General features: G+C 32.7%; 3 protein-coding genes across 4 annotated transcripts; all 3 read left to right on the forward strand.

Moving 5' to 3' along the window:
* Positions 1-11,233: 11,233 nt before the first annotated feature.
* LOC132723354 (uncharacterized) lies at positions 11,234-29,743 on the forward strand. Its single transcript, XM_060708052.1, has 4 exons — positions 11,234-11,616; positions 19,320-19,393; positions 26,660-26,729; positions 27,405-29,743. The coding sequence occupies exons 1-4, from the start codon at positions 11,277-11,279 to the stop codon at positions 29,741-29,743; spliced, it is 2,823 nt and encodes a 940-aa protein (XP_060564035.1). The 5' UTR covers positions 11,234-11,276.
* Positions 11,847-15,624, forward strand: LOC132723353 (uncharacterized). The gene is made up of 4 exons (XM_060708051.1): positions 11,847-13,974; positions 14,527-14,586; positions 15,032-15,215; positions 15,438-15,624. The coding sequence occupies exons 1-4, from the start codon at positions 13,924-13,926 to the stop codon at positions 15,473-15,475; spliced, it is 333 nt and encodes a 110-aa protein (XP_060564034.1). The 5' UTR covers positions 11,847-13,923; the 3' UTR covers positions 15,476-15,624.
* Positions 29,744-46,853: 17,110 nt separating the features above from the next.
* LOC132723352 (uncharacterized) lies at positions 46,854-56,928 on the forward strand. Of its 2 annotated transcripts, XM_060708049.1 has the most exons (5): positions 46,905-46,951; positions 52,049-52,200; positions 52,981-53,556; positions 55,081-55,239; positions 55,723-56,928. In XM_060708049.1, the coding sequence occupies exons 3-5, from the start codon at positions 53,338-53,340 to the stop codon at positions 56,083-56,085; spliced, it is 741 nt and encodes a 246-aa protein (XP_060564032.1). In that variant the 5' UTR covers positions 46,905-46,951; positions 52,049-52,200; positions 52,981-53,337; the 3' UTR covers positions 56,086-56,928. The 2 variants fall into 2 exon arrangements, with proteins under 2 accessions (XP_060564033.1, XP_060564032.1); XM_060708050.1 differs by lacking the exon at positions 52,049-52,200 and having other exon boundaries at positions 46,854-46,951.
* The last annotated feature ends 7,608 nt before the right edge of the window (positions 56,929-64,536 follow it).

A 64,536-nucleotide genomic window follows, 5' to 3' on the forward strand; every position in this document is an offset into this window, starting at 1 on the left:
AAAAAAATTGGTTTAACTTTAGGGGATTATATCTTAGGTGCGGATGAAGCTAGAAATTTGCCTCAAATTCATGAATGAACCTCGTGATGTTTTTTAAATGGACTCGTCCATCTAATTAATATTCATCAAATGCAAGTCACCCGTAAAGACAAATAAACACGATAGGGGTCACGCGGAGTTTGCATGCAACTTGTTTATTCGCCGCTGTGAGTAAAAATGGTAACACGTGGTGTTTATTGTGTCATAAAACTGATAATGATCGATATATCACAAAAAGAAAATATGCAGATTAGGCAGAAATCTATATGCTTTTAAAATAGCCTTTGTGCAAAAATATTTGACAACTAATGACAAAATAACAGAAAAAATGCCACATGTAGTACCAAATTCCTAGCAAATTTCCAGTTAATCGGCGTGCTTATCAGCGGCTAACTGGGGTTGCTATTTAGAGCACCCCAAAGCGTACTGATACCTCATTTAGAGCACCCCAAAGTTTTCCAATACTGAAATTTAGAGAACGCCGATCTTCAAAGGAAAGTTGTGGCGGTCATGCGATAAGTTTGTTTTCAGAAAGCCTGTCCAAAGTGAAAGTAGGCCAAAATTCATATGACAACAAAGCTCTTATTATAAAATGATGAACCATTTGAAAGTACACTTCCAGGTTTATATTTTAAGGACAATTATAAACAAAAATAAAAATGATAACAATAAGAATATTTACCTTGAATGTGCAAAGTTTAATGCACATTTCATGAATGGCAAAATCCTTTCTAAGGTCTGTTTTAGTGCCTACAAAAGCTATTTTTTTGCAGCAAATACAAAAATCTTTCAAAAACTTAACTCCAAAATAAATCCATATCTCATGTCCTTCTAAGCACATGGCCTCCATTATTTTTTGTAAAAAAGTAGTGCAAGAAAACAATCATCATTTATAGCCTTATGAACTACTATTAAAAATGAAAACACTATCAAAACTTTAAAATCTAACCTTTTTTATGTGTAACAGTGAAGTGTGTTTGTCATGTACACAAGAAATAGGTAAATGATGTTTATTTTCATGGTACTACAGGCCTAGACATTAACTTTTGGATCAGGTTGTCCTGTCGGGCAAGTAGTTTTTAAAACTACTTGCCCTGACCTAAGACTTACTTGTCCTGACCTAAAAATGGTAAAAATGTATAAATCAGAAAAACAAACAAGCTCATACATTAATACTTCTTGTATTAGGTAATGTTAACATAAGGCAATAAACTGGACATATTGTTTATTAAATTGATTGTTAGTTAGACACAATATTTTTTATATTTAGTAGTTTTTCTAAAACATCGGTTCATCTGTTTATTCAATGTGAATATACTACGGTCATGTACATTTGTTGATTTAGGAAACGGAAGGAAAAATATGAGCATGCGCCGCGGTAAGGTAATTCCCCGTTCAATCATCAAGTCAACAGCCGTAAACGAGTCTTCGTTGACTAAGTTCATAATGTTGTTATATTAGATTAAACAATAAATCATTTTAAATGCAAAAACTTTATTTAACAATTATATTTAAAGATCAATATGATTATTTACATATTTTCAATGATATCTTTACATGCAAACATCAAAATTTAAACAACAGCTAACCCGGGAATTACCTTGTACAAAATTAGATATAGTCTATTATTAGAACGGGGAATTACCTTACCGCGGCGCATGCTCATATTTTTGCTTCCGTTTCCTATATCAACAAATGTACATGACCGTAGTATATTCACATTATTGATAATGATTCATGGTGTATATTTTGTTTTAAAGATGTTTATAAATGAAAAGATGTTTATTTCTATTCATTTTGTACATGCATTTTGTCAATGATGCTTTTTATTTTCACTTGCCCTGTCGGACAAGTGCTTTTCAAAATAACTTGCCCGGACCAAACTTTTAGTTGTCCCGGGCAGTCGGACAACCGTTAATGTCGAGCCCTGTACTACTTTTTTACACATGTATGTCATGGTGGCCGGTATAGATGGATACCAAAAATAAGTTATTTTCGCGAAAATAAGATTGCGGCTACGAAAATAAGATTTATTTTTTTAAATAGTGCATTTATCTGTTGAAATAATTATATAAAATATATATTTATGCATTCATTGAATGATTTTACTACTACATGTACGAAAATAAGATCTGCCAACAATTAAAATCCGTATATATGAATTGATATTTGTACGAAAATAAGATCCAATTGAAAATATGATCTACAATGTATGCCAAAATAAGATGTATATATTCTGTATGAAAATTATGTTTTCGACTAAGATTTTTACAAATATTTTTATAAGATCTGTGAATATGAAATTTGCATGAAAATAAAATCCTTACAAAAATAAGATCTATACAAAAAAATACAAATGTATTAGTATGAACATAATATCTGTTTCAGAAGGATACAAAAAAGAAATCAAAATCTGTAATTTATATGAAAATAAGATATCAATATGGAAATGGTTTTTACCAAATTATAAAACATAATTGAAAATACGTGTAGATTCTAATATGAAAATGATATCGATATTAAGTAAAGAAAAGTATATAACTTTATTGGTTTAAGTGCTTTAATTAGATAATGCATAAACAAGATAATTTCTATTTGAGGGAAGGAAAAAATGACACAACGTATGACACGTGCACATGACTGTCGGCAGCAATCAATGCGCTAATACAATGATTGGATTATTGAATTTTCGCACTTATCGTAATTGACACACACTTATTAAAGCCCATCTTTAAAGGTGTTTATTTGCGATTTATTATAGTGACCAATCATATCAAATTTTCATATAGATATCCTATATTTTTACAGATTTTTTTTTACAGATTTTGTTATCAAAAAAATATACTGTATATATATTTTTACACAGATCTTATTTTTCGTTAAAGATCTTATTTTATAAAGACATATATTTTCATATACAGATCTTTTTTTTTCCCCGTAAAAAATCTTAGTAGAAGACAGACATTATTTCATACAGATCTTATTTTCATATAAATCTTATATTTGTGCATATTATTTTCTTACAGATCTTATTTTTGTTGTATGGTTCGCATTTTTATAGGATCTTATTTTCATATATATAGTATTTTCATACAGCTAATATTTTTTTACATATATTATTTTCAAATGTATCTTTATTCTCGTAAGGATATTATTTTCATGCAACTTTCATTTTCACAGATCTTACATTTGTAAAAATCTAGTCGAATACAGACAATATTTTCATACAGATCTTATTTTTGCGTTTAAACGGTTGGCTGTAGAATATGGATGCTTTTACTATATTTTCTTAGAGTTTTATTACTTAGACAAATAATTGCCAAGTCCAAAAGCGACAATTTTATGCGGGTCTTATGCTAGCAGTTTCCTTGCAGTAGCTAATTCTTGAGCCTTCTATTGCTGTGAAAAAGACCCTTCAGACCATCACCATCTCTTGATCATTCCACTTTTTTTCGTATCTTTTGAATTGGATCTTTTTTTTGTACATATAGTATTTCCATACAGATCATATTCTCAATTACTATTATTTTTGTACAAATATCAATTCATTCACCACAAACATTTCTTGTCTTATAAGAGAACATTTCATTCTTAAAATTTATTTGCAAAATCAGTGAAGTAAAAACTATTTTAATATAAGTTATGAACCATGTAAATCATATACAGTAGAACTTCTATGAGTCGAACTTCGATTAGTTGATTTTCTCGATGTGTTGAAGAAAAAATGAAAGTCCGGACTTTCCCCTATAATATTCCTTATAAAAACCTATTTCTGAGTCGAGATTTTATGTGTCGAATTTTTTGATGTGTCAAGGTTTTTTCGTGGTCCGTATAAAAGTAAACCTAGTGCAATTTACCACAAATAAGTTGAAGTTTTTCGATTATTTTGACACCGTCGATCTCGAGACATTTTTCACACCTTATCTGGCTGCGAAGACAATTTCGAATCAACTTGTGTGATAGGTGTTAATAACACAGCCGTGTGTTCAAACAGCCTTTGTTTGCGATAAAATGTGTGATAAAATGCTTTAATCGTAGCTTTTTAATTGCCGTAGTGGTATTTGAAAGTAAACAGTAAGAACTACTTTCATTTGAAAACATCCTTGACCCGTGTGTGCGTGAGAATAACACGCGTAATATTTACTATAAGCTGGTTTAGTTATCGCCCTTTCGTATTCATACGCCTTTTGTAACTCTTTTGAATATGTCAACGGGTAGTCCAAAATAATTAGCCGTGAAAAACGTTATTTAACATGCTATATTTATCATTGTAAAATGTAAATATCAGATTAATGTTGGAAAAAACATGAAATAGGTTTCGTTAAAGATCTTATAATTAGGACTAGTCACGGGTCGAAATTTTGTCATGGAATTGAGAGCGATTCATCAGTCGAAGTCCCGATGTGTCGAAGTTTTTACGCAAGTCCGTTCAACTTCGACTTACCGAAGTTCTACTGTATATATATATATTTTCGTAGATGCCCTCTTGTTCATGCGTTCTTACAATACCAAATTTGGAATATTTACCATATTTGCCGGACAAAAGTCTAATATTTCATTACAAAACATTTTATGCTTTATTATTTCATTCAAACAAATCATTTAATAACAGCAAAAATAGTTTCTGATACATTATATTCAAAAATTATCTTATTTTCGTAGACCCGATCGTATTTTCGATTTACATGGCAATTCAAGCTATTTTCATACGATAGTATTTTCGGTTCAAACTTCACTTTTTAGCTCACCTGTCACAAAGTGACAGGGTGAGCTTTTGTGATCGCTTTTCGTCCGTCTTCCGTCCGTCGTCCGTCCGTAAACTTTTGCTTTAAATGACATCTCCTCATAAACCACTGAGCCAATTTCATCCAAACTTCACAGGAATGTTTCTTTGGTGGTCACCTTTAAAAATTGTTCAAAGAATTTAATTCCATGCAGAACTCTGATTGCCATGGCAACCGAAAGAAAAAACTTTAAATATCTTCTTTTTAAAGAACTGTAAGAGCTAGAGCTTAGATATTTGGCATGAAACATCTTCTAAAGATGTCTACCAAGTTTTGTTCAAATAAAAGCCCTGGGGTCAAAATTGGCCCCGCCCAGGGGGTCATTGATTTTCCCAATATGCATATAGTAAAAACTTAAAAAAATCTTCTTTTTAAAGAACCCAAAGAGCTAGAGCGAAGATATTTATTATGAATATGTTCTAATGAGTGTCTACCAAGTAACAGTAAATAAAAGCCCTGGGTCAGAATTGGCCCCGCCCCAGGGGGTCATTGATTTTCCTGTATATGCATATAGCAAAAAACTTAAAAAATCTTCTTTTAAAGAACTCAAAGAGCTAGAGCTAAGATATTTAGCATCAAACATGTTCTAATAGGTGTCTACCAAGTTTGTTCAATTAAGAGCCTTGGGGTCAAAAATGGCCCTGCCCCGGGGGTCATTTATTTTCCTTATATGTGTATAGCAAAAGCTTAAAAAAACTTCTTTTAAAACACCCAAATAGCTAGAGTTTAAATATTAAGCATGAAACATCTTCTAGTGAGTGTCTACAAAGTTTTTTCAAATAAAAGCCCTGGGCGTCAAAACTGGCCCCGCCCCGGGCAGGGGTTTTTTTTTAGGAAAAGGGGAAGACGCTGGACGCTGGTAGGAGGGAAAAAAATATACGAAAAAAGTCAATTTGGGAAACTTATTATGACGTTATTTATACTATTATACTTAACTACATAGTAGAGAGTTACAACTATATCTTTTTCCCCTTAAAACTTTATCATCATGCAAAATATTCTTTTGCAGTATAACATATTTTCTTAATATGTATGGTGGTGAATGGTTTTATACTTCTATTTTTATATGAAAGTAATACAGTATAGGTATAATAGTGTATTTGTGACACACTTTAGCTCCATATAAGTCATTTTCATAATAAGAAGTACAAAATATAATTACTTTACTAAAAATAACCAAGAAAAATGACAAATATTTTGATAGCAACTGATTTCCAGAAATAGTACCGTTCAGTACGGGATATAGCCAAGAAAAAAAAATGGCTGCCTCCATGTTGAGACAGTACTTGCAGTTTCCTGCAATGTTTTTGGTTATTTTGGACAACAATTGGTGGTTTATCCTGCATAAAATGAAGAAAAATAATATTTTAAACCATGTAATTATTAAATCTGATCCAGTTTAAAAGGAAAATAGAATTTTTTGGGGGAAAAAACTTGGCTATTTACCGAGGGGAAGACGCCGACTATCGGTGTCAATTTGTTAGTAAAAAAAACCCCTGCCGGGGGTTATTAGTTTTCCTGATATGTCTATAGCAAAACTTAAAATCTTCTTTGAAAAAACCCAAATAGCTAGAGTTTATATATTAAGCATGAAACATCTTCTAGTAAGTGTCTACAAAGTTTGTTCAAATAAAAGCCCTGGGGTCAAAACTGGCCCCGCCCCAGGGGTGTCATTGTTTTTAACTATATGTGTATAGTAAAAACTTTAAAAAATCTTCTTTTAAAAAGCCCAATGAGCTAGAGCTTAGATGTTTAGCATGAAACATCTTCTTATGGGTTTGGGGGGGGGGGCTATATACAGGTGAGCGACCTCAGGGCCATCATGGGCCTCTTGTTAAAGTTTTTCGATAAAGCTTGGACTAGATCTGGAGATCACGAGGCGCTTGACAAGAAGGCAAACAATTCCATAAAAATAAAGCGCACTGTGATTTTGTAAGACACAATACACAAATTGGCATATACATAGTGATATAACACGCACTTTAGGTGATATATTTGGATGATATACCAGTGTTTTTTTTCAGTTTTGGGGGAAGGGGGTCAGTGCCCATTGGGTGGGGAAAAATAGCGCGTAAATGCCAAAAAAGGGGAATTTTCAGTGTTATTAATATTCAATAAAAAGACTAAAAATACATGATTTTTTAACAAGCCTATAAAATAAATTAGTTGAACACTTTCTTCGCTTACTGTGTTTTCAAAATTGAAGTAATGCTATTGATAATTTTTTGTTTCTTATATTTTTCAGATTTTTTTTTCAATAACAACAAATGTTAACTCCACCAGCATATCATTAGCCATTATTCACACAAATTTATTTGTTATGCAATTTTGCATACATAATCGCAGTTTCTATAATCATAATTTATCATTTCTTTGCACTGGCAGACAAGTTATTTAGTGAATTGATTGGAAATATTTATATCATGTATTATTACTAAATAAAATACGCTGAGAAAAAAATATCGAGCATACCTCGGCTGACTTGCATTGGTCTGGTTTTTGATATTTTTCCTTTGAACCTAGCACAGAAAGTGCCTGCTGTTTAAAAAGAACATCAATACGTTTGTTCTTCGAGGAGCATTTTTTATTTATTATCTTTCGATAACATCGACTGTTGTGCGACATTTTTGCAGTAAATGCGATAGTCGTAAAAGCCGTAAAGATACAGCAACAATTCAACACATCGGCAGTTCGGAAACTTGATTTTCATCTTGTTACTGTAATCTCATTTTGATAGCGTATTTTTCTTTCATATTATAGTATTCTGTTTATTTTATACTTACCAAGTAGGCGAGTGTTTAATTATAAATATGTGCATGTATTATTTCATTAAAGCCAACGGTAAATAACAAACTCAATAACAAATTGTCGCGCTACCGTATTGTCTTACAGCCGCGGTAAAACGAACGACCTATGTCGCAAAGCAAGCGTAAAGTAAACATCCCTGATAATAATGATTGAGTTCATGAATTTGCTATGTGAATCAAAATAAATTGGCATATTTTACTTATGGTTTGTGTGTCTTCTTTTCTGTTTCTTGTTTGGGTATATTTTTTGACGGTGGGGAATTTTCGCAATTTCATGGGGAAAAATATATATTCCGAGAGGTGGGGAAAGGGGCCGAGTATCGCCGAATATTTCGACCAAAAAAAACACTGTATACAATACACAAATTGGCATATACATAGTAATATTACCCGCACTGTAGGTGATATATTTGGATGATATACAATACACAAATTGGCATATACATAGTAATATCACCCGCACTGTAGGTGATATATTTGGATGATATACAATACACAAATTGGCATATACATAGTGATATCACCCGCACTGTAGGTGATATATTTGGATGATATACAATACACAAATTGGCATATACATAGTAATATCACCCGCACTGTAGGTGATATATTTGGATGATATACAATACACAAATTGGCATATACATAGTGATATCACCCGCACTGTAGGTGATATATTTGGATGATATACAATACACAAATTGGCATATACATAGTAATATCACCCGCACTGTAGGTGATATATTTGGATGATATACAATACACAAATTGGCATATACATAGTGATATCACCCGCACTGTAGGTGATATATTTGGATGATATACAATACACAAATTGGCATATACATAGTGATATTCACCCGCACTGTAGGTGATATATTTGGATGATATACAATACACAAATTGGCATATACATAGTGATATTACCCGCACTGTAGGTGATATATTTGGATGATATACAATACACAAATTGGCATATACATAGTAATATTACCCGCACTGTAGGTGATATATTTGGATGATACACAATACACAAATTGGCATATACATATAATATTACCCGCACTGTAGGTGATATATTTGGATGATATACAATACACAAATTGGCATATACATAGTGATATTACCCGCACTGTAGGTGATATATTTGGATGATATACAATACACAAATTGGCATATACATAGTGATATCACCCGCACTGTAGGTGATATATTTGGATGATATACAATACACAAATTGGCATATACATAGTGATATTACCCGCACTGTAGGTGATATATTTGGATGATATACAATACACAAATTGGCATATACATAGTAATATTACCAGCACTGTAGGTGATATATTTGGATGATATACAATACACAAATTGGCATATATACATAGTGATATTACCCAGCACTGTAGGTGATATATTTGGATGATATACAATACACAAATTGGCATATACATAGTGATATTACCCGCACTGTAGGTGATATATTTGGATGATATACAATACACAAATTGGCATATACATAGTGATATCACCCGCACTGTAGGTGATATATTTGGATGATATACAATACACAAATTGGCATATACATAGTGATATCACCCGCACTGTAGGTGATATATTTGGATGATATACAATACACAAATTGGCATATACATAGTGATATTACCCGCACTGTAGGTGATATATTTGGATGATACACAATACACAAATTGCATATACATAGTAATATTACCCGCACTGTAGGTGATATATTTGGATGATATACAATACACAAATTGGCATATACATAGTGATATTACCCGCACTGTAGGTGATATATTTGGATGATATACAATACACAAATTGGCATATACATAGTAATATTACCCGCACTGTAGGTGATATATTTGGATGATATACAATACACAAATTGGCATATACATAGTGATATCACCCGCACTGTAGGTGATATATTTGGATGATATACAATACACAAATTGGCATATACATAGTGATATCACCCGCACTGTAGGTGATATATTTGGATGATATACAATACACAAATTGGCATATACATAGTGATATCACCCGCACTGTAGGTGATATATTTGGATGATATACAATACACAAATTGGCATATACATAGTATATCACCCGCACTGTAGGTGATATATTTGGATGATACACAATACACAAATTGACATATACATAGTAATATTACCTGCACTGTAGGTGATATATTGGGATGATATACAATACACAAATTGGCATATACATAGTGATATTACCCGCACTGTAGGTGACATATTTGGATGATACACAATACACAAATTGGCATATACATAGTGATATCACCAGCACTGTAGGTGATATATTTGGATGATATACAATACACAAATTGGCATATACATAGTGATATCACCCGCACTGTAGGTGATATATTTGGATGATATACAATACACAAATTGGCATATATATAGTAATATTACCCGCACTGTAGGTGATATATTGGATGATATACAATACACAAATTGGCATATACATAGTATATCACCCGCACTGTAGGTGATATATTTGGATGATATACAATACACAAATTGGCATATACATAGTTATATCACCCGCACTGTAGGTGATATATTTGGATGATATACAATACACAAATTGGCATATACATAGTGATATTACCCGCACTGTAGGTGATATATTTGGATGATATACAATACACAAATTGGCATATACATAGTAATATTACCCGCACTGTAGGTGATATATTTGGATGATATACAATACACAAATTTGCATATACATAGTGATATCACCCGCACTGTAGGTGATATATTTGGATGATATACAATACACAAATTGGCATATACATAGTTATATCACCCACACTGTAGGTGATATATTTGGATGATATACAATACACAAATTGGCATATACATAGTTATATCACCCACACTGTAGGTGATATATTTGGATGATATACAATACACACAAATTGGCATATACATAGTGATATCACCAGCACTGTAGGTGATATATTTGGATGATATACAATACACAAATTGGCATAAACATAGTGATATTACCCGCACTGTAGGTGATATATTTGGATGATATACAATACACAAATTGGCATATACATAGTGATATTACCCGCACTGTAGGTTATATATTTGGATGATATACAATACACAAATTGGCATATACATAGTGATATTACCCGCACTGTAGGTGATATATTTGGATGATATCACAGGGACATGAAGAGGCAGTTTCTTAAAATTTGTTACTGTGTCTAAATGTGTTTATGTTTTTGTTACTATTGAAAAACACACTAACAAATGACTTAAAATTTAATGATGACCATATAATTATTATTACTTTTTTATGTTTGTGCAATTAAAAATAAAATAAATTAAGTTTAAAGTATTGTATCTTTTCCAGGTTTCGAGCCCCATAAATTGAATTGAGATTATAAATGAAATTACATGTATATGTGATCAATTACGTTACATAAAAAATATTATATAAAAAATATGTTACAAGTTACACAAATTCTATATGCATTTTTTTCATCTGGAAATTATTTCATACATGTATTTTATTTTTGTATAATAATATATCAACCTTTGTCCTCAGGTAATTCTTAAACAGTGATAACATGGCATCTTCCTACGACAATTCCTCTGAGGAACAAACAGAACTACGCAGACTTCATCATAATCTTATCTCTGAAATTTACGATGATTTAGTTCAAAAAAGCATAGAGTATGAAAAATTATTTTTTCATTTCGGAACTTATGTGCCTCGAGGATTAATTGCCAATAAATCGAGTCTAGATAAATTTGAAACTTTATGCACCAGAAAAATCATAACACCAGGAGAAAATTATGAAAAATTGAAACAGATATGTCGAGACAGTGGAAATGATATTTATGTAGATACAATAGAAAAATATGAAAAGGAAATGGAAAAAGTTCGATCTCAACATAGATATACAGGTATGTACAAATAGAAATTCAAGTTTATCTGAAAGAAAAAAAAAACTTTTTTATTTGATGTATACATGTACATATTATAATGAAAATGTAATTGCATACTATGTCACCCTTTTGAACCAGTTACTAAACATACTTATTATAATGTAATTGCATACTACGTCACCCTTTTGAACCAGTTACCAAATGATAACAAAAAACAGTCAAAGATATGAATGATATTTTAAAGATTACTACTACCCCGTCCCTAGATTTGCCACTACTTGCCAGCTATTTCCACTGAAAAGGGTGGCATTAAGTGTAAAAAAGGTGGCATTAACTGGAAAATGACAAAATTCCACTCTTTTTCCACTGTAGTGGCAAAATTGCCACCAAATGCCACTATCCTTTGGTGGCATTTAGGTGGCATTGAGTGGAAATTTGAACATAGACTTTTTTTATGGTGGCAAAAGGGTGGAAATTGGTGAAAAATGAAACTTAGTTTATTTTGAAGGTGGAAAATTAGTGGCTTTTAGTGGAAAAGTGAAACTCTTACTATTTTCTGGGTGGCAAAATAGTGAAAAAAAACTTAGAAAATTTTGTGAATAACTTTAAGTCGAAAGGGGAAACTCTTAACTATTTTCTGGGTTGTATAAAAATTGGTGGAAAAAACTGAGAAATCTAATAATTGTGCATAATGCAGGGTTTAAGATTTATTTAAGTCAAAGCTCCAAACTGAAATAAATCTGTTTATAGTTTGTACTCTACCAAAGCATCAAGTGAACTTTTTATCAAAAATATAATTTATTGAAGTTGAACAGTTAGAAAATTTTATCAGAAACTCATATTTCTTAAACATACTAGAATGCCATGAACACAATTCTGATACAAAGTCACTGCCTCACAGTAACAGTATGATAATTCCAGCTGTAAAGTAGCAGGAAAAGACACAGAAATTGGACGTAAAATCACTTTTCCAGGCGTTAAACACATATAATTATGATCAGGAAAAATTAGAAAAGTATGGGGTTACTTAACTTCCCATTTTTTAAGGCGGTACATATTTTAGGGATGTAAAATTTGACTTTCAAGTCAAAATGTTTATGTTCCATTCTATGTTTGTAAAATAAAATTACGGCTTTTAAAGTGTACTTTGTTCTTTAGTTATAATCTGTACATTAATTAAATAGTTGAAATGTTCTTCTATGCCCAGAAAATGCATATCTCTGCATAAAGTTTGTTGCTTCTTCTATGATATTTAATGTCAATCTTGAATAAAGTTTGACTTTTGTCTTTTCTTCTAATTGACATAATAAATTGTCTCTTCAATATTACTTTAAACTGATATCTGGTGAGTACTAACACTTTTCATGTAATGCTTACAATAATTAAAGTGAAAAATGCAAAGGGCAATAACTCCAAAAGTATGCAAAGAGTTATGGTTCTTAAACACAGCACATTACTCAAAAAGATCTATATCTGTGAAGTTTCAAATTAATATCTCCAGTACTTTTTAAGCTTATGATCAAGACAAAAATTAAGCATAGAGAAGTAAAAAATGGCAATAAACCCCAAATCATGCAATAAAAAGTTATGGTTCCTTGGCATTGTAACTTCTCTTAAATGAGATTTAGTTATATGTGGAGTTTAAAATTATTGTCTCTAACATCTTTTGTGCTATGCTTTCAGAGGCTTTAAATCTATTGTAAAAATTAATGTGTGAAAAGTAAATAAGTCTTAATGTCTGATAAATTTCTTACAATCAGGATAAGTAAATACTAGCTAGTAAATACTGCATCCTCTAAGATTTAACAACACAGCATACATCTCAGATCTGATAAAACTACTGCCCTCTTATCTAGTAATCTCTGAATGGGGGTTAATAGTTTACTCATGCTGACCAGAATGTTCCATTTGATTATTTCGGGAGAGGCAACATTATACATGTTTTTATGTAGAATTTGTCTTAAAATAGCATGCTAAATTATCTTTCAAAAGCTTATTTCTACTCAATCTATTTAGGTATTAGATATAGTTATACATTCAAATGAATGTAAAAAATAAAATGATGGGTGCTATGGTTTTTGGAAAATCCCTCACAATTTAAAATTATAATGGACTGTCCATGCAGTTACACCATTGTAAAGTTTGAATTCAAAGGAATTGAGGTCAGTTAAAGCTTGCAAACACAAAGGAAATTATTGATATTGTAGCAATTCTGGAGATATTTTGTTTAAAATGTAAGAGTGCATATTTTTGATTTCTCAAAGAAAACATTTAAAGTCTTATTAGTGTGGTAAATATAAATGAGAAGTTTAAACTGAAGTGTGAATGTGTAGACAAGAAGATAAACAGCAGAATCATTCCCAGTCAAAGTTTCAGGTAAACAACTTTTACATACAATAATTATTGTTATTTATGCAGAAACTGTTTAGTTTTTTGACAGTAAAAATATGAAGTGGTATTGTATAAGATTGTGTTTTATATTTGTTTTGTTTGTAACTTGACTAAAAAGAAAGCTGCATGTACAATGTACATATAAAGAATGTAGGAATATAAAGAATGTAGGAAGATCTTCATCATTTCTTAAATACAATATGTTAGAAATTTTAAGTTTGAGAAAAAAATTATAGAAATTAATCAGTAAGTACAATATCATTATGTACAATATTACATCAATCAAACTATAGATAACCTGAGGTACCTATTACTACAACTTTCATGCTATAAACAATTTTCCTTGTGTGTCACATGTGGAGCAGATTAACAGTAACTGATTTATTAGTAAGTTTCATTCCTTCATTGTTGTAATTCAGCTTTCATGGTGCAGTAGATAATTATATAACCATAACTAGACAGTCTAGAGTAACATGCTATTAGGAGAATGACAGTTCATAACAGAAACAGCATTAAATAAGAATTATTATTTTGCAGACACAAAGCAATGAGGAGCAGTCTGGAGCAACACATTTGATCTTCAGTGGCTTTACAAAGGTATCTTGTTAATTCAAAGTTATTTTAGAATTAATAGGAAAGAAGTGTCACAGTACCCAATAAGACACTTTTCAGTTCTTGATAAATATAGCTATTAGTCACTACTTACAAACCTACTTTAATTCCAACTCTTTATGACACTTTAATTTGCATTTACATTTTGTTTTACAAATTTTAGAGTTTTTGTACATTTTAGCATGAAAATTTTATCAAATATTTATCCTGATGAAGGTTCGTTAAGAACTGAAACTGGAAGATTATTAATTACTCAACCTGCACTGGTGTTGATGTGTTGTATTTCTTTATTTCTTTCTTATTTTAAAATTTTAGAATTGTATACATATACCAAGGTCTTATAAAAGTGTTTCATTTTCTGTCTTTACATATTAGATATTGATAATCATTTTCTGTCTTTACTTATTTGATATCGTTAATCATAATTTAGGACCAAGTGATGGCAGAACTGAAGCTATATGCCTCAAAAGAGAAAGGTACAGCAAAGCTCTTCAGAATGCTATTCAATATAGAAGAGATTAAAGGCCGCTCATTGTTTGGTATGAGGAAAGGGAACAGAGAGTCTGACACCAGACCTTTTTGTGCAGACAAGGCAAAACTTAAGTTCTTGGAAGGTAACTAATGAACTGAATGAAAATATCATTTTGGATTCTGCGTATATTTTCTGCCTTGGAGTAAATAAGAAAAGTCTGATTCTTCCCTGTCTGCAGTGCTGTTTTTTAAAGTGTTTTAATCATATCTATGCACTCAAATTGAATATAGAAATATCCAATAGTCATATAAAATTGTAAGCTTATGTTTTTAATTATTGTTTTAATCATTCATAATTTTTTTAGTTTTAGATTGTGCTATCGAAAAGTTGCCGACAACCTAAAGGACTGAACTCAAACCGTCCAGGAATAGCAAGATAAACTGAAGAAAATAAATGGACTAATGTTTTGCTATTTTTTGAGACAATATATAATTTCATATGGGAACATTAAAAAGGATTATTTTTAAAATTTGTTTGTTTCCAATTTAGGGTACAGGGTGACTTAATTTCAAGCAGTTTCCAGCTATTGCCACCCACAAGGTGGAAATTTTCTGAAAGGGTGAAAATAGGTGGCATTTAGTGGAAACTGAATTTGCCACTATCTGGTGGCAAAATGGTGGAAAAGTGTCTAAATACTCCACCAATTTTCCACCCTTATGGTGGCAAAAGGTGGAAATAAGTGGCATTTGGTGGAAAATAAGTTTGCCACTCAATGGTGGCATAATGGTGGAAATTTGTCTAAATACTCCACCAATTTTCCACCATTATGGTGGCAATAAGTGGAAACAAGTGGCATCTAGTGGAAAATGAGTTTGCCACCCTAAGGTGGCATAATGGTGGCATTATGGTGAAAGTTTGTCTAAATACTCCACCAATTTTCCACTCATTGGTGGCATTTAGTGTAAAAAAGGTGGAATTAACTGGAAAATTATATAACATCAGTCCTGCTCAAATTTTTCACCATTTTCATGATTTGGGTGGCGTTTTGGTGGCATTATTGGTGGAAAATTGTCTAAATACTCCACCATTGAAAAGGGTGGCATTTTAGTGGCAAATCTAGGGACGGGACGGTATATATTTTTCCTCTATAATTTTGTTCAAGAGATGATCTTCTAAATTACTAGTACTTGTATTCATTAACTGAAGTATTACTTTAGAACGGTAATCATAATGCTTTTATTCAGTTTGGAATTTAATACATGGAGATATCAATTTTGAGTGCATTTTTAAATGATTATCATTACAAAAGCCGTCAAAGATATGAATGATATTTTAAAGATTACTACTACGGTATATATATTTTTCAAGATCTTCTAAATTACTAGTACTTGTAATCATTAACTGTCTGAAATATTACTTTAGAACGGTAATCATGTTTTTATTAGTCCCCTACTGGTTTAACCGGAGGGGACTTTTGGTTTACCGTCCGTCTGTCTGTCCATCTGTCTGTCCGTCCGTCCGTCCACAAAACTGGATCCCGCGATTACGTAAAAAGTACTGAAAATATTTTTATGAAACTTGATATATGGATAGATGGCGGTATGGAGATTATACACTTCTTTTTCTTTTCTTCCTATGTTGAAAATTCTTGTTGCCATGGCAACAAATAGTCTGAAAATATGGCAAATTTAACACATAAACTGGATCCAGTGATAACTCAAAAAGTACTGAAAGAAAATATTTTTATGAAACTTGAAATATGGGTAGATGGCAGTCTGGAGATTATGCACATCTTTTTCTTTTCTTCCTATGTTGAAAATTCTGGTTGCTATGGCAACAAATAGACTGGATTTTAAGATTTCTGATTTAAATTTTTCAGCTTTTTCACTATAAGTTCTTGATTTCTTAAGGTGTTTACTTCAAACTTTAAATACAAGTTTCTAGTCATCAACCACATCATATGTGGCAAGGCACAAAAATTATCAGTACTACCTCCCTTGAACTTAGAATTTTTATGAAAAAAAAAGTTTTCTTTTTTAAATAACTTCTTTATTTCCCAATGTATCTACTTCAAACTTCATATATATATATCACTCAACATTTTTGAGAAGGTTAAATACTCTAGCAAGACTATTTCCAGAATTATGTCCCCCTTGAACTTAGATTTTTTTCGAGAAATTGGTATTTTTTACTCCAACTTCTTCATTCCTTATAGGATTTACTTTAAAATCCCACATCGTAATAATATGACAAGGTTGTATAAACATAATTTCCTTACTAGGCAGGGAAACTTAACACATTACTGTGATATATATAGACAAACTTAGAACTCAAAGTTTAAGTTCATTCATGTCATTCATTCACTCAGGTAAAATTGAATTGCCAATGGCCCATCAGAATGTTGCTGGGTTTTAACCGGTAGGGGACTTATGGATTGCTTGCAATACTATGATAATTGCTTGTTCAGTTTGGAATTTAATACATGTACATATCAATTTTGAGTGCATTTTTAAAGAATTATGCATGGTTAGCATTCAAATGCACAGGTAGAGCATAATCACGAAGACCGATACTCTGGAGTGATTTATTACAAAGCATTTGAACAATAATCCATGCATTATGATATTATAATATAGAACAAATAACATATATTTCCATTCTAATACATTAAAGGAATTAATTAGAATATGGAAAAATTATATTAAGGGTAATGATATTCTCACTGACGTCATTTAGTTCATTGACGTCATATATGACAGCACATAACCTATTTTTGTGTATATGTATTGTGTTTTAATACCTATGTTACTATATATAGTAACAAAATCTAGGGTATTTCAGGGCCATTATGGCAAGATCTAGGTCATTATGCAATTTTGGCCGCCTTGCTACTCGGCATTATTTTTCCATAATGGGCGAGTGAATGAGCGCACGTGCAGAATGACGTCATCAACTTTCAAGATGACTGCTGACGTGAAAAAATGTGAAGAGTAGGGTTCTGTATTATTGATAGAAATAACAATATAACAACATTTTCTTATATTTATTTTGTGTTGTATTATGCACATCTTTGGGCCATTATCGCATAATGGCGAGCAGCAACCAAGTATTAACCTCTAAATAATATACTTTATTGTCCTATCTGTTTGAAAGGAAAATAGTACGAAGCGTGTTAGAATAATAAAAATTCTGTAGTTGGCTTTTAATTTGTTATAAATGACTCGATCGACATCATATTATAACAGAACATTCTTTAAGATAAGACATTTATAAAAATTTAACTCAAACTTACCTTGGCTCTTTAATGACCTTGATGGTCAATTAATAAAAGGATCATCTGCATATTTAAAAAAAACAAAACAGGACCTTCTAAAGGATTGAACTGATCAAGATCTTGAGCTTTAAATGACCTTGACCGTCCAAGTCAAATTATTGAATTTTGGTTTAAATTATCTTAATTTTGTTATTTGAGTTATTTAGGGCTTGGACAAAACAAGACTTGCTACCAATTAAACGTAAGGAATGATTTAGATGTGACCTAGATCTTAAATCTTGTAATTCCGTTATTGATCAATGAACATCATATTAGGTCACAAAATCATAAAAGCCAGGACCTGGATGTATATCAAACTCAAATTGACCTTGACGCATGTATGACCCTGACCTTGATGATCAAAGTATTTAATTTTTACTGGTGATTTGTATAATTCGTTGTACTTGTAACTTGGTTTTTAATCAATACTAGATTATTTTCATACTTAGACAAAACAAACTTTAGGATTTGAATCACACGTTGAATAAACAACACTTGTGACCAAACAGACATGTATAATAATTAAGATATGTCATTGATGTTTAAATGACATTGACCATTAAATGATTGAATTTTGATTATATTTGTATATATAACTTTGTCATTTACAGTTCAGCTCGAGTGTAATGTACAATTTGTGTGCTTCCTCCGCAATCAACGTTTAAGCGAACTCATTTATGATTAATCCCCCTCGTTTTTCTGAGAGTAATCGCGGAGAAACACCCATGATCATGCACAATCGCAGAGTTTTTAGAGAGGGTAAAGGTATTATCGTGGAGATTCTCCAAAAAAATCACGATTTATAAGTTGATATTATATTTAAAAATTATCCTTTTTCATTAAAGTACATTTTAATTTTAAGTACATAAAGTTCTTTTCCATTTTATTAAAAAGAAACTACAGTCTTATATATTTGTGTTTTGAAATTTGTAGGTCCACAGGAAGCTGAGAAAAAACATACAGAATCAAAAAGAAAATTTACTGTTCCTCAGACAGAACAAAAAGAGGTAGAATGTGTTTCTTTTGCTTTTTCTGGTTAATATACTGGTACATGTATAACTGTTTGTTTCTGGTTAATATACTGGTACATGTATAACTGTTTGTTTCTGGTTGATATACCGGTATATATAATTATAACAAACAACCATGGTTTAAAAATAACTATTATTTGTATGGTAAACCAGTATTATTAAATTGCTAAGGCACACAATTTGGTTAGCAAGCTTTGTAATTTCATGATGCTCTTTTTAGCTCACCTGTCACAAAGTGACGTGACAGGATGAGCTTTTGTGATCGCTTTTCGTCCGGCGTCTGTCCAGCTTCCGTAAACTTTAACTTTAAATGACATCTCCTCATAAACCAATAAGCCAATTTCATCCAAACTTCACAGGAATGTTCCTTTTGTGGTCACCTTTGAAAATTGTTCAAAGAATTTAATTCCATGCAGAACTCTGGTTCCCATGGCAACCAAAAGAAAACACTTTAATTTATAATATCTTTTTCTAAAACATCCAAAGAGCTAGAGCTTAGATATTTGGCAAGAAACATCTTCTTGTGAGTGTCTACCAAGTTTGTTCAAATAAAAGCCTTGAGGTCAAAATTGGCCCCGCCCCAGGGGGTCATTGATTTTCCCTAGATTCATATAGTAAAAACTTAAAAATCTTCTTTTAAAGAACCCAAAGAGCTAGACCTAAGATATTTAGCATGAAACATCTTCTAATGGGTGTCACCAAGTAAGTTCAAATAAAAGCCCTGGGGTCAAAATTGGCCCCGCCCAAGGGGACATTGATTTTCCTTATATGTGTATAGCAAAAACTTAAAAATCTTCTTTGAAAAAACCTGAATAGCTAGAGTTTAGACATTAAGCATGAAATATTTTCTAGATAGTGTCTACAAAGATTGTTAAAATGAAAGCCCTGGGGTCAAAACTGGCCCTGTCCCAGGTGTATCATTGTTTTTAACTATATGTGTAAAGAAAAAACTTGAAAAAATCTTCTTTTAAAAAACCCAACAAGCTAGACCTTAGATGTTTAGCATGAAACATCTTCTAATGGGTATCTAGCAAGTTTTTTTAAAAGAAAAGCCCTGGGGTTTAAACTGGCCCCGCTCCGGGGGGCCTATATACAGGTGAGCGACTTCAGGGCCATCATGGCCCTCTTGTCATTAGTTACACAGTAGAAATATGGTGATAAATGCTGCAAAATTCATCATTAATGGCATAGAACATGTTATATTAATATCCAACTCACTTGGATTTTGACATCTGTCCAACACTTTCGGTTAAGTTTTTCAAATCACCCTGTGGATATTGACAGAATTGCCCTTTTTTGAAATATATAATTTTTCGTACCACCTCACTTATTTCCTATACCTTTTGAGAATTTTCTTTGAAATGATGTGCCCTGATAAAGAACTATTATCCAGACCTGGGGATGATTACATTGATCAGTATTTAATTAATTACAATTACTTTCACATTTTATTGTGATTGATTATTATTGATTACTCAGACTTGCCTCTGTAATCAATTAAATTACAATTACTTTACGACTTTGACTTTGAATAGAGTAATTGATAAATAATTGATTACATTCAATTTAAAGTAGAATCCCTTTTTTTAGACCACCCCTGAATTAAGACCACCCCCTTATTAAGACTATTTTTACAAGGTTCTTTATGTCAATGGTTACATGATCCAGAAAAAAGAAGAACCGCTTTTCCACTTTAAAGACCACCTGATTCAGTTGAAATTCTTTGCTTTATTCTTAATTTGATCCAACTATTGAGGCCACTTATATTAAAGGCAACACTTATCTAGATCTTAAATTTGTTGTTGTGATCTGATGACACTTAATTTCACAAGGTGTGAAACACTGTTATTATTGGATCATTGTATTTAATAAGGTGAGAAGGTAAATTTTAGAGTGGTTTAATGTTGCTTTCAGCAATTTTATTTTGTGAAGAATTAATTTTTATTTATTAGGTGATTTATATATTATATTTTTTATTAGAGTCTCATCCATACATAACAACATAAAACAATTCAATTACATAAATTAAAAAAAAATAAAAGTTATCTATGTACGGCCATTCTAATCAGAATTACATTTTATTATTTATTCATTATGTACATCATATCATAATTGATATTGAAATCGGACCAAAGAGAATTTTATGTTAAATTTCTTCAGAAATATGTTTCCCTCTTATCAGATATCAAAGAATACTTTTATAGTGTCTTTTATATTGTATTTGTAGCTTAAGATACATACCATCTTTTTCTCATACAAAATGACTAAAACAGACCATGGTCATAGAGTATGTAAGCAATGATAAGACTATTCACAATAAAGACCACCCCACAATTAAGACCACTTTGGTCTATACTAGATGATGGTCTTAATCAAGGGCTTTTAATGTATAAATGTAAAACAAAAGTTAAACTGTATAATGTGAAATAAAGGCATTATTTGAATTAAAATAGTTTCTTGTTAAATCCAAAAGTAATCAATGTCAATCAAATTGTAATCACAATTACTGACTAAATTTTAGCTGTAATTGATTAATTACAATTAAATTAATCAAATTTGGGTAAGGTAATCAATTACATGATTATTACATTGTAATCATGTAATCAATTAAAAATCAATGATTACAATTAATGGTTACCCCAGGTCTGCTATTATCCCAACTGCTAGGTAAGTTGACATAACTCTGTCTTGGATTTTGACAAAAAAATGACACTTTTTCGACATTTGGATAGATTTTGTACTACCTCACATCTTTAAGCTTTGAAACGTTTATGACAGCCACCCCCACTTTCAGGCCAAGTACTTATAATAGTCTTATTAACTCATCAGAGTAAAACTTGCCTATTCCTACTAAGCAAATGTGATGCCAAACATCTCCCATATGTTCTTTAAACAACATCTGATCTATTTTGACAAAAAAGGAGTTATCAGTGGGTGGTCTTTTACTAGAGTCCTTAAAATGATTTAGGTTGTTTGCATGAGTAGCCTAAGATAAGCACAAGTTTCGGCAATATCCGGTTAACGCCCCCTGGGGGCATTTGCCGTTTAGGTGTGATCTGGGTCATTTAAACGCTTGCCTTCAAAAAGTATAAATAACGCTTTAAAATGCCTGTGAGCAGGAAGGTCACGTGCATAAACTATCAAATGAACCCAGTCAAGAAATATAACAGCATTTAACCCGTTAACATAAACGAAGGCAAAAATCAATATTCTTAAAAATTCAATGTCTTATACTATATAGCCAAAGATTAGCAGGTCCAACTATATCTTAAATAACCGTCCATGATCGTAAATTTCACGATTTCTGTTTGACATTTCTTTACTTTATGCACAATAGCAATCGCGAGAGTCACGAAATTATTGTGACCCTATTTATGTATTTATCCATATATGGTAGTAACACATAAAACAAGATTTCAATAGGGTTCACTACGGGAGAAATAGCACCTGTGAATTTACCCAGTTAATAATGAATGATTATAATAATTTCCTTTGTACACAACATATGTTCATTCCGTAAATTGAATTCACTAACACACTTCACCCAAAAGATTGCAAATCCCATTTCCTTCCCTGAGAAATCTTATCCTTCAGTGACATGCTGTATATGCAGAAATATTATAGCTGTCTTATATATACTCTGGTTATCTCATCCGGGGCAGAAAACCAGAGTATATATATAGCGACAGATATATTTCATTCTATATTAAAATGCTACTGAAGGGGAAGTTCTCCCCGGGAAGAGGGTTTTCTTCGGGGGCCTTTATAATTAAAAAAATGGGGCTTGGCATTGTTTTGGGGGAAGTATCTGAATGACATTTTACGGAATGAACGTATACATATATGCTAGAAGGTAAATCACCCGGGTGCTATTCCTACCATTACATCTGCGTATAAGGAATCTTTCCCGGGTGAGTTGCCTTCTACGGTAAATGTGTTCATTCCGTAAAAAGAAGTCATTAAGACACTTCCCCAAAAAGAATACCAAGCCCCATTTTCTTAAGCATTGAAGCCCCCTAAGAAAACCCTATTTCTTGGAAGAACTTCCCCTTCAGTAGCATGTAAGTAATGCTTTATAAATATCAGTCGCTATATATATACTCTGGTTATCTCACCCGGGGCAGAAAACCAGAGTATATATATAGCGACAGATATATTTCATTCTATATTAAAATGCTACTGAAGGGGAAGTTCTCCCCGGGAAGAGGGTTTTCTTCGGGGGCCTTTATAATTTAGAAAATGGGGCTTGGCATTGTTTTGGGGGTACTGTCTGAATATATATATTACGGAATGAATGACATTTAAAATAAAAAGGCAACTTTCCCGGGACGTTTGCCTACGCTAGTTAAACATAGTCGGAAACTCTCCCGGGGCATTTGCCTTTTGACAATATATATAATGTCGATATGGACCATACTTTCAGCTTTAATAACATTCATTCCGTTAATTATTCTACCAAATGTGACTGGGCATTGTTTTGAAGGAAATGTCTGAAAATACTTTCTTACGGAATGAACCATATTTAAAACAAAAAGGTAACTTACCCGGAACGAAAATGTATGCGTATCGTTGTTTTACATTGTAGGCAATTTTCCCCTTACTATTTTATATGAATTTCACATAATCCATCAAATAACCACACAAAATAAATAAGCTTCCATTACAAAATTGGGATTTAAATCAGTACCTAAAAAGTACTATTAGTTCACATAATGTATCCCTTTTGTGGCCCACGAATTTAAAAAAGAAAAACACGAAAAAGGCGTGCTTTCTCATCCACGTGAAATCCGCTACAACTTATTTTACTCATTACATTACATAACTATGTAGAACTTTGTGATGGACGAAATTCAGAAATATTTTAGCTTTTGTATATTAATTATTGGTCCAGCAAGCGTATGACCTGATGTGATCATAATGCTTTTTTATCCAATTATTTAAATAATAATTAACTTGCTAAATTGTATTATTTTACATGGGCGGCGATTTTAGTTCATGGGAGGGGGTTAAGCATCATGTGATTATTTTGAGATTTCAACTTCTATATATATGTATCACGTGACTAATTACAATATGCAAGCGTCTTAATGACACAGATGAAAATAACAATCGCGCACAAACAGAGGTAAAAAAAATAATGAAATGCAAATGCCCCCAGGGGGCGTTAACCGGATATTGCCCAAGTTTCACATAATGGTATTATTCAAATAATACTATATGTAACTTCTAGATATATAAAAACTATTACAAGTATTTAACATTTATTCTTAAATGAGACGTTTTAATGATAAACAATGATTATATGAAAATATAAAATAGATATGTTGATAAGAAGTAGTCTTGAAGAATAAAGTTCCCATGAGCTAAAACTTTTCAGATGAGCAATGTTAAAATCTCACAAGAAACTAACATGCCCTGACTTGTAGTTTTACAGTTTTGTAGCCAACCCCACTCCTTGTAGGTATCTATTTAAGTAATAGAAATCATGCCCGCAGGGCCTTCCCCAGGCCAATTTAGCGCCCCGGCACCGGGGCGCTTGTTTTTCCGTTTACGGATCACTCACTGTAGGTATCTATTTAAGTAATAGAAATGAATGACCAAACATAAAGGTACATAATAGAGGTAATAAGTGTAGCATTATGTAGACAGAAACATTGGCTGAGATATGAAAATCATAATAATGGGTCAAATAGAGCCATGCCCCTTGGAAATGAATGACCAAACATAAAGGTACATGGCTTAAGTATAGCATTATGCAGACAGAAACATTGGCTGAGATATGAAAATCATAATAATAGGTCAAATAGAGCCATGCTTCAGTTGCATGATTTAATTTATAACTTTGACTTAAGGTATTAGGACCCTAATGGGCACTATCAGGAACTAAAAAATTGACATCATAAGTCAGATGTATACCTTAAAGTACACCTGTATGCAAAATTTAAACAAAGTTTACCGTACGGAAATCAAGTTATGGCCTCTTTTCTGAACTCAAGCTAGGATGTTATGAGGGCCCTTTTTTAGAAAGTAGGAACCTTTAAATAAGCTGCAATAACATTCTAATGAAAAATGTTTTCCCATTAATTTTTAGTAAGAAACAAATAGTACCATTCAGCTAACAATCCAAATAAGGTTAAATGGGGTTAAAATTGGCCCCGCCCAGGGGGTCATTGATTTTCCCTATATGCATATAGTAAAAACTTAAAAAATCTTCTTTTAAAGAACCCATATAGCTAGAGCTAAGATATTTAGCATGAAACATGTTCTAATGAGTGTCTACCAAGTTTGTTCAAATAAAAGCCCTGGGGTCAAAATTGGCCCCGCCCCTGGGGATCATTAATTTTCCTTATATATGCATATAGTAAAAACTTAAAAAATCTTCATTTAAAGAACTCAGAGAGCTAGAGCTAAGATATTTAGCATCAAATATGTTCTAATAGGTGTCTACCAAGTTTGTTTAAATAAAAGCCCTTGGGTCAAAATTGGCCCTGCCCCGGGGTCATTGATTTTCCTTATAATTATGTGTAAAGCAAAAACTTAAAAAATCCTCTTTGAAAAAACCCAAATAGCTAGAGTTTAGATATTAAGCATAAAACATCTTCTAGTGAGTGTCTACAGAGTTTGTTCAAATAAAAGCCCTGGGGTCAAAACTGGCCCCGCCCCAGGGGTGTCATTGTTTTTAACTATATGTGTATAGTAAAAACTTAAAAAAATCTTCTTTTAAAAAGCCCAATGAGTTAGAGCTTAGATGTTTAGCATGAAACATCTTCTTATGGGTGTCTACCAAGTTTGTTCAAATAAAAGCCCTGGGGTCAAAATTGGCCCCGCCCCAGGGGGTCATTGATTTTTCCTATATGCATATAGTAAAAAATCTTCTTAAAGAACTCAAAGAGCTAGAGCTAAGATATTTAGCATTAAATTAAGCAAGTTTGCAACTAGCTTGTCGCAAGCTTGCAACTAGCTTGTCGCAAGCTTGTGGTGCCTTTCAAATCTAAAGCATGCATTGCATTTTTGAAAACAGGCTGCAAGCTTCCCGCAAGCTTGCGGCAAGCTTGCCGCGAGGTTCCAATTTTAAGCTTTCCGCAAGCTTTATGTGCAAGTTGCGACAAGATTTTTGCAAGCTTTTATAAAGCTTGCGATTTTGGTTTGGGTACTTAAATTACCAATATTACTGTAAACAATAGACATTTTAGAAAATTACTGAATAAAACACAATTATTTGTATTATTAATTATGTTGCAGGATATAAAAAGACTCAAGATAGAAGATTCTCCTCAACAAAAACAGTTAGAATATGAAAAGGCTAAATCAGGTATGTTATGTAGAATATGAAAAGGTTAAATCAGGTATGCTATATAGAATATGAAAGGGATAAATCAGGTATATTATATAGTAAATGAAAAGGTTAAATTAGGTTTGTTATATATAATATGAAAGGGCTAAATCAGGTATGTTCTATAGAATATGAAAAGGCTAAATAAGGTATATTATAAGGAATTTAAAAAGGCTGTATAAGGTACAAAATACATGTATATTATATAGAAAATGAAAAGGCAAAATCTGGTATGTTATATAGAATATGAAACGTTAAATTAGGTATGTTATATATAAAATGAAAAGGCTAAATCAGGTTTGTTATATAAAATATCAAAAAGCAAAATCTGGTATGTTTCTATAGAATATGAAAGTTTAAATTAGGTATGTTATATATAGAATGAAGGGGCTAATAAAATTTTAATCAGACAAGGCTAGATATCAGGTATGTAAAGGCTAAATAGGTATGCTTCATATAATATTATAAGGCTAAAACAGGTGAATTTTGCCCGAATTGTGATAATTTTATCATATATCTTTGTATTTAATTTATACTTTTACAAAACAACACTTACTACAAAATAATCATTTCAATGTAAGGGAACTCTCTAGTTTGTGAGGGAATCTTGTAATGTTAAGATAATTTGTGAGTTTTGCTTTCAATAAATTTCAGGTTGTCGTACTCAATTGATAGAACATTATCGCAGTGACGTACTTAAAGTATCAGCAATACCTTTACAACCAGATGAGGAAAATTATAATTTCAGTGACGTTTATATTAGACCCACTATAACAAGCAAAATAGAAAAGAATAGAGGGGAGTCTGAGGAAAAAGAAATAGAGTCCATGTCAGAGATTTTCACAAAGAACGGGGATCCACAGAAATTTATTTATGTTGTTGGAGATGCAGGGTATGGTAAGAGTAGTTTCTGTAAATATTTGATCAACTGTTGGTGTATGGCACACAGTGATGGACACAATGAAAATGATGAGTTTGAAGGAGTCAAGGAAATGAAGAAATTTGATTTCATGTTTTATATTTCTCTTAGACATAACATAAATGTCCGAAGTATCCAGGAAATGCTTGAAATGCGATATGGTAAGATAAAAAATTTAAGTAAACTTCTTGAAAATGATTCTGAAAAGATAATTATTTTGCTTGATGGTTTAGATGAATGGTCTTTTGACAGTGAGACTAGGAATGAGTTCCAGACAGGCCTTCCGGAACGTGACTTTACAAAGAAATACACCATTGTTACTACATCACGGCTATGGAAAATTCACAGTTTGAGAGTAAGTAAAAGAGAGATTCATCAATTATTGGAATTAAAAGGGTTTGATAAAACACATGAAAAAGAAATGATTAAGAAAACAATAACAGCATTGAACGAATTATTAGATCCTAATGTGTGTGAACAAAAGCTTAGGATACCGTCTGTGGTTGGCCTGAAACAGGTACCAATTATGCTGCAACAATTGGTTTGTCTATGGTGTGATGGTAAACTCGATAAAACCTCAAGGTGTGCTATTTATACTGGTATGTTAGAACTTTATTTCACCTGGAATATCAATAAAACTTTAGGAAATAATACAGAATGTATGGAAAGTTCTCAGAATGTTGAACTCCCTCAGTATTTAACAGATGTAGAGATATGTAGATTAAATAGTCATCTTATATATGGTGTGTCGCACTTGGCTTATGAGACATTGTTCAATTATCCAAAAGATAAGTCCTTAACATTTGACAAATCTGTGTTTGATGATTTAAAAATATCACATGAAATGCGAGAAACATGTCTGAAACTGGGAATTTTGACAGAAGATAAATGTCCTTCTTTATCTGTATCTAAACCTAAAAGCTCATTGTTCTCTTTCATTCACAAATCAATGCAAGAATTTATGGCTGCAGTGAATATTGGTATCAATTTAAATGCAAACATTGGTTTGTCAGATAGTACAGTAAATGTTGAATTAGCCAAGACGTTTATTAAAGGGGCATGTTCAACAGTAAATGACATATTAGAGCAATCAAATGTTATCATAATGCTATGTGGTCTTGAACCTAGATTAGCAACTAATGTTTCAAAATACATATATGATACAGTGTCAGAAGACTCTGGTGTTCAGGAATACAGGAGAACAATAAATAGACGAAGAGAAGACATTTTTGCAATTCGTGTTATGGTTTCTGAATGTGATACTAGACGTATTACTGATATTCAAAGGCTTATTTTTGAGTTAATTGAAGAATGCAATTCATCAGATATTCATGGAAGCCGTCCTGTATTTTATATAGGAGATTTTGTCTTTGATGAATGGAATCAGTCTTGTGATATTGTTTGTTCAGGTATTGATCAGCATCAAATTGTTCCTGACTCTGTTCTGTCTATTATTGTAGATGTCTTCAACACAAAAAATGTTAAATTTACAAAATATTTACCAATGTTTCATCATCTTGAAAAAATTACAATAGAATATGGATGTGTATCACGAAGGTTTAGTACACAAAGTGATAGTACACAGAGTAATGAACAGAGGATTAATGAGATAAACAATTGTGTATGTGAGACAATTAAAGTGAACACTTCAACATTAAAATCTCTGTCTCTATATAATGTCTCTTACGATGACGAGTATTACTCAGTGTATAAAACAGTTGTTAGTAACCTTCCTAGTATGATCAATCTTGTAGCAATAAGTATGAGATATATAACATTGAGTCATGATGATACTACTACATTTTGTAATTTTCTTGAGAGAACCAGTGATCTTGCACAAATACATCTTGAGTCTGTTAAATGTGAGTGTAGGAAGCAGCATGATGTACATTTATCAAAACATCAACAACTTCAGTACCTTTTTTTGAATGATGATGTAAGTGTGATGGATGCTGATACTACTAACCTTGAAATATTTAAATTTAGTGCATTGAAAGATAGTAATTATGAGAAAATATTTGATATTTTTAGAAAATCTTACAAATTAAAAGAACTTGAATTGTATGGAGATTGATAACAATAAATCTCAATTATATCATACCAACATAAACAAAAGAGACTAGTCACAGTATTACCATTGTTACACAATCTCAGTAAGCTTAAGTTAAAGTATTGTAGATTAACTGAACAATATAATACAGTCACCTTTAGAGATGAAAGAGTTTAAAGAACATTGAAGCTTTATTATGTCATAATGAGTTTGACAACATGGAAGAAGTTTGTTGATAGTCTTCCTCATATTCCTCATACTGTAGATGTGAGTGTAGAGAACTGTTATATAACAGGAGATGGTGAGGAGTTTGATGATGATTGGTTAACATTAAGAGGAGGGAAGGTAAATGATGCTACACAGTATGTAAGGGATAAGGATCAGTTATTTCTTGTTAAACGTGATAGTGATTATGATGATGATTTATGGTTATACTTTTCAACAAAAAAGTGATAAAAGTGTCCATTTAGTATACATGAAGTTAACATAGTCCATTTAGTACACATGTAGTGTACATAGTCCATTTAGTATACATGAAGTTAACATATAGTGTTAAAACCAAATTATTGCATGTTAAAAGAGATGATAACTTGGATTTTCATTTTTCAACAAAAAAAATGATCTGAATTTTTAACATAGTGAGAGAGAATACATGCAGTTAACATAGTGCTTAATCTAAATTATTTCATGATAAAAGACATAATTATTAAAATAAACATTATCAGCAAAAAAAATAATATTAAAGTTACATATTGATATGTTAAATAATGAATGTAATACAATATGATAGATAACAATCATCAAAAACAGTTCATTAAGTATCAATTTCTGATCATTGTAGTAATATTGAAATTGATGAAAGTAATATTCAAATGTGTATTTCAATAAATAAATGAAAGAAACGCAGTGACATATAAAGAAAATATAGGTAACTGTTTTTTTTAAAGATAAGGGATAGTTTGTGAAAAGTATGATTTGAAAAAGTAATAGGTTCTTTGAATTATAAATACATAAATAGATCAATAGATTAGCAAGTAAATAAATTAATGAATAAGTAAATATAATAAGTAATTTGAATGGAAATATCATAAAACAGAAATTTAATGTACAAGGTCAGAAAAAGTAAAAGATAAATATAACATTCAAATACCAGTTATATTGTATAATATATGATAGGATAAGGGAATGGTATATGTAATTAACAGTTATATGAGAAATATGTCAAGAGAATGGTATATATCAATACCACGTATATGATATATAGGACAAGGGAATGGTATATATTAATACCAGTTATATGATATAATGGACAAGGGAATGGTATATATGAATACCAATTATATGACATTTAGGACAAGGGAATGGTATATATAAATACCAGTTATATGATATATAGGACAAGTGTTTGGTATATAAAAATACCATAAATGTATATTATATGTTAAAGATGCAAAGGAAATGGTATATATGTTATATGATATATAGGAAAAGTGAATGGTATAAATGAATACCAGTTATATGTTATATAAAGCAAAGGAATGTTATATGTAAATTCCTGTTATACAATATTTAGACAATGGAATTATTTAAATTAACACCAGTTATATGATGTATAGGACAATGGAATGGTATATATAAATACCTGTTAGATGATACATTTGTATATAGGACAAGTAAATTGTTTCATTGAGATGAGGACCATTTACATGTTATATTTTAGAGATTCCTTCTTTGATTGTTTTATATTGTAAAAATTTACAAATTGTAATTATGGAAAACAATAAATGTGTACAAGTTAATACTGTTAGTCAGTATTATTCAAACAGTATCGTTAAAGGGTCTCCACTGAGGATAATATTTTCTTAATTTCTTGACATGATAGGACGGGAGTTATGTTGTTGAGGTTTCTTACTATTTGAATAAGATCTATTATTTTTCATGTATAAAATTTGTATGCAAAATTTCAGATTATTTGCTCACTTTGTTTTTCCAAAATACTAGTAATCATTTTAGCTTGAGTATTCAATGAATAACTAATGCTATAATAGTACTTACCGCATTGGCGTCAAACTTGGGTTACTTTTATGTGTGCAAGTTGGTATTTAAAAAACTACTGAATGATCATTTCAATTTACATTCTTGTTCTTTAACATGACTAACACAAATCCCATACCTCTCATATTTTTTTCCTCATATTTAGGCACCTTTTGCGATTTAAAAAATCTTGGTTAAGTTTTTACGTATAAGAGTGGATTAGAACTTCACACACATATATGAGAGTAATAGGAAGTCACTGTCCGAGCACATAGATATTTGACAGAATTATTTCCCTTTTTGAAGTTAGAAAATTCTGCATTATCCATCACTGTTGATAGTCAAGCACAATGTTCTGTCGACAGTGTTTAAATGTTTATAGCTAAAGTCCGTCTGAAAATTACACTTCATTAATATCGATTTTCAATTTTATTTCGAGTATATTTCTTTAGTATCATTTTTTCCCTTATTGAATATCCCGATTAATCTGTTTTGGATTTTCTATTTTTATTCTTTATTGTTTGGCTTTTGGACCTCAGTGGAGCTCCTTTAAGTGAACTATTTGCTGTTTGTGTTAGAATGATAATTTTAAACACTAGGCAAGTGTAGATATACCTTGCTGTAAATTTAGATGTACTAGTATATACTGTAACTACATAGAAAGTATAACATGATTTGTAAACAAAACATGTTATACACCATACATGTAAATATGAATTTTCGCTCGTCTCACCTGTCACAAAGTGACATATGAGCTATTGTGATCGCTTTTTGTCCGGCATCCGTCCGGCTTAAATTTTTACTTTAAACGACATCTCCACATAAACCTCTAAGCCAGTTTCATTAAAACTTCACATGAATGTTCCTTTGGTAGTCAACTTTAAAAATTCTTCAAAAAATTTAATTCCATACAGAAATCTGGTTGCCATGGCAACCGAAAGAAATAACATAAAAATTTTCTTTTAAATATAAACTGAAAGAGCTAGAGCTTAAATATTTGGCATGAAACATTGTTTAGTCAGTGTCTACCAAGTTTGTTCAAATAAATTCCCAGGGGTAAAAAATATGGGGGGATGTCATTGATTTTCCTTATACATACCAGTTCTCAGCTGTCCCTTGGGGATATATACCAGTTCTCAGCTGCCCCTTGGGGATATATACCAGTTCTCAACTGTCCCTCAGGGATATATACCAATTCTCAGCTGTCCCTCAGGGATATATACCAGTTCTCAGCTGCCCCTGGGGATATATACCAGTTCTCAGCTGCCCCTTGGGGATATATACCAGTTCTCAGCTGCCCCTTGGGGATATATACCAGTTCTCAGCTGTCCCTTAGGGATATATACCAGTTCTCAGCTGTCCCTTTGGGATATATACCAGTTCTCAGCTGTCCCTCAGGGATATATACCAGTTCTCAGCTGCCCTTTGGGGATATATATACCAGTTCTCAGCTGCCCCTTGGGGATATATACCAGTTCTCAGCTGCCCCTTGGGGATATATACCAGTTCTCAGCTGCCCCTTGGGGATATATACCAGTTCTCAGCTGCCCCTTGGGGATATATACCAGTTCTCAGCTGCCCCTTGGGGATATATACCAGTTCTCAGCTGCCCCTTGGGGATATATACCAGTTCTCAGCTGTCCCTTAGGGATATATACCAGTTCTCAGCTGCCCCTTTGGGATATATACCAGTTCTCAGCTGTCCCTCAGGGATATATACCAGTTCTCAGCTGTCCCTTAGGGATATATACCAGTTCTCAGCTGTCCCTTTGGGATATATACCAGTTCTCAACTGTCCCTCAGGGATATATACCAGTTCTCAGCTGCCCGTTGGGATATATACCATTTCTCAGCTGTCCCTCAGGGATATATACCAGTTCTCAGCTGCCCCTTGGGGATATATACCAGTTCTCAGCTGTCCCTCAGGGATATATACCAGTTCACAGATGCCCCATCCTGGGTAACCAATGCATACTTTGGTGCCTATACTCTACATTCATTGAATGTTATTCACCCAAATCAGTACCCACGGGTTCGGACAATGCTAAAATAAAGATTTAATGCTTTCAGACAGTAATGATATAACTACATTTTATTAACTGTATGTTAATTTTTTATGCTTGCGCATGTTAGTATATACCAAGATTAAGATATGATTTATGTTAACATATGTTACACTTGTCTGTTTGTTACATGAAATTCTGATTGAATGTATATAGTACATATGTAAACATATTATTTCATGTTAATAAATGTTTATTGTATAATTACATGCTATTGCAATCCTTTTATGAAAGTAAGATACTATTATTTTATATAAAGAAAGGTTTTGTGACATGTGACTATACGTACATTTGTTATACCCGTTTGCTTTAAAGGCCCATTAAGCCTTGAAAATGCAATCACTTTTATTTTTCAAAAAGCTGAATTGTTTTGTATCCAAAGAGTTAGTCATTGTCCATATACCTGAGCCATCATTTTGTTACTTTGAAATAAAAATTTACCATTAAAGGATTTGCCTAGCTTTTGAAATATTGTGCACTGAGAAAATGTAAATTTTAATTCAATCAGTTTAAATGTGAATGGGTAACCCATGCATATAAACAAATACTCTTCATTTGTGATGAATGTAGTTCAACCCAGTACCTGTGGATACATATGATGTTAAGACTGAAAATTAAATGTTTTCAGACAGTAAAGATATAACTACATTTTATTAAAGCTTACTTAGTTTGTATGCGTTGCTGATGTGAGTATAATACAATGTACCAGGATTAAGATATGTTTTATATATAAACATTTGTTACAAATTGTCTGTGCCTTTATTCTGAATGAATGAATGTATCAAGTGTATATGTATAAGCATATTATCACACACCCATTTATATATATACATGTTTGTTGTTTAAGTGTCATGCTATTGCAATGCTTTTATGAAAATAAGATAACATTATTTTATATACTGAACGATTTTGGGACATGTAATCCTACATACATTTTAAACAGTTATACCTGTTTGATTTAAAGGCCCATTAAGCCTTAAAAAATGCAATCACTTTATTTTTTCAAAAGCTTAATTGTTTTGTGTCCAAAGAGTTTTTCATTGTCCATATACCAGAGCCATCCTTTGTTTCTTTTGCATTTATTTATGTTTGATTTAAAGGCCCATTAAGCCATAAAAAATGCAGTAAGTTATTTTTCAAAATTTTATATTTTTGGTGGCCAAAACGTTTTTCATTGGCCATATATCTAAGCCAACTTTTGTTTCTTTTGCATTTTAACAACTAGTACAATTATAATGAATAAGTATTACATATGGAAGTAAAATTACATTTTTTTTTTACATTTTGCATCTCTATTAACAAAATCAATTTTTTGGCAGGAGATAAGAATAGCACTTGGTCTAAATATATTATTACAACATTATAAAACACATATTGGTCCTTTTACAAAAATAAAAATCTATGCATTTCTGAGGCGAAATGTGCCTTTAAACTTAAAAAGTATATGTAGAGTAAATTCATCTGGTATATAAGTAAACATATAATTACATGAAGATGTTATTAATTGTTAACTAGATATATGAATGTTTATGTTTATTTCATGCTTAGATTTGTTATGTCTTGTGAACATATGCATCAGACATGTTTGTTTGTGACTTGGAATATAGATTTTATAATTCTAGTATATTTGTAAACATACAATTTACATGTACTCATAACAAATCTATATTGTCCATGTTTATGCATAAACAATTCTATATGAAGTTAAGATAAGTTCATGCTGTAATATGTTATGTCAATTGTACATTATATATAAACTATGTCTGTTTATTGAATATTGTATGATTATATCCATCTTGTACATTTGTAAACCTTTAATTACATATACTTGGTAACTTATATATTTATTGTTTAGGCAAGGTTTATGCTAAAACAATACTACCGTATATGAAGTTAAGATAAGTTTATGCTGGAATATGTCAATGGTACATATACATATATATAAAACATGACTGTTTAAAACCTGAAATGTTTATGGAAAACAGTATTCAGTATATGATCTTATCATGGAAGCTTCATAGAGAGCATTATACTGTTTTTGTTATTAATATAGTACTATTAAATAAATCATGTTTGTTTGATTGGTTTTGATAGCATGAATGTGTGACTTTTCTTAATAAAAGATTGTACAAAATTGGTTGTGTATCATTTGTTTTTCCCGCTCTTACAGCATAAATATTGTTAAAAATTTACTTCCCACTATTTCCATATATAGCAAAGACTAAGCTGCCAGTACATCAATAATGTTTGTAAAATATATGCACTGTACTAGGAATGAGACATTGACTGGTGAAAAAACGTGTAAGATAAAACGCAATCGACAAGTCTACAAAATGCATTAACACATGATATATACAAGGTGTTACAGTTATAAGATGTCACATATGACTTTATACAAATTATTTCAATTTTGTAAATACGTTGTTACTGCATGTGATATGATCCGAGTTTTCTCCTTATAGTATATATTATAAAGCTGAATGTTATTCTATGACCCGTGTGCATTATAAGTAAGTCTGAGAAATCTTGCATAAATAACAACAAAATTACATGAAAATTTACTCGGTTTGCTGGTATGACTTGATTGTGTCGGGGACTGCGTTCTGTGGATGTCACCTTGCCTTGATCTTTGTTCTCATTGTTTTGTTATTGAGTCTGTACACGAGGAATGATGATAAAGTACAACATCCCTCACGCCCCATAGCACCGGCTTGAGCGGTATTAATTTTCAACACACAAAAGTGTTGGAATTAATAAAGGATAAAAACAAAACAACACCTGAAATATTACGGCTGCTACACAGAACTTGGTGACCTTTTGTGATCGCTTTCCGTCTTCTACTTTAAACGACATCTCTTCATAAACTGCTAAGCCAATTTCATCCAAACTTCACAGGAATATTCCTTTGGTAGTCATCAAAGAATTTAATTCCAGCAGAACTTCTGTTGCCATTGCAACCGAAAGAAAAAACTTAAAATGTCTTCTTTTAGTAAACCGAAAGAGCTAGAGATTAGATATTTGCCATGAACAGTGTCTACCAAGTTTGTTCAAATAAATGCCCTGGGGTCAAAATTGGCCCCGCCCGGTGGTGGTGGGGTCATTGATTTTTCTTATTCGTACATAGTAAAAACTTAAAATCTTCTTTTGAAGAACCCAAATAGCTAGAGCTTAGCTATTAAGAATGAAACAATTTCTAGTGGGTGTCAACCAAGTCTATTCAAATAAAAGCCCTCGGGTCAAAATTGGCCCCGCCCCATGGGGTGATTGGTTTTCCCTTAATGTATATAGTAAAAACTTAAAAACGATTCTTTTAAAAACACCTAAGAGCTAGAGCTAAGATATTTAGCATAAAAACATCTTCTAATGGGTGTCTACCATTTTTGTTCAAATAAGGGCCCTAGGTTAAAATTGGCCCATCTGGGGCCTATATACAGGTGAGCGATTTCATGGCCATCATGGCCCTTTTGTTTTCATATTGAGTCTGTACACGAGAAATGATGAAAAGTACAAAATCTCTCACGCCCCATAGCACCGGCTTGAGCGGTACTTAATACAAAAGTGTTGGAATTAATAATCTCGAAGGATAAAAACAAAAAAACACTATATACAAATATTACGGCTGCTACACAGAACTTGATAAACAAATATCTTCATTATCAATCTGAAATCTTCATTGTCATTCTGGTATGTTTTTTTTATCATTCTTATATCATCATTTTCATTCTGAGAATATCATTGTTATCTTGATATAATCATTTTCATTCTGATATCTTCATTTTCATTCTATTATCTTTTTTGTTATTCTGATATTTTCAGTGCTAAACAGATATCTCTATTGTCATTCTGATATCTTTATTATCTGACTGATATCTTAATTTACATTCTGATATCTTCATTATCATTCTTATATTTTCATTATCATTCTGATATATTCATTGTCATTCTGATATCTTCATTATCATTCTTATATTTTCATTATCATTTTGATATATTCATTGTCATTCCGATATCTCCATTGTCATTCTGATATCTTCATTATCATTATTATGCATAATTATCATTCTGAATTCATTTTCATCATACATTTGTATCTACATAAAAATTCATTCACATCAGAATGATAATGGTGATATTTAATGATTATAAAGATATAAAAATGACAATGAAGATATCAGAATGACAATGAAGATATCAGATTGATGGTGATATTAGAATTATAATAAAGATTTGTAATACATAATCTATAGATCATAAAATTGATCATCGGTAGAAAATATTTTAATTTCCTTTGATCCAGAAGTGTACTTGAACACTCAAATGTAAGGTAAAGTTCAACTTTTTCAAAAAAAAACTTGTGAAATTCATTTAAAAAAAAAGATCGAAATTCAATTATATCCTTCTGACTTTCCTCTGTATTCCCCATTTTATGATTTCCACACAGTGTGGGCATATTTTTTTCCTGCGTGGGTCCTGGTCGACGTGGCGTAAACATGCATTTTGTACGAGGAAAATGCCATAAAACGGACTAAAACAGAAAGATTTTGTAACCTCTTAACGCGGGACGTTGCAAGTGTGCATTGAAGTTTCATATAAAGAAGATAAAGAGATCAATTTCAATGGCTGTTACATTTTTTAAATCCAGTTGCAATATAGCAGAGTTGCATTCAATGTGGGATCTGACATGTGATTTGAAAAGTTGTAGAAACATTTCTTTATTTATATAGGTATAAAAATTAAACCACAACTCGAAGGCTCCTAGTTGCCTTATTAAGATATCTATTTATGTGATTACACAGGTATTTTAGTCTCTTTTTTTTTAAATAATGTTATAGGGTACATTTTACCTAATGTGCAAAGTTTTGCTGTTTTAGTCCTTTTTATTAGCTCACCTGAGCATGCTCAGGGTGAGCTTTTAGGATCGATGATTGTCCGTCGTCCGTCCGTCGTCCGTCCGTCCGTTCACATTTTGTTGTTAACCCTCTCGCGGTCGCATTTTTGCCTCAATCATCATCAAACTTGGTCAGGATGCTTATCTAGTTGATAGCTCGGATGAGTTCGAACATGGGTCATCTCGGATGAAAAACTAGGTCACAAGAGCTAAAAATAGAAAAACCTTGTTAACACTCTAGAATTTACTTTTTTGCCTCAATCATCATCAAACTTGGTCAGGATGTTTGTCTAGGTGATAGCTCGGATGAGTTCGAACATGGGTCATCTCGGATGAAAAAGTAGGTCACCGGAGCTAAATATAGAAAAACCTTGTTAACACTCTAGCGGTCACATTTTTGCCTCAATCATCATCAAACTTGGTCAGGATGTTTGTCTAGGTGATAGCTTGGATGAGTTCGAACATGGGTCATCTCGGATGAAAAAGTAGGTCACCGGAGCTAAAAATAGAAAAACCTTGTTAACACTCTAGAGGTCACAATTTTGCCTCAATCATCATCAAACTTGGTCAGGATGTTTGTCTAGGTGATAGCTCAGATGAGTTCGAACATGGGTCATCTCGGATGAAAAAGTAGGTCACCGGAGCTAAAAATAGAAAAACCTTGTTAACACTCTAGCGGTCACATTTTTGCCTCAATCATCATCAAACTTGGTCAGGATGTTTTTCTAGGTGATAGCTTGGATGAGTTTGAACATTGGTCATCTCGGATGAAAAACTAGGTCACAGGAGCTAAAAATAGAAAAATCTTGTGAACACTCTAGTGGCTACTGTTTTGATCCGAATATCCTGTAAATTGGTCTGAAAGTCAGTTTTGATGATTTCTAAGTCAAGTTCGAACATGGGTCATCTTGGATGAAAAACTAGGTCACACCGCCCAAATATGGAAAAACATTGTTAACATTATAGTGGTCACATTTTCGTCTCAATTATCATCAAACTTGGTCAGGATGCTTGTCTAGGTAATTGCTCGGATGAGTTCGAAATCGCATGTGAAACTAGGTCGCTGGAGCATAAAATAGAAAAATCTTGTTAACACTCTAGTTGCTACTGTTGTGTTCCAAGTATCCTGGAAATTGGTCTGAAAGTTTGTTTTGATGATTTCTAGGTCATGTTTGAATATGGGTCACCTGGGTAAAAAACTAGGTCACACTGCTCAAATATGGATAATCCTTGTTAACACTGTAGTGGTCACATTTTTGACTCACATGTCCTGAGACTTGGTCAGAATGCTTGTCTAGGTAATTGTTTAGATGAGTTTGATGGGTCAGGTGAGCGATCAAGGACCATCATGGCCCTCTTGTTTAAGAAACTTTGTCATTTCCTTGACTAGTCGCGTCAAAATGTTATCTTGAAGTCTCATTTCATCATTGTGTTCATTTATGACATAATATATCTTAGTGTCTTATGTAAAAGTTTATTAGTATAGAATATTGCCTCAGGAAAGTCAATTATAAAATATTAAAAAGAAAACAGGTCATATTATATTTCCCTTCGGACCTCCACTCTTGAGAAAGTTCTGTTTATCTGTATTCTTTGCTATCGATTTTATAAATAACTGTTTATCCATCCATACTAGTAGATTTTGCCTCTTACACCTATAAGCTCCAGACCTGACTTAATTAATACCACAGCTCAATTCTGAGATCCATATGTAGTACCGGAAGTGTACAGAATTTAATGCATAGCCTCTTATCCCTCAAAATTTCATTTTATTTCAGTTCCGCCCATCGTTTTCTCGTTTAGTGCAAACGCATTGTTTTACTTTGGGACGATACGACGCTTTTCGTGGAAAGCAAGAACATACCATAATGAAGGTTCCATGATATCCGCCGTATTAACGCATCTGCGGATATTTCTATATTAAAAATTTCGCTGTTTTCATGTTTAAATGTTGAATTTTGCTTTAGCGATGCTAGAGGGCGTGGGCGGTAGCTTGCACTTACCAGTACCTTCCATGAACAGACTCAATCAAACTGAGCCTGCAACGTTTCAATTTTGTCGGTTCTGGGTTTCTTTAGGGATTCCGTTTTTCGCTATTTTAATAATGTTGTATTATGAGTTTATTTATTATTCTAACACGACCCGCATTTTTCCCTATTGAACATAGAAGAATAGAAAGTGTGTGTTATTATGCAACAGATGCACAGTTTGACATTCTTTATTTAGACATGTGACATAATCATTATACACGTGACGTAACCACTAAAAATCCGACGTGCTGAAAATAAGTACGGAAACAAATCATGCAGGCGCAATTTTACTTAACTATCAGGTACGGCAACATTTATTTGTTGATGACGTGTTAGAATCGAAATAATATATCCAAATCAGTGATTTATCGCTTGATAACATCACTGTTTGTCATTCGGATGCGCATCATTATATCACTCGGGCTACGCCCTCGTGATATAGTTCCTCGCATCCGAACTCCAAACAGTGATGTTATTGAGCGATAAAACTCACTATTTGGGATATATTATTTCTTAAATATGTTCACAGAGCGTGTACTTGTAATATATAATTATCACAGACACGTGATTCTATATATAGTTCTATCGTTTTATGACCACTGATTGTTCAATGTATATATGAGTAGGGAGAAGATAATGGACATGCGCATTACAGTATATGAGATATTTTAATAATTTTAATAATTTTGTATTATGGGTTTATTTATTAATATGTTCACAGAGCGTGTACTTGTAATATTTAATTATCACATACACGTGATTCTATATATAGTTCTATCGTTTTATGACCACTGATAGTTCAATGTGTATATGAGTGACGGGAAGATAATGGACATGCGCATTACAGTATAAGATAAAAAATGTGCAATATACAACAAATAATTACTGTTATTTCTGTAACTTACCAATAACAAGCTATACTATTTGAGGCTGAAACACAAACAATTGATACTACAAAATTAACTCATATACACATGTTGTTTTCACCCCTTTTTCACCCCATTTCAGTGAAAAAATACTCTATTTTGGCCTTAAACACTTGTTTTCGTTTGAGAATGTTTTATTAAAAGTGATCACATTTTTCGGCGCCGCTCCATCAATAAAATTTTTGACTTGTAAGAGGCTAAAAATGGTCTGAGGTCGATCTTAGGTAATGTGTAACCAACGCTGAAAGGCCTTTGACTTTATTTAATCAATTGATATTTCTTAATATGTTACCTTCATGGAAAAAAATATTTATTATTATTATTATTATTATTATTATTATTATTATTATTATTATTATTATTATTATTATTATTATTATTATTGAGAAGATGCAGCACTTCGAAATCAGTTGGCAATTTTGAGATGTCCCATCGTTGCCATGGTAACAGGAAATTCAAGAGTTAGCATGCCGTTACAAAGGCAATGGTCGAGTCAACATTTGTGCCACGATTGATCAGTAATGAGTATTGAAGCATTTTGTATAGTTTCATAGCAATTTTAATTTGTAACAGGAGGCTTTTCAATGAAAACAGCAATGTTTTACAAAATGCCCATGAATGCGGTGTATAATGGGTTAAGTTGAAACACAGTTGATTCAAGACCGGCTCCGGCGCATTGACCAGTTCCAAACAATCAAGCAAGCCATTCATGTAAACCACAATAAATAGTTTTGTTGTTTATTGACATTAACAAATAAATATTTTAGTCATTATTCTATTTCAGCTTCTAATATTTTTTGTCCGATAACTGGCTCTACATGAGGAAAAAATGCTGAAATCCATATCGGCATTTTTATCGGTACATGCTATAATGTAAACTGAAAGAAAAGGACACATTTTATATATCGATGGAAAAGTTGTTATTTGCCATACAACTTCATCCAAAAATATATGCAAAAAGTAAACAAAAAGATATTCATACCTGTTTAATCAAGGAGACCTATTTTGACCAGTTCCGAGCACGTACATGTATTTTTGATGACGGGATTATTATCAGACTGTACCCAAATGAAAACGTTTCCACTTTTTCTGATCCGAAAAAAAGTTCTTTAATGTTGAAATATATGAATGAGTATATGTTAGAAAGTGTGCCAACATTTTATTTGAGTTATATGTATTAAATTAAAACCATGTATTTAAAATGCATGCAAGGAAAGTCGTTACTAAAAATATCCTACCATATTATTATTTTATAACAAGTACTGTACGTGTAGTGTGATATTAATATACATTTATCTCTGAAAACTGAATAATGAAATAAAATGCAGAATATAGAGCAAAACAGAACATGGCCATGGATGTCTGTGTCATTGTTGACAGATATTATTTAAACTAAAGATGTTTGTCAATATGGATAAAATAAAAAACATAGATTATCTATAAAAAGTATTTACCAGTAATGGGACTAGAATGAGTGTTGTTCAAGCATTATTGCAAAACAAAAACTTATTTTCATCTTGGACATTGTATACGATCCCTGTTTTAAACAGAACTTACCAGAAATAATGACAAAAATCAAATGCATGCAATGCAATTGCAGTTCTGCTTCATCTCACGCCAAGCATGGTGGTGCTTTAAAGATTACAATACCATATACATGTATACCCCGAATGAATATTAAAATAATAAATCAGGCAGTGTACTTACATAGTGTAAGTATTAGCTCGCAAAAATTGTCAAATATTACAAATGGCATTTGTAACGTTATGTGCACCGGAACTTGCTTCGGAACTGGTAGTCCAACTAATTAGACTTGTCAAAGAGACACCGAGATAATTTTGGACGGGCGCTGTCTTTTTCCAAGTCCAACCACGAACTGCATTTTTATGCACGGACGCTTCCCAAATAGAAGTTGTTGGGAGCGAAAACTAAAAAAGTTTCAAAGAAACGGTCTACATTACCTGAAAGAGAACCGTTTTTTATGCAAGGTTCCAAGTTATCATACTTTAAAGTCGAACACAAGTCTAAATATTCCACTTTAACTTTTTAAATCGTTGAAAAGTATTGTAAGCGGCCATATTGGAAAATGACGCAAGCGGTGACAGGGTAAAACAGGGTAAAATTGTAAAATTTCCATGGTGTAACACAGGTATCGGCGGCAATCGATTGTATTTGTCAAGCTTTCTAACATAATTTGTTTAAGTTATTTATTATGAATTATGCAGGAATAACTTTTTTTTTCACACAAGAATATTTCAGCAAATAAAATGTGAAAAGGATATTCTGATAACCTAGCTTACTTAGATGTCCAACGTCAGATCATACTGCATTTAAAAAGTCCATTTAAATTGTAAAATTAGAAATTGTAATGTCAGATTTTTTAACATCTGTGATCATTAGGTGAAATTTCTGAACTGCCTTTTTATTTTATTACCCTGCCATGATTTCGCACATATGAAAATACAATGTAATTGTAGGTACATCTTAATGAATTATAAGTATACTATACATGATGAAGCAAATTAAGAAGAATTTCAATTTATATTAAACTCCCTATCAATTTCTAGTTTATTATCTTTAAAAAAAAAATGAGGACAGTTGTGTAGGGGAAGAAGTTCAAAACAACCAAAAATAACTTTAAATTCTGAGAAAAAAATCTTAAAATTTCAAACTATTAAATGGAATTTCAGACAGTCCTCAGTAAAATGCAATTGTCGAACAGATATGACGGGGTTTATGATAAAAACGCAGCAAGCGGAAATTTAGTGACCCTTATTTAAGACGTAGAATAGCATAACAATGTAAGATGAGACAGATGGGAGAAATAGTCTGATTAGATTACTGTAGTCGTCTGTTAGAACGACTGTCGCAAAATGACACCAAAACCTATATCCATTTAAAATTCCATGTTATCTAGTTCCCGCTTTTCATTGAACGGCACCTGGAATGTGTTGCATTGAAAGTTCCATGATTACCGCCGTATTTTGTACACATCTGTGGGTGTTGATTAAAATTTCTACATTATTATGTTTAAGTGATGAATTCTGTTGAAACCGGCGCAAGGGAGCACATGTACCTACCAGAGCCGTCTTTGGCACCCAAGTGTATTTATGTTTCGGTTTTGCAGTTTCAGGCGTTTTTTTGTGTTTTTTTTTTTTTTTTTTTTTTTTTTTTTTTTTGAGGGCGGATATGTGGATAAGTTTTTTCTGTTTTCTTTACATTTCTTTGCTTGCTTGTCGAACCTTGTATTGATAATCATTATCTGTTTGTTATGGTTCGGTTCGGTATACAAGTATAAAATATGATAAACAAGATGAACAAGAAAAGGCCGCGTTCAATGAACGCAACCCCCGCACGACCCAGGAACAAGAACCATTTGCAAGGAACCCAGGAGGATCCTAAACAAAAACAGGACGGCGCAAGAGAGGGCACGGTCTGGCTTATCACTAAAATGATAAAATGATAAATATAAAGAAATAATGGTAACATACAAGGAAATCAAAATCAAAGAAAATAAATAAATGAATGATTAATAGGACTATTAAGTAAACTGGCACAGTGATAGGGGATGGGAAATTCGGGGAAGGGGGAGGGAGCGGAATAAAGAAATAAAACTAGGGGCAAAGGGAAGATATTTACCATAGACGAGAAAACAACAAGGGACAAAAACAAAAGTGTCACCAAAGCAGTATAAAACAACAAGACATACATGTATAAGTCTCTTAATCTGTTCATTTGAAAATTCTTATCTTCTCAATGATTTTTTTTAATATCCTATACTTAAAATTTATTTCAATTTAAATATGTGACCCTTCCCTTATAGTTACACAGCATATGGCTGGATCACAATAAAGTTCCTTTTTTAGTAAATTAATAAAGTATGTCAAGAAGACATTTAACTTTATCAGTAGGTTTAATATGGTATTATAATATATATCAGCAATAGGTGAAAAAGAATTCCTTTATTTCTTTTACATTCTTAATTGTCATTTGTATATGCATGTATAAATGAAGTCAGTATTTTATCGGCAGTCATTAGCAGTAAACAAGAAGGCAAAAACATCTATTGATAAATGTTGAGTACATGTATTAAAACATTTAAAAAATATTAAACAACAGTACCCATACGGAGCCTATTTGCTACCCTTGTATTTTAGGTTTAACACATTGATACTTTTCAATAGTATTTAATTATGCACAAATTTATTTTAAAATAATGAATAGATTTATTTCCCCGATTATTTTTTTTTGAAGTTTAATCTTCATGCGTAACCCACACTTACCTGCTAGACACACTGGTTGCTACTACCAGCTTTCACGGAATCGATTTTTTACAATGACGTCATAACATGTCCGCCGGAGATAGTGTATACAGTACAAATTTGAAATAAATCGCAATTAAGACAGGTACAATCTAATATTTTTTCTAGGAGAAGTTAGTACTAGAATTTATATTCTATTGATTTTCAGAGGACATTGAAGTTACTTTCAGGTTTAAGAAGTAAAAATCAGTCCAAACTATCGATAGTGTTGCCGGTAGATTTTCCGTGCGTAAAAATGACAGTTAAAATTAGGCGTAACGGTTTGACAGTAAGAAAAAAAAGTCTGTAAAATGGGTCAAACCGTTCACGCCAAATTAATTAGGCTACGGAACTGGTGAAACTAACCAGATTCAATCAAGCAGTATTCTTACTAGAAAAAGATAATATATTTCCTAATACTTGTTAGGCTTGAAGTCGAATCAAATATCAACTAGCTAGCAGGTACATTTTTTAAACCAACTTTTTGTTAATTTGTAAGCACTAAGCAGACACCAAACGTTGAAAAACTGCACTGGAACTGGTCAAACAAATGTATCGCATTTTTATTAGATTTATTTTATAACAAAGTAACATACGTATTGTAATTTTTTAACCAAAACAAAATGCTGAGGTCATTATCATACTGAATTTAATTTTTTTGCATTAAGAACACATTAACGGAAACGCTATATATACTTTTATGTAAATCATTATATAATACATTTTTACCATTGAGTTTTTAGTTAATATAGAAAAACAATCAAAACAAAATCTATTATTTTTTAAAGTCCAAAGTTTTCATGCTATTTTTGCCTCATTATTTAGAAAATTAGAAATCTATATAGCCATAGAGGTACTGGTAAGTGGAGGACAATATTTAGTGTTGTGAGGCCTTTATGAATCGCGCATGCGCTGTTAAATTGAAGAAAATATCAGTATGGCGGAGGTTAGTCCCGGATAAGATTTTTCTTAAAATTTGAAGAAATTGATGTAAGTATCTTTTAAATCTTGTAGCCGTTATGTTACATATTTTATACTGAAACGAAATGATTACTTCATGAAACAGAAATAACTAATGTGCCAACACAAATTACAAAAAGTTAACAATTAAAAACGAAAGTAGATTTATGAAAAACTGGGGGAATTCCCACATTAGGCTAATAATTATAGATGTTTTCAAATGGAAAGGTAACATCCATTTATTAAGCATTTGTAAATCATGTTTTTTTATCTGAAATCATAATTTTGAGGAATACATTATTAAACTAATTTTATTAGGATTTGATAATTTACCAAAAGCATAGGAACGCAGATCGCGGCGCATATTTTCGATCACAGGGGGGCCCACACAGTGTTTGGATGGTATATACTGCTTGATAGTGACCTTAAAATCAGATTTCAGTCATAACCTTATAATATGTATATAAATATAGACAAGGGGCATTACTCGCTAAATAGAGAATTTTCGATCACCCTCAAATTCATGCGAGATTTTCCACTAATTAAATAAAAAAATTCCAAAAACTATACTGCGTTGCATAGCTTATATAATCCACAATTGATAAACACTAAATCTATTCTGATTCCCTTAGCCCATTTTAAGAAATTTATTCAAAACTGTTCACTTCTGTCACAAAATTGCTTAGTCGTACGAGATGTCGCAACACCAAATTCCACAGGTAAAATATCAATTTTAAAATGGGGAGGTACAAATAAACGCATGCAAACAATAACACAACATAGTTTCTATAACCTACCTGCGCAAATAGTCGTGAAGCGCTCTATATTCGTCTGTTTCGAACGAAATCTTCAAATCAGAGCAGAAATCTGCTTCGACGTAGACATCTTGGGGAAACCCCGGTCACGTGACCAGCTGGTGTATCGAGACCTTTCATTGGTTCGGTAGGAACTTTGTTTATAACGACAACCAATGAAAGGTTTCCATACACCATGACCAGAATTTCCAACATGTATTCGCCGAAGCAGATTTCTGCACTGATTTGAAGATTTCGTTCGAAACAGACGAATATAGAGCGCTTCACGACTATTTGCGCAGGTAGGTAATAGAAACTATGTTGTGTTATTGTTTGCATGCGTTTATTTGTACCTCCCCCTTTTAAAATTGATATTTTACCCGTGGAATTTGGTGTTGCGACATCTCGTACGACTAAGCAATTTTGTGACAGAAGTGAACGGTTTTGAATAAATTTCTTAAAATGGGCTAAGGGAATCAGAATAGATTTAGTGTTTATCAATTGTGGATTATATAAGCTATGCAACGCAGTATAGTTTTTGGAATTTTTTTATTTAATTAGTGGAAAATCTCGCATGAATTTGAGGGTGATCGAAAATTCTCTATTTAGCGAGTAATGCCCCTTGTCTATATTTATATACATATTATAAGGTTATGACTAAAATCTGATTTTAAGGTCACTATCAAGCAGTATATACCGTCCAAACACTGTGTGGGCCCCCTGTGTTTTCGATCGTGTAACGGTTTTTAAAAACGTTTCCGCTACCTCTAAATATCTCTTAAGTATTATCCGAGCATATGGCCTCAAACAATATATTATCACTTGGACCCAATCTGTTACTTTTAAAACTGGTGAAATTTTACGGTATTATAAAAAAAAGACAAGGAGTGACATCCGCCATTTGCCGCAACATTCGGCATGAGTTTTCCCCCTTTGGCTACACTTGATTACTATTTTTCAGTCTATGCGAAAGACTTCTGAGTTTTACTGGACAGTAGGTCCTGTAAACTGAAAATTTTTACTGGACCAAACATGATTTTACTGGACCGGAAAAAACCTGATTGGTATAGCATTTTGAGTCATTTGATAAGTGTCAGCAGTCAAAAAATTTGTGTACAAAAAGAAAATTGTATTATCAACAAGTGAAGTTATCTTTTTTCACCACAATCAAAATGTAAACATAAATATTGTTATACATGTATTCAATGGATTTTGCTATTTAAACTTTAATTTCATACAGACTATATACAAGCAAAATGAGAGGGTAAATTTCAGCAAAAGTCTGGCATATGTAAACAGAATTATATATATCGGTAATTTAGTGAAGTTGATAGATTAATTGTTCAATGATTTTGGTACCTTCACAGTATAGTTTAATTTTTGTCAACTTCTTGGACGATCTTTCATAGCTAAACACTAGTCCAATATATTAAACGTTACAGGCTTGTTATAGTTTTTGTCGGTCAAGCCTGACGTCTAATAGTTATTGCTCAAAAACGCATAGCATCATATAAAATTCAAAAAAATGTCTATTGTCTTGCCTTTCAAGCTTTATTCAAAAGCTTATAATATTTTCTTTCAATTTCATGCTCAATCATACACAAAAACTTTCAAACGATGTACTTATCAATTTAAAATAAAATATAAACATCAATCTATTTTTGTCTATCAGCCATACTGGTTAAGCAAGGTGCTTTACAGATTGATTCCAAATTTTTGAACGAAAAAATATATTCGAACACACTGACGGTGCATGGGCAATTATTTCGTTAAAAAAAATATTCCGTTAGATTGTTCTGACTCAGTTAAACGCTTGCATTTGAATTAGCCAATCAGATTTCGCGCACTTTACGGACGCCATTTGTTAATCGGCTGTAAAAGGAATTGAAATACATGAGAGGATTTAATCATGATTTTTCGGATGTGACAGTTTAATTATTTTGACTAAAGGTATTTATTTTTTAGTTTTGTTCATAAATAGGTAAAAAATTATGTAAATACACGCTGTCTTCATTGTTTTTCGTTCCGCCCGATTTTCTGGCGGAACATGCTATGGGTTTTTGAGCAATTTCGATAATTATGACGTTGCTTTGCCCAGAAGCAAAAATATCTCAAAGCGACGTCATATTTATAGGACTAAGCTAAACACCAGTTGAGCACACATGTAATTTAACATTTCTCTAAGTCTGTGGATTAAAGACGTAAATTGTTCCAATTAATTCACTGACACTTTCATCTGTGTAAACAAACTAATAGCGGTTGACCTTTCACATCTGGGCCGCTTATGTAATTTACACGGCCGCTTATTGACTTTTAATTGTACTAGTTGTCGGATATTTTTATCTTACGTTGTTACATTAAAGTTTGCATTATGAGAATGCATAACAGTTGACAAGCATTGCACGAGCTTATATTGTGTAATGACAACATTTTGATTTGTTTTGAATGTAGGTAAATGATCGGCCTTTACAAAATGTTCAATGTAAGGTTTTTATAAATCCTTAATTTTTACCGGACCGTCGGGCCGTCAAAACATATATTTTTATCGGACCTTCTGATTTTTTACCGGTCAGGGCCGACGGTCTTTCGGAAAGACTGATTTTTTCAGAATTTTGTTCCCGTTATCGTTGTCAACTATCAGGTATCGTAACGGTTTATTGTTACACGTGTTGACATGCACTAGTGTTTGACATGTATAGTCGGCATTATAATGGGCGTATTCGTGTTATGATTTGTTTACATGGAGAAAACAGACATTTTAGTAATATGGTCTAATAGATTTTGCCTAACTGAAAAAAAAGGAATATTAAAACATGATCCATAGATAAATATTTAAGGCACTCATCTGGTATTCCTTATTAGGAAATGTGAAAGTTTCCATGTATTGAGTGACATAAAGAGAGTACTAGAAAAATTAAAACAAAAATCAAGCGTATCAAGGGGGATAACTTACACCGAACGTTGCGGCAAATGGCGGATGTCACTCCTTTTCTTTTTTCAATATACCGTAAATTTCACTGATTTTTAAATTTGCAGATCATATTAAATTGAGATTAGATAATTAAAGACCACCCGCTCGCATAATATGAAAAGATATTAAAAGGTCGGACAAACAATTTGTAAAGCCACCGGTACGAATCCGGATTTATGGACCGCAATATGCGGTCCTGTTCCAGAGTTCCTATGACCAAAAGGTGTTTGGTGAAAACGAAAGTAGAAATTATAAACCAATTATTCCGTTCCTTAATTATTTCAGACCTGAATCTAACCAGTTTCTGACCTCAATTTACCCAATATATAACAATAATGTAACTAAAATTTGTCCATAATCTGACCAAATTCAGACATTCTGAAAAGTGCCACAGACGCGCATAGGTAAATCTGTCCTTATTTTATTAAATCTATATACATGTAGAGGTGTCATCGATAAGGATTTTTGTATCGATAATGAATTATCGGCGATACAGCGATATATCGATTGCCAGGCTAAATTTTAGCTTTCAAGTGTTTTTAAATGTTTCCTAAGGACTCTGACAAAGCAGTTATATTTAGACAAGTGCAAAAATGATTAACTATAAAAACTGAACAATTTGTTTCTTTTTTTTATCATATAGCTATAAATAAAAACTAATGATTAGTAACTAGAAAGTTTAAAGCCTTTTCCATTTTACTTTAGTTGTTGTTGTTGCTATTACATAGTTACTGATAATGCTAAATCCCGTCCTTGCCGTTCAAATTAAGTCAGGTTTAATTGGCAAATTATAGTGTTTAGAACCTGATTAATTATTAAAGTTTAACACTGACAAATTTTTCTTGGCATTTTCCCTTTTGAAATCTGAATTGAGGGGTCTTAACATTCACTTAGCACACATGCGAGATTACAACGAAATTAGGCAGCATTCGTTAGAGACACTGGGAGGTAACTTTGGCATTGATTTCCGTTTTCATTTAAAAAAAAAATTGTTTCTGGCTTCCATAACTTTATATGTTGCTTTTATTTTGACGTTTTGCAACAGTAAACAGGTCTATCAGTTCTATAAAAACTGTTCGCTGAAGTCTCTTTAGCTAGAAATATATGTGCATTTGATATCCGATATTTAAAAAATGGAATCGATATCGAATCGGATAACAAAGATCGTTGATACACCGATATCGATTGAATCGATGACACCCCTTGGCCCTATATACATGTATATAATATAAACAAGGCATACAAGTTGTGGCCTCCCATTTCCAGCACCGGTTCGTAAAAAGCATTGACACGTGTAAAATACCATCTATTCCATCAAAAGTTATTGTAGAAGTTAATCATCGATCCTGGTGGAAATTTTAGGGATAATTAGGGCTCATCAGATGGATGGAAGTCATTTGAGTGTCGGCACTTCTTTGGTAGGGAATACACATGTGTCAACATCAAAGATTGGCAGATTCTTTTGAAGAGCAGACTAGTCAATTGTCAGAGGTCATCATGTGTGTAAATTTTGCGTATGTTATTTAAGTTGGAAACATTATATCTCATTTATTTATTGATGCTACTTTGTTGGCGAGTGTTTTCGTGTATTTTCGCACAATTGAATATTGACAGGTCTGCGATGAATTTTTGTTAAAGTTTTAAAATTTTTAAAACAGGGTGTGTTATTTTTTTCAGACGTACATATGTATTTTAGTAAAATTACCGGCGTGTAATAAATTGATCACTGGTCACCCAAGAGAGCGTGTCCCTGCAATATTTCACAGTGATCAACGGTGACGATATTTCCGCAGCAGAAATTGCACCGATCGGGTGATAACAGAAAGTCAAAACTGTAAACAGGGACGTTTCCGGGTGACAATCTCACCGTAAAAATAATCGCAGGGATTGACAGACTTTTGACAGACTTTTTTTTCCCAAAGAAAAAAGACACACAAATCGTCTCGAGACGATGACGTTCTAACATACATGTCTTCCAAGTTCTTAACTTTGAGATGTAGAAATGGTTTTGGAATTGATTTTTGGCTGCTTCATGAAGGGAAACAATTAATATCTACTTCCTGTATAAAATGTGATGACCGTTTCTAACAGTGAAACTTAGATGAGCAATCTGGGGCCAATATGGCCCTCTATTGATAGTAGCAATGCCTTCATTGTCAAAGTTTGTGTTCACTTAACTGGGGCCAGCTTTCAGGGCATACATGTACAAGTGTTTGTGATCAGTCATAGATAATAATGGTTTTCCTTGGATTTTCACAAATTGTAGCTAAAAATAAATTTTTTGTTTGTTTTAGAAATCAAGATGGCACATGAGATACATTTAAAGAACAACAAATACCGGCAGTGGGTTAAGGCTGGCCTAGGCTTGGGTTATCTTAAAGAGGGACTTGCGCCATTTTTGTGATGACATAGGAAGACAGCAGCACAACGATATTATAAACAAAATACAACAAACAAAGACTCCTCAACCAAACATACCATGCAGCACCTGTCAGATAACAACTCTCCAGCCAGATCATGTCCGAGTCTCAAAAGGGATATGTCCCCTCAATCAAGATAAATGTAACTGTTGTTTTCCTAATAATTAGAGACCCTGTCCAAACAACGTATGTGGTGCCATCTATGACAGCATTATACAGTATCATGCATCAATGCCACCAGTACCTTTTTGGAAAAACAGTGATGCCCAACAGTGGTCGACAGAACCGTGGGAGGTTTGCAAATGTTTTATAAATGCTCCTGGGTACAAGGACAAGACATCAGCAGTCGACACTGATTGCACTGGGTTGCTTCATGTTATCATAAATAACAAGTACTTTCATAGCCATATTGGATGCAATGTTACAGGACCAAACAATCTTTTTTCAAAGGTAACTCCATTTGTATACTATATGTTTATTTTAAATTTTGTAGAATATTAGGCTTTACTGTAAGATTAAAATGTTGTCTGTTAATTGCGTATAAAAGTAAAAGAGATCATTGTTACCTTAGGCTTAGTGTAGTTTTTATGCCCCCACTTCAAAGAAGAGGGGGTATATTGCTTTGCATTTGTCGGTCCGTCAGTCCGTAGACCAAATGGTTTCCGAGTGATAACTAAAGAACCCTTAGGCCTAGGAACTTCAAACTTGGTATGGTGATTGGTCATGACCAGTAGATGACCCCTGTTGATTTTGGGGTCAAGGGGTCAAAGGTTAAGGTCACATTGACCTTGTAGGTAAAAACAGTTTCCGATCAATAACTAAAGCACGCTTAGGCCTAGGAACTTCAAACTTGGTATGGTGATTGGTCATGACCAGCAGATGACCCCTATTGATTTTGGGGTCAAAGGTCAAGATCACATTGACCTTGTAGGTAAAAACGGTTTCCAATCAATAACTAAAGAACGCTTAGGCCTAGGAACTTCAAACTTGGTATGGTGATTGGTCATGACCAGTAGGTGACCCCTATTGATTTTGGAGTCAAGGGGTCAATGTCATTTTGACCTTGTACTTAATGACGGTTTCTGACCAATAACTCAACAACTCAAGTTGACTTGGTTGATATTTTTATATTAAACTAAAAATGCTTTTGGTATACACATTTGAAGGTCTTATGTAACAACTTGGCTGTCATTAATGAGGCCTGCATGATTCACAAAATTTATGCATATATTATTTGGTAAGATTTGTAATAACTTAAATTGCTGCACACAACCTATGGGGTCACAATGATTATTATTACCTTGTTACATTGTGATTAGTCATGTACAGTAGATACTAGATAACCCTTATTAATTGTTTGTTCACTGGGTCAGAAGTCATGCATAATAACCTGATCACATGACTAATTGGCTGTCAATAGGGGGCATACATGTTTTACAAACATATCTTGTTGGTTATAAACTCTTATTGAATTTTTTATAGGAGTTTACCCATTACTGCACTAAGGTGACTATGAGGTTAATGCAGTTATTTTGTCAGAGAAACAGTTTGCCACATTATGAATAATGATTCAAAATTGTTATGCATAAATTGTATTTACAAATACTTTTTGTTTGCTAACAATTTTTTGGCTAGCTGTAATTTTTATGGGTGGGAAACAAACAAATTTTTGTATTTTAAGCTTTACTGTAAAATGAACAGAAGTAATTATTTGTGCTTTATAAGCAAATGCGACAAGTAAATACTGTTACTTCAGTAAAGTAATTATAAGATTTATCAAAAGACATTTCCATTCCCTTTGCTTTTATATAATCTGCGGTTTAAACACAATAATGATAATGATTATTATGTTAAGTATTTTAAAGTAACTCCTTTAAAATACAGTTTTAATTCTCAACTTAGGAATTGTGTTTAGTCTCATTGCTGAACACTGTATTTATGTGAATGTTGTATTATTTGTTTTCTGTATATTAGGTACGGCAGTACCGAAACGAAATTTTTCACTCAAGCAATATGGAGTTAGAGGAGAGCAAGGCTAATTGTTATATTGATGACATGATAGCTGTTCTACAAGATGGTAAAGAACTTTTACATCAACAAGATGCACAACAAGCTGTCAGGAAACTTCAAGATGTAAGTGACCATAATTAATTATAAGTTTGAAACCTTTAAAGAGTTAAATTATCATAACTTGAATTAAGCACATTTTACTAAATTTACAGAGTTAAATAGAAAAAAGTGCACGAAGTGGTTACTTCATTTAAGTCAAATTTAAGTAATAACTGCCTTAAGTTAACTTATATTGATGAAATCAAATGAAATACCTACAAATACAAATATGGATCTAAGCTTGTTAGTAACAGGTAAGAAAAACAAATGTGAAGAAAATAGAGAATTCTGGCAATCAAATGACTATACCAGACATCCTGCCTTAAAAGAAGATTTTAGAAGCCCTCAGAAAAAGCATTAGAGTTAAAATAAAAACCAATTGAGATAATTTTGAAATCTTACCTTGTATATAATATGTTGTATAGAAGAGTAAATATTTTAAATCACATAGCTGCATTTTTTATGATATAAAATGTAATATAGGCCTAACTGATTTATTTTCATCAGCTGAAGAAAAAGGACTTCATCATTACTACTGAAGACTTTGAAGATATCCTGAGGCAAATCAAAGATGAAATGTCAAAAGTTTTGAAATCAACAGAAAATGCTGCAACTAAGTCTGAAGAAGAATATGAGGACCTGAAAAATAAATTAACTGAACTTGAAGCACAGATGTCAGAAGCTGAGAAAGAACGTACAGAGATGAAAAGGAAATTTACTGTTCTTGAGACAGAGCAAAAAGAGGTAGAATGTGTTTCTATTGTTTGTTGCCAGTTGATATATCGGTTACCATACATGTTGATACAATTGTACATGCATAAATGTTTGTTTACGGTTATTAATATACCGTTTCATGTACAGTACAGATAACGAGGAATGTTCAAATTCCTGCGAGTAACGAGTAATTACAAAAAGCGTGACTACGAGTGAATTATAAATTTCTTGTACACAAAGAATGACTCCGCGTCGATAACGAGTGACAATTAAGTCCGCAGGACTCTGTGAATCTCCGAGTCAAAAAGAGTGACTCCGAGTAAATAAGACTGATTTGGCATGCTTTATTTATTATACCCCCGCACAACAAAGTTGTAAAGGGGGTATACTGGAATCAGCTTGTCCGTCCGGCCATCCGTCGGTTTTTTCTTGTCCGCCCAATAACTTAAGATATCTCTGACCCTTAGTCTTCAAATTTGGCATGGAGGTTAGTCATGATTAGTAGATGACCCCTATTGATTTTGAGGTCACTAAGTCAAAGGTCAAGGTCACAGGGGCCTTGACTTAAAAAAGCTTGTCCGCCCAATAACTTAAGATTCCTTTGACCTACAGTCTTCATATTTGGCATGGAGGTTAGTCATGATTAGTAGATGACCCCTATTGATTTTGAGGTCACCAGGTTAAAGGTCAAGGTCACAGGGGCCTTGACTTCAAAAAGCTTGTCAGCCCAATAACTTAAGATTCCTTTGACCTACAGTCGTCATATTTGGCATGGAGGTTAGTCATGATTAGTAGATGACCCCTTTTGATTTTGAGGTCACCAGGTCAAAGGTCAAAGTCACAGGGGCCTTGACTTCAAAAAGCTTGTCCGCCCAATAACTCAAGATTCCTTTGACCCATAGTCTTCATATTTGGCATGGAGGTAAGTCATGATTAGTAGATGACCCCTATTGATTTTGAGGTCATCAGGTCAAGGTCACAGGGGCCTTGACTTCAAAAAGCTTTGTCAGCCCAATAACTTAAGATTCCTTTGACCCATAGTCTTCATATTTGGCATGGAGGTTAGTCAATGATTTGTAGATGACCCCTATTGATTTTGAGGTCATCAGGTCAAAGGTCAAGGTCACAGGGCCTTGACTTCAAAAAGCTTGTCCGCCCAATAACTTAAGATTCCTTTGACCCATAGTCTTCATATTTGGCATTGAGGTTAGTCATGATTAGTAGATGACCCCTTTTGACTTTGAGGTCACCAGGTCAAAGGTCACAGGGGCCTTGACTTCAAAAAGCTTGTCCGCCCAATAACTTAAGATTCCTTTGACCCACAGTCTTCATATTTGGCATGGAGGTTAGTCATGATTAGTAGATGACCCTTATTGAATTTGAGGTCACCAGGTCAAAGGTCAAGGTCACAGGGGCCTTGACTTCAAAAAGCTTGTCCGCCCTATAACTTAAGATTTTTTTTGACCCACAGTCTTCATGATTGGCATGGAGGTTAGTCATGATTAGTAGATGACCCCTACTTGATTTTGAGGTCACCAGGTCAAAGGTCAAGGTCACAGGGACTTTTGACTTTCAAAAATTTGTCTGCCCAATAACTTTAGATTTCTTTGACCCACAGTCTTCATATTTGGCATGGATGTTGATCATGATAAGTAGATGACCCCTTGTGATTTTGAGGTCACTGGATCAAAGGTCAAGGTCATAGGGACTTTGACTTCAAAAAGTTTGTCCACCCATTTACTTAAGATTCCTTTGACCCACAGTCTTCATATTTGGCATGGATGTTGATCATGACTATAAGGTGACCCCTATTGTCTTTGAGGTCACTGGGTCAATGGTCAAGGTCACAGGGACCTTGACAAAAAAAAAGCTTTTCTTCTCAATTGCTAAAGAATTTCCTGTCCGCAATGTATTGATTTTTGACATTTTCACATTTGAAGCTTGTAGAATACATAACTTAACAATGCACTGGCTTTAGTAACCTCAGATTTGGCAGGGAGGTTGTCCTTGAGCTCTAAATGGCCACTGTTTGATTCTGACAAAGTGGTATGCGGGGGTATTCACGCCAAGATAGTGGCAAGTTCTAGTTAATATTTAAATGCTCTACCTCTAAATTAAAATCCTTGAACGCATGTATCATTCAAAAATAATGTTGTCGAAAATTCTTCGTTGATGTAAAGTTACCACAAGGCCCAAGTGAAACGAAATGTAGACACACTAATGATTCATTAATATTCAAAAGCGGAAGAATAACCGAGTTGATTTCCCGCAATTCCCGTGTCCACACAGTGTCAAAAGCCCTCATTTAAAGTTTAGCTGAAATAATAAAATGCATAATGAGCTTTCATTTTTGCCATTGTTTATAAAAAATTAATTTAATCATTATGTAAGCATAAAAAAGTAGAATTTACGAAAACACGGAAATAAACCAGGCCTTAGTAGGTATTTTAATTCCAAATTGACATACTATTTGAAAAAAAAAAAAAAAGGGATATTATACTTTGTACCAGGGTCTTGAATTCAGAATTAATTTTCTTTAAGACAAGTTTTAATTTTATACTTTTTTAAGTCAGGCTTTTAGATAAATTTATAAAGTTACATAAATGATTACCATAAAATTGCTTTCCAAAGTGAAGTACATGACGTTCTCCCTTTAATTGTTTGTTTGAAATACGGATATAAAAGTAAATAGTTTCCATTGTAACAATGTACTAGCCAAGTCAATTTTTTTTGGATGGTGCACTTGTTATCAAATGATTAGAATTATTTATTGAAGATCGAAACTCATTTTCGAAATTGAAAAAAAAAACACAAGCTGAAATAAATTACAACGTAATCTTTGGCACGTAAACATTGTTAGAAACAATGACATCTAATAAAATACAATGGTGTATAATAAATAAACATACAAAAAATGTAGAAATTTCATAAATTTTTAATTCATAAATTCATAGATTATTTTCGTCAAAAGGAAGTTGTAGGTTTTTTTCTTGAGGAACTTCGAAGTGATTTAGTAGGACAAGAAAGACATTTAAAGATTAATGAAGTTTACTATAATCTGAATTATTCTTATTTCATTAAAGAAGTATACAAAAAAGTTGGGCCGTTATTATATGGATTTTTTTTTTTAATCGTTTTTTTTGATAGAATTTCAGGTTCCTGTGGTTATTGCTACTGACCTTATTAATTTGGGATAAAAATAAACTTGATGACACTGACACGGTAATTCTCGCTCGGAGTCTTACGCTGTTATTTTCGTCTCAGAGTCGCTCTCATCACACGTTTCTCATGCGGAGTCACTCGTTTTTATGGACAAAATACTCTCAAGGCAGTTGCGAGTGGATTCCTCGATCCTCCGAGGATTTTGCATATTCCTCGTTATCTGTGCTGTATTACTGACTGCCTCCGTGACGTCTAAATCCCAATTTCCTCTCTGGCATGGGTTTTGATCCCTGGGAGATACTTTGGTGTAACTCTCCAGGAACGATGGTTAGAAAAACTACCCGCCTATATGACTGAAATACTGTTGGGAAAAGGCGTAAAAATGAAAACAAACAAGCAAACCAAAAACATGTATTACTATTTGTTTCCGGTTGATATACTTGGTCATGTATTACTGTTTGTTTCCGGTTGATATACCTCGGTACATGTATTACTGTTTGTTTCTGGTTGATATACCAGTACATGTATTTACTGTTTGTTTCCTGTTGATATACCAGTACATGTATTACTGTTTGTTTTCTGGTTGATTATACCGGTACATGTATTACTGTTTGTTTCTGGTTGATATACCGGCGTACATGTGTTTACTGTTTGTTTCTGCGGTTGATATACCGGTACATGTATTTTACTGGTTTGTTTCTGGTTGATATACCAGTACATGTATTACTGTTTGTTTCCTGTTGATATACCAGTACATGTATTACTGTTTGTTTCTGGTTGATTATTACCGGTACATGTATTACTGTTTGTTTCTGGTTGATATTACCGGTACATGTATTACTGTTTGTTTTCTGGTTGATATACCAGTACATGTATTTACTGTTTGTTTCCTGTTGATATACCGGTACATGTGTTACTGGTTTGTTTCTGGTTGATATACCAGTACATGTATTACTGTTTGTTTTCTGGTTGATATACCAGTACACTTGTATAACTATTTGTTTCTGGTTGATATTACTGGTACATGTATAAACTGTTTGTTTCTGGTTGATATACTGGTACATGTATAACTATTTGTTTCTGGTTTAATATACCGGTACATGTATAACTGTTTTGTTCTGGTTGGATATACTGGTACATGTATTACTGTTTGTTTCTGGTTGATATACTGGTACATGTATTACTTATTTGTTTCTGGTTTAATATACCGGTACATGTATAACTGTTTGTTTCTGGTTAATATACTGATACATGTATAACTGTTTGTTTCTGGTTGATATACTGGTACATGTATAACTGTTTGTTTCTGGTTGATATACTGGTACATGTATAACTGTTTGTTTCCGGTTGATATACCGGTACATGTATGACTGTTTGTTTCCGGTTGATCAACTTTAGAAATTGCTCAAATAATTTAATTCCAAGCAGAACTCTGGTTGCCATGGCAACCGATAGAAAAACTTAAAATATCTTCTTTTAAAAAACCCAAATAGCTAGAGTTTAGACATTAAGCATGAAACATCTTCTAGTGGGTGTTTACCAAGTTTGTTCAGATAAAAGCCCTGGGTTAAAATTTGGCCCCCACCCCAGGGGGTCATTGATTTTCCTTAATTGTATATGTAAAAAACTTAAAAATCTTCCTTTAAAAAAACAAAAATGGCTACAGCTTAGATATTAAGCATGACACATCTTCTAGTGGGTATCTTCCAAGTTTGTTCAAATAAAAGCCTTGGGGTTAAAATTGGCCCTGCCCCAGGAGGTCATTGTTTTTCCCTTTATGTATATAGTAAAAACTTAAAAAACTTGGCCCACCCCGGGGGTCATTGATTTTCTTTAAATGTGTATAGTAAAATACTTAAAAAATCTTCTAATGAAAAACCCAAAGAGCTAGAGTTTAGATACTAAGCATGAAATATCTTCTAGTGAGTTAGTGAGTGTCTACCAAGTTTGTTCAAATAAAAAGCCCTGGGGTCAAAATCTTAGACCGCATCATAATAATTGACCTAGAGTCATACAATTGAAAAAACAGTGGAGTATGGACAAACAGTGGAGTATGGGGACACCCGTGTCCTATATGGACACATTTCTAGTTTTAGAAAAAGGAAAACAGATTGAGTTTTGCCCCTGTCTGGGCAGTGGCTCTTGTTTGAGTTTATTGCCCTTTGTTAATTTTCTTACTTTAATAATCTTGTTCCATAGCCATAAAAAAAAAAAACTTGCGGGGGGGGGGTTCCCCACTATAAGGTGGATGGGACTCCACATTTCGCGTATGTAAGCTTTATTAATTTGACCTGACACGTGCACTTGCATAAGGCGACAACCATCACCAAAGTCTCTCTGCTTGATCTGTCCAGTGAAATTTTTTTTCTAGTCTATAAAGCAACTATACATGGGTCTAAAAAATCAGGACTCGTTCAAACATTATCCAGAAAAAATCAACTTATTACGAAGATTTGGGATCGCTGTACTGTTATACAGTGTAACAAATCCGGACTGCAAAATTACAAATATTACTTTATACAATAAAAACATTTTTTTGAAAATTTAATGAATAAAAACACCAATTATTTTGTATTTTATTTTACTTTGATTGTTAGGGAGATTAAAAAGGGGCTCAAAAATAGAAGGCTTCCTCAAAAAAAACAGTTAAATTTTTAAAAAAACTTTAAAACAGGAAAGCTTTCAAATTTTATAGAAAAATGAAAAGGCCTTTAAAAGGGGATGTTAATTAGAATGTTTAAAAAAGGGAAATCTTGTTTTGTTAAAAATAAAAAAATAGGTAGTAATGATTAAAGGGTTTTGAAAAGGCAAATCAGGTAGTTAAATTGGGGGAATTTTAAAAGAAAAAAGGCAAATTTAAAGGGATGAAATTTTATTTCTAAAAAAAGAAAATTTCCCCGGGGTTTTAATTAGCGCTTTTTGCGTTGGCAAAATTCCCCAAATCTTTTTTAAAAGCGAAAATGGGCACTTATAACAAATCCCCGGGAAAATTTTTTAGCTTTAACCCCAAAAAAAAAACATAAAAATTTCAAAAAATATTTATTATAAATTTTCTTAAAACAATAAAAAGATAAAAAAGAGGTACGTACTAAAAAGGAAAATGTTTTTAAAGTTTTGTTTGGGATTTTTAAAAAATTTCCTGTTTTTGGAAACCCCCAAGAAAATAAATTGTCTTTTTTAATAAATTTTCAGGCTTTTGATTCGGTAGTAACGGCGGGATACAAAAGGGGTTTCATTTTAATGGCTTTGGGTTTTTTTTGTTTAGTAGGTGTAATCTTTTTTTTAAAAGAAAAAAAAGCGATCAATTTTTACATTTATAAGCCCGCTGTTTCTTACTTAATGAAAGCGATATAAGTAAACTCTTTATACTTTAAGGGAAAAAAAAACGCAATCAACCCTTTTTTAAGATAAAATCAGTTATTTAAACCCAAAGGAATAAAAAACTAAAAGGGGCCCACTGTATCTTATTTATTCACATATTTTAAAAAGGTAAGGAAAAAAGTAAAAGTGTTCAAAAGAACATCTGGCTGTGTTTTGCGAAAAAGTTCAAAAGTTAAAAAGGGTATTGGGCAAAAAAAAAATAAAAAAAAAAAAAGTACCCAAAAGGAAAAGGGGGCCCTTTCCCTAAAAAGTTTTACCCAAAAACTAAATTTTTGGTTGTTTGCATTAATATTTTCGGAATTTGCGTTACTTCAAAAACGTGAAATTTTTTATCCCCCGAAAAAAATCCCATTTGAAAAAGGGAAAAAATATTTATCCGTAAACATTTTAGGAATACATTGTATAAAAATTTTGTTTTAGGCTAAATCGGGTTTATGTATTTAATAGAAAAGGCTAAATCGGGTATGTGTTTAGGGCCCCCATTTCGAAAGAGAAGGGGTATTTTGGGCTTTGCATTTGGGGCCCCGCCCCTTCCTTTGGGGTCTTTTCCCGGTGGGTAGCCCCAAAAGGGGTTTGGAGTGATAACAAAAGAACCCTTGGGCCCTTAGGAAAACTTCAAAACTTAGTATGGTGATTGGTCAAAAAACCAGTAGTTTGACCCCTATCTTTTTGGGGTTTCAAGGGGTAAAATTTTTCAAGGTACATGACCTTATAGTTTAAAATTTTTTTCCGATAAAATAAAAAAAAGAACGTTTGGGGGCCTAGGAACTTTAAAAACTTGTTTTTGGTGATTGGCCATGACCAGCAGAGGGGCCCCCTATTGTTTTTGGGGGCCCAAGGGGGTAAAGGTAAAATAAACATTGCCCTTTGAAAGGTAAAAAAGGGTTTTTTTCCTGTTTAAATTTAACAAAAGAACGCAAGCCCTTATGAACTTAAAAATTTTGTATGGTGATTGTCATGCCCAGCAGATGGCCCCCTATTGATTTTTGGGGGTCAAGGGGTCAAAGGTAAGGCCCACATTGCCCCTTTTAAAGGAAAAAAAGGGTTTCTGATCAATAATGAAAGAAACGCTTGGGGCCCTGGGAAATTTTCAAACTTGGTATTGATTGGGTCACCCCCGCATATGCCCCCTTTTTTTTATTTTGGGAATAAAAAGGGTTTTAAAGGTCACTTTGCCTTTTAGGAAAAAACATTTTTCATTCAAAAAAATTTAAAAAGGCTTGGCCAAAGGTTTTTCAAAACTTGGTAGGGAAGATTTTCTTTTGACCAGCGATGCCCCCTTATTAAATTTTTGGGGGTAAAGGGGGAAAAGGTAAAGGGCCCCACTTTGCCCTTTTTGTAGGAAAAAACGGTTTTCCCGGTCAATAACAAAAGGGCAGGGCTTGGGCCCCTTAGGAACTTAAAACTTTTTTTAAGGGTTTGATTTTTTTAGGGACCAGCCAGAGCCCCCCTATTGATTTTGGGTAAAGGCCCAAGTTCAAAATTCCCTTGGGAAAGGTTTAAAAAGGGTTTTTCCAATCAAAAACAAAGAACGCTTGGGCCCTAGGAATTTCAAATTTTTTGGTATGATGATTGGTCATGACCATTTAAGATGCTCCTAATTTTATTTTTGGGGAAGGGGGGCAAATTTTCATAGTGAAACCTTTTTACTTTAAAGACCCTTTTCTAACCAATAACTCAACAAAATCAAGTTTTCCTTGGTTAAAAATTTTTTTGTGCTTTTGGATACCATTTGAAGGGCTTTTTGTAAAATTTAAAAACTTTTGGCCCGTTCCCTTAAAGGGCCTATTTTTGATTAAAAAAATTTATGTACATAAATTTTTTGGTAAAAATTTTTTAAAAACTTTTAATTTTCTGCCCAAAAACCTATGGGGTTTTACAATAATTATTACCTTTTGGGCTTGGGGCATGACCAGTAAGATACTATAGATAACCCTTATTAATTACTTGTTCCACTTGGGTCAAAAGTCATGCATAATATAACCTTTATCCAATGACAAATTTGGCTGCCGATAGGGGGGGCATACATGTTTTTACAAAACATATCTTGTTTAAATATGAAAA

This window comes from Ruditapes philippinarum, unplaced genomic scaffold (genome assembly GCF_026571515.1).
Source record: "Ruditapes philippinarum isolate M1 unplaced genomic scaffold, ASM2657151v2 ctg5195_1_1_1_1, whole genome shotgun sequence".
Taxonomy (NCBI): domain Eukaryota; kingdom Metazoa; phylum Mollusca; class Bivalvia; order Venerida; family Veneridae; genus Ruditapes; species Ruditapes philippinarum.

Excerpts from the sequence above, each read along its gene's own strand:
- LOC132723354 (XM_060708052.1), top strand. The coding sequence starts at position 11,277 with ATGGCATCTTCCTACGACAATTCCTCTGAGGAACAAACAGAACTACGC. Across the intron at positions 19,394-26,659 it reads CTCAGACAGAACAAAAAGAG|GATATAAAAAGACTCAAGAT; the intron begins GTAGAATGTGTT and ends ATTATGTTGCAG. Across the intron at positions 26,730-27,404 it reads ATATGAAAAGGCTAAATCAG|GTTGTCGTACTCAATTGATA; the intron begins GTATGTTATGTA and ends AATAAATTTCAG.
- LOC132723353 (XM_060708051.1), top strand. The coding sequence starts at position 13,924 with ATGTGTAGACAAGAAGATAAACAGCAGAATCATTCCCAGTCAAAGTTT. Across the intron at positions 13,975-14,526 it reads ATTCCCAGTCAAAGTTTCAG|ACACAAAGCAATGAGGAGCA; the intron begins GTAAACAACTTT and ends ATTATTTTGCAG. Across the intron at positions 14,587-15,031 it reads TCTTCAGTGGCTTTACAAAG|GACCAAGTGATGGCAGAACT; the intron begins GTATCTTGTTAA and ends ATCATAATTTAG.
- LOC132723352 (XM_060708050.1), top strand. The coding sequence starts at position 53,338 with ATGCCACCAGTACCTTTTTGGAAAAACAGTGATGCCCAACAGTGGTCG. Across the intron at positions 53,557-55,080 it reads CAAACAATCTTTTTTCAAAG|GTACGGCAGTACCGAAACGA; the intron begins GTAACTCCATTT and ends TCTGTATATTAG. Across the intron at positions 55,240-55,722 it reads CTGTCAGGAAACTTCAAGAT|CTGAAGAAAAAGGACTTCAT; the intron begins GTAAGTGACCAT and ends TATTTTCATCAG.